The sequence below is a fragment of the Tenrec ecaudatus genome, chromosome X (genome assembly GCF_050624435.1).
Source record: "Tenrec ecaudatus isolate mTenEca1 chromosome X, mTenEca1.hap1, whole genome shotgun sequence".
In the NCBI taxonomy this organism is placed as follows: Eukaryota; Metazoa; Chordata; class Mammalia; order Afrosoricida; family Tenrecidae; genus Tenrec; species Tenrec ecaudatus.
The window spans coordinates 82992270-83064358 of record NC_134548.1 but is presented as its reverse complement, the minus strand read 5'-3'; the positions used below and the strand labels follow the sequence as shown (position 1 = coordinate 83064358).

Genomic DNA, 72089 nt, shown 5'->3' with positions numbered 1-72089 from the left:
ACTAGAACTTAGAAAAGAAATATGTTTCATATGTGGTTGATGACTGGTATTAAGATAAGAGATAGAAATGGAACTAATGTAACATGGGAACCATTAAGTAGAACACATTATTCTACCAAACATTTTGTGGTCAATTCTGTAGTGATCTTTTGGCTACTAACCAAAAGGTCAACAATTCAAAGTCACTAGTTGCTCTGGGGGAGAAAAATGTGGCATCCTGCTTCTGAAGAAATTTAAAACTTTTGAAAGTCTATTATACAGTTTTACTCTGTTTGATATGGTTGTGATAGGTTGGAACACATTATTCAACTCACTGCCATTGAGTTGATTAAGAGTTTATATTAAGAAGTAGTGTAAGATAAATGAAGTCTTGATACACGCTACAATGTGAATGAAGCTGGAAAATATTATGCTGAGTATAATAAGTCAACCATAAAAGGGAAAATATTGTATGGCCTCACTTAAAAGACAAGAAAAGGCAAATATATAGAGAAAAAAGGTTATTAGTAGTTAGCAAGGGCAATTTGTCATTTTGTCATTCTGTGGTAGCTTAGATGTTGTGATGCTGTAAGCTATTTCACTGGTATTTCAAATACCAACATAGTCACTCAAAGTAAATAGGTTTCAACAGGACTTTACAGACTAAGAACAGACTACGCAGAAGGAATGAGCTGTTCACTTTAGAGGAATTAGTCATTAAAAACCCTATGGATAGCATTAAACATTGTCGGTTACTAAAAACCTAATGAATAGATAGGAACATTGTCAGAGTTAATGCCAGAAGATGAGTCCCTTGGGTCAGAAAGCACTTCTCAAAGTAGAGTTGGCCATAGATTTGCATTGAGTAAAGCATATGGGAGTAAAACCTTCCAGATCGTCATTTGCTGATGTCGCACAGCTGTAAATGTTGATTAATAATTGTAACTCAGAATGTATGAAATAATGAATCTAGGAAAATTGGAAGTCATTAAAAAGGAAATGGAACTCATATAGACCAATAATTGAGACATTAATGTGCTGAAATGGACAGGCATTGGTCATTTTGAATCAGAAATGCATATGGTTTACTTTACAGGGAATGATAGACTCAAGAAGAATGGCATTGCATTAATTATCAAAAGGGACATTTCAAGATCTACCTTGAAGTCAAGTACTGTCTGTGATAAAATAATGTATGTCAACAAAAAATAAATCCAATCGATACAACTATTATTTAAATTTATGCATCAACCACTAAAGCTCATGATGCAGAAATTGAAGAATTCTACTATCTTCAATCAGAAGTTGATCACACCAGTGATCAACATGCATTGATATTTATTAGGGATTGAAATACAAAAGTTGGAAACAAAGACAAATGGACAATAATTGAAAATTATGGTTGTAATAAAAGAAATGAAGCTCGAGATCTCATGATAGAATTTTGCAAAACCAGTGACTTGTTTACCCTTTTCCAACAACACAAAAGATGACTAGACTTTGCACGTGGATTCTCCAGATGTAATACACATAAATCAAATTGACTACACCTGTGGGAAAAGACCATATCAGCAGCTAAAATGAGACCAGGAGCTGAGTCTAAAGTAGACCATCCACTACTTGTATGTAATTTCAGGCTGAAACTGAAGAAAAGTAAAACCAGTCCATGAGGGCCAAAATACATCCTTGGCTATATCCCACCTGAACTTCAATATGTCAAGAACAGATCTGATGCCTTGGACATTAATGACAGAAGACCTGATGAGCTATGGGAGGACATCAAGAACATCATACATGAAGAAAGCAAAAGGCCATTTAAAAGGCGGGAAAGAAAAAGAGGTCAATGTAAATGTCGGAATAAACTCTGAAAATTGCTTGTGATTATAGAATAGCTTAGGTGAAAGGGAGAAATGATAAAAAATCAAAGAACTAAACAGAAAAATTTAAAGGGCACCTCATGAAGACAAAGTAAAATATTGTAATGAAATGTGCAAAGATCTAGAATTAGAAACCAAAAAGAAGTCACATCTAAAAGTGATTCCCATCTGAAAGTGAAAGAACCCAAGAAAAAATTCAAGCCTTGAGTTACAATCTTGAAAGATTCTATGGGCAAAATATTGAATAATTCAGGAATTATCTAAAGAAGATGGAAAGAATGCACATATTCACTGTATCAAAAGGAACTAGTCAACGTTCAACATTTCAAGCGGTATCATATTTTCAAGAACCAATGGTACTGATGGAAGAAGTCCAAGCTGCAAGGAAGGCATGGGCCAAAAATAAGGTTCCAAGAATTGATAGAATACCAATTGAAATGCTTCAATAAGACCAGGAAGCACTGGAAGCATTCCCTCATATATTCCAAGAAATTTGGAAGGCAGTTCCCTGACTAACTGAATGGAAGATATCCATATTTGGGCCCATTCCTAAGAAAGGTGACCCAACAGATTGCTGAAATTAAAGAACAATAATATCACATGCAAGTAATTTTTTGCTGAAGACCATTCAATAGAGTTACAGCAGTAGAATGACAGTGAGCTGCCATGGGTTAGGCTGAATTCCGAAAAGGACATTGAACAAAGACTATCATTGCTGATTTTAGACAGAGCTTAGCTGAAAATAGAGAACAGCAAAAAGATGTTCACTTGTGTTTCAATGACTATGCCAAAGGCATTCAATTCTGTGGATCATAACAAACAATGGATATCCTTGAGATGAAATGGGAATTCCAGAACACTTCATTGTGCTCATATGGAACCTGTAAGTGGATCAAGAGGCAGTTATGGGAAAAGAATAAGAGGATACTACATGTTTTAAAATCAGGAAAGGTGTACGTCAAGGTATGTCCTCTCATCCTATTTATGCAATCTGTATACTGAGAAAATAATCAGAAAAGCTGTATTCTAGGAAGAAAAATGCTATATCAGGATTGAAGGAATCCTTATTAACAACTTTCAATATGCAGGTGACACATTCTTGCTTGCTGAACGTGAGACAGTTGCTGATGAAGATCAAGGATCACAGCCTTAACTACCAATTACAGCTCATTGGAACAAAAACGGAAATCCTAACAATTGGGCCATTAGGTAACATCATGATAAATGGAGAAAAGATTGAAATTGCCAAGGGTTTCATCTTTATTTGATCCATAATCAGTGCTCATGGAACTGCATTAAAGAAATTAAAAGATACATTGCATTAGGTAAAACTGCTACACAAGACCTCTTTAAAATGTTGAAAAACTGGAATTTCTTTGAGAACTAAGATTCACCTGACCCAAGCCATGATATTTTTAGTAGCCTAAGATGCATGTGAACTTTGGATATTGAGTAAAGAAACCTAAGAAAAATCATTGGAATATTGTTGTTGAAAAAGAATATTGAAAGTACCATTGACTTGCCAAAGGATAAACAGATTTGTCTTGGAAGACACACAGCCTGAATGTTCCTTAGAGGCAAATATGGTGAGACTTCATCTCATGTGTTTTGGATATGTTATCAAAGATAGCTACCAATTCCTAGAGGGCATCATGCTTGGCAGAGGGACAGTGCAAAGAGAAAGGTTCTCAAAGAGATGAATTGACACAGTGATTGCAACAATGGGCTGGCTTCATTCTGTTGTATACAGGATCCTTATGAGTTGGGAAAAACTCATGGCACCTAACAATAACAACAACCAGGAAGACAGAGGAAAAAACTGAGTTAATGATGGAAATAACACATTGTAGCTGATTATTGTAATACAGTAACATTTTAGAAGTAAAAAGGAAGAAGCAGTAGTAGATAATATGGAAATACATTTGGCTTCTGCCTCAATATGGCTAATTAATAACTTGATGATCTCCAACAATCAGGAGAAAAATAGCAAGAGCTCCTGGCAGCCCAGAAAGCAAGCCTTTGGCCATCCCTGAACACGGGAAAGGTAACCCTCAGCTCTCCTTATGCACCAACAAAATGAAGCCAACTACTACAGGGACCCAGCAGCAGTCCAACACTAACAGCTGCATCAAAATAGCATGGAAACAGCAGTTAATTGTGGTACAAGCAAACAGAACAAAACAAAGAAACTGGAAAAGGAGGCACAAATAACTGAACAACACTCAGATACAACATAATATTTGTAGAAAGCAATAATCTGCAGAAAGGGCCCTGGAACTACCAGATATAGAATTCAGATGTGTAATATGCAGATACTTTCAGTGGCTAGAAGAAATGTTTTAAAGAACAATGGAAATAATATAAAAACTAGAAACCCTACACCAAATAGCATCTCAGAAGATAAATAATAAGACAACAGAATATGACAACACAGTAAAAGGGTAGAGTAGTAGAACTGAAGAAACAGAAAGCTGAATTAGTGAGCTTGAAGAGAATTTACTCTACTACCCACCGGCAAGAGAAACAGTCAACAATAAGAGCAGTGGAATTTGAAGAAATCAATCCTAAGAGCTATGTGAGGCACAATCAATAGGAAGGAATGTCATCTCTTGGGAATTCCAGAGCTTAAAGGAACTAAAATGAATGTAAAGAGAAAAGAGTACAAGAAATTATGAAAGATTACTTTTCCTAACATTAAAAAGGGGGAGGGGGTTGTTCCAGAAGCAGAAACAACCCCAAAGAGCTTAGACCCTAAAAAAATATCTTGACATAATAATCAAACTAAAATCAAGGAAAATGAGATAATACTGAGAGAGCAACTAGGGGTAAAAAGAACACGCACCTACAAAGTAAAACCAATAAGAGTAAGCTAGAATTTCTCAGCAGAAACCAGGCAGGCAAGAAGACAATGGAGTGACAAAAATAAAACCCTGAAATAGGGAGGTTAAAAACCAAAGAACCTGTAAAACAAGACCCAAGCAAATATGATAATAAGGGTATTTCCAGGCAAGGTAAAACTAAAGAATTTGTAAAAGACAAGAGCAGCATTACAAAAAAATACTAAAGGGAATGCTTTGGACCAGTGGTTCGCAACCTTCCTAATGCCATGACCCTTTAATACAGTTCCTCATGTGGTGGTGACCCCCAACCCTGAAATTATTTTCTTTGCTACTTCATAACTGTAATTTTGCTATGGTTATGAATTGGGCGACCACTGTGAAATGGTCATTTCACCTCAAAGGGGTCATGACCCACAGGTTGAGAATTGCTGCTTTGGACAAAGAATCAACAACGCATACAGGAAAATAAACAACAGCATACACAACAAACCTGAAACCAACATACAAGACAGTACCACCCAGAAATCAATTCAATAAAAATACCCAATAAATAAATAAATAAAAAGTCACTGCCATTGAGTCCATTTTGACTCATAATGACCGTGTATTCCAAACAGCACAGAAATATAGGGAGAACAAAGAAACCAGTAAGACCACAGAAACAAACAAACAAAAAATCTTACCTCCAAATAATAGCAACAAACCCACACATCAATAACGACTCTGGATGTTAATGGATTACATGCACCCATGAAGATACAGAGAGTAGAAGAGTCGATAAGAAAACAAGAACTATCAATATACTGAAAACTCAGTTGAAACCTGTTCATTTTGGGTGACCCTGCTGGTCTTTTAAATACCAGTGACATAGCTTCCAGCATCACTGCAACACACATAAGCCCCCACAGTACAACAAACGGACTAAGAACAGATTCCTAAGAAGAAATAGGTTGTCCACTTTGGGGAATTAGCTGCTGAAAAACGTATGGTAGCATCAAAATATTGTAAGATACTGAAGGCACAATGAATGTTTTCAGAACACTGTCAGTGGTAGTGGCAGAAGATGGGCCTCAAGTCAGAAGGCACTCAACATATGACTAAGGAAGAGCTGCCTTCTCAAGTACAATCAACTATAATGATGTGAATGGAGTAAGACCTGTGGAAGTAAAGCCTTTCGGACCTTCATTTGCTGATGGACCACAACTCAAAATGAGAATAAACAGCTGCAAAAATACTAATAATTGGAACTTGGAATGTATGATGTTTGAATCTAGGAAAATTGGAAGTCATAAAAAATTAATGGAATACATAAAGATCAATACTGAGTGAGGGAAAATGGACTAGTATTGGCCATTTTGAATCAGAAAGTCATATGGCTTACTATGTCAGGAATTATACAATTAAGAAGAATGGTGTTGCACTCATCATCACAAAATGCAATGTGACTGTGATAGGATTACATCTATCCTCCTTCAAGGAAATCTGATCAGTATTATTCAAATGTATGCACCAGCCACAAAAGCTAGTGATGAGGAAATTGAAGAATTCTACCAGCTTCTTTAGTCTGATATTGATCAAACTTGCAGTCAAAATGCACTGATAATTACTGGCAATTGAAATGTAAACATTGTAAACAAAGTGGAAGGAGCTGTTATTAGGTGCTATTAAGCCTATTCTAACTTGTAGTAACCCTGTACAAAATAGGAGCAAACACTGCCCAGTCTTGCACCAAACTCCCAATTATTCCTATGCTTTTGTCCATTGTTTCAGCCATTGTGTTAGTCCTACTTGTTGAGGACCTTCCTCTTTTTCGCTTGCATATGAGGCAAGTGAAAATACCATAGATTGGGTCAGGCGCACCTTAGTCATCAAAGTAACCTCCCTAATTTTCAACACTCTGAAAAGGTACAGCAGATTTGCCCAGTGCAACTCATTTTTTTGTTCTCTTGGCTGCTGCTTTCATGAGCATTGATTATGGATTCAAGCAAGGTGAAATCCTTGAACATTTCAATCTTTTCTCCATTTATCATGATGTTACGTATTGGTTCAGTTGTGAGGACTTTGGTCTTCTTGACATTGAGTTGTAATAAATACTGCAGGCTCCCATTCTTGATCTCCATCAGCAAGTGCCTCAAGTCCTCCTCAGTTTTCATAAGCAAGGTTGTCATCTTCATAGCACAAATTGTTAGTCTTCCTCCAATCCTGATACCATATTCTTCTTCATATAATCCAGCTTCTCTGGTAATTTGCTCAGCATACAGAATGAGTAAGTATGGTGAGAGTATACAACCCTGATGCACACTTTTTCTGATTTTGACCCATATAGTATTCTCGTTCTTTTCATAGAACTTTTCTGTCCCGCTCTTTGACTTCATCATTCCTTACATTTGTCTTAGCAAATTTTAGAATCTCTTCTGACATTTACATTGATATCTTTTTTCCTTTCCTGTCTGCTTAATGACTCTTTGCTTTCTTCATGTGTGATGTTCTTGATGTCCTCCCCTAGCTCATTGGGTCTTCTGTCATTAGTGTTCAATGTATCAGATCTGTTCTTGACATATTGCAGTTCAGGTGGGATATAGTCAAGGTTGTCTTTTGACTCTCATGGACTTGTTTTAAGTTTCCTCAACTTCAAGCTAATCTTACACATGAGGAATTTATGGGCTATTCCACAGTCTGTCTGTAGACTGTGTTAACTGCTAATGTTGCATTTCTCCATCTTCTCAACCCACAGATGTAGTCAATTTGAATTCTGTGTATTCCATCTGGAGAAGTCCATGTGTATCATCTCCATTTGTGTTAGTGAAAAAAAGGTATTTTCTATGAACATATTGTTTGTCTTGCAAAATTCTATTGTGCAATCTTCAGCTTAATTTCTATCATATTTTCCAATTACTATTCCTTTCTCTGTTTCAAATCTTTGCATTCCCATTGCCAATAATTATCAATGTATCTTGACTTCAAGTTTGAACAATTTCCAACTGCAAACATTGGTAGAATTCTTCATTTGTTTTATGACTGGCTTGCATGCTTCATGCATAATTGAATAATAGTTTTATTGATTGCATTTCCTTGGAGAGAGAGATAATATCACAGTCAGCATCGTAACTTCAAGATATATTTTGAAGTAACCTTGTTGACAAGGAAAGAAATGACATTTTGCATGATTGTATCATTCCCTGCATGGTGAATCATATCATTTTTCTCATTCAAAATAACCAATACCAGTCCATTTCAGCTTACTAATGCCTTGTACATCAATTTTAAGCATTCCATTTAATTTTTGACATCTTCCAATTTTCCTAGATTCATATTTTGTACATTCCAAGTTCCAATAGTAAATAGATTTTTGCAGCTATTTCTTCTCATTTTGAGTCGTACTTCACCAGCAAATGAATATCCCAAAGGCTTTACTCTCATACACTTTATTCCATTGATGTCACCATGGTCAACTCTACTTTGATAAAGCAGCTCCCCCTCAGTCACATTTCAAGTGCCTTCTGATTTGAGGGGCTCATCTTCTGGGACTATCACTGACAATGTTCCTCTTCCATTCATTAGACCTCCAATATATGACAAAGTTTTGATGCTACACATAAGGTTTTCAGGGGCAACTTCATCTAAAGTAACGTAGATTCCTTTTTGTAGTTTGTTCTTATTATTGAAACTCTGCTGAAATTTGTCTACTTTGGGTAACCTTGCTGACATTTAAAATACCAGTGACTTAGCTTCCAGCATCACAGCAACACATCAGCTACCACTGTGTGACAAAGCAACAGACAAGTGGTGGATATTAACTATAGATCAATTAAAAATAAATAAAATCAGGAAAGGTGTGCATCAGTGGTGTTTCCTGTCATCATGCTTATTCTACTGTATGCTGAGCAAATAATCAGAGAAGAAGAATGTAGCATCGTGATTGGAGGAAGGCTTATTAACAGTGTAAGATATGCAGAGGACACAAACTTGAGGAGGACTTGAAGCATTTGCTGATGAAGATCAAGAATTGGAGCCTTCACTACCGGTTGCAACTCAGTGTCAAGAAGACCCAAACTCTCACAATGGGACCAATAGTTAACATCATGATAAATGGAGAAAAGATTGAAATTATCACTACTGAAGCCACTGTGGACTACCAAAAGAACAAACAAATCTGTTTTGGACAAAGAATGTTTCTTGAAGTCAAGGATGGCAAGATTTCATCTAATGTAATTTGGACATGTTTCCAGGAGAGACTTGTGCCTGGAGAAGGCCATCATGCTCTATAAAGTAGAGCAGTAGCCAAAAAGAGGAATGCCCTGGACAAGGTGGATTGACACAGTGGATGCAACAATGGGCTGAAACATGAGAACAATTGTGAAGATGGGGTAGCATTTCATTCTGTTGTACAAGTTGGAACTGACTTAGTGGCAACTAACAAGAGCAACAATATGTTGCCTACAAGAAACACAGCTAAAAAAATAGAAGAAAAGAAATACAGCTATCATACAAAGACAAAAATAGATTAAAGATCAAAGGATGGAATAAAATTGATGGCCAACATCTTACTCTGAAATCTGTAATCATTGCCCCTGCAAATGGGAACCAGAAAAGGATGCCCTTATCATGACTCTTATTCAACATTGTGCTGTAAATTTTACCCAGAACTATTAGTCAACAGAAAGAAAGCAAAGGAATCCAAATGGGCAAAGACAAACTGAAATTCTCACTATTATCATATGGTATCATTTATGTGCAGAAAATCCCAACAACTTAACAAAAAATGTTGGAAACAACTGGAAAATTTGTGAACATGGCAGAATACAGGATTAACACACAAATATCAATAGGATTCCTGTATACTAATGAAGATAACTCTGAAAAAGAAATCAAGAAAACAATACCCTTTACAGTAGCCACACAGAAGGAATATATTTAGGAATATATTAATGACCACACAAAAGGGATATGCTTAGTAATAAACTTAACCAAAGAAACAAAAACACGCCACAGAACACTACTATAAGAAACAAAAAGAGGCCTGCATAAATGGAAGAGTGTTCCATGTTCATGGATTTGAAAATTTAACATTTTGAAAAGGTCAATGTAATTTCAAATAATCTATGAGTATTATGCAATTTTGATCTAGATCCCAACTTCTTTACTTAAAGACATGAAAAACTAATTACTACCCTTATATGGAGATGATAGAGACCCCAGGATAAGCAAAGATTTCCATAAGAAGAGCAAAAGAGGAGGCTTCGTATTACCCTACCTGAAAACCTATTTCATAGCCATAGTAGTCAAAACAGTTTCATATTGGTACAAAAATGGATACATAAACCAATAGAACAGACTAGGAAACCCCAAAATAAGTTTTTCTACCTACAGACAACTGATCTTCATCAAAGGGCCAAAAAGTTTTAAATGAGAGATTGTCTCTTCAACAAATGGTGAGGCAAAATTGGATTACTGCCGGTAGAAGAAACAGGACCCATAACTCAGCCCATGCACAAAAACAAACTCAAGATGGATCAAGGACCTAAATGTAAATCCCAGAGCTATAAAGATTATCAATGAGAAAATAGGCACAATCTTAAGGTCCCTATTGCAGAGCATAAACATACTATCAAGTACAACAAAAGAAGCACACCCAGTAGAATAAAAATTAGATGACTAAGACCCCCTAAAAATAAAGCACTTATGTGCATCAAAGGACTTCATCAAAAGCGTAAGATAGAACCCATATATGGACCGGGAAAAAATATTTAGCAGTGACACAATAGACAAGGAACTGATCTCTAAAATCTATAGAAAATTGCAATATCTCAATACGAGCACAAACAATCCAGTTTAAAATGGGCAAAGGGGCATCCAAATGACTAACGAACATGAAAAAATGCTCACAATCATTAGCTATCTGGGAGATGCAAATCAAAACATTGATGAGATACTACCTTTCCCCAAGAATGACAGCCTAATTGAAAAAATAACAAAACAAAATAGAAAACAACAAGTCTGGAGGTGGTTCAGAATTATTGGGTCTGTAAATATGTACAACCATTGTAAAAAGTGATATGGTTCTACCTAAAACAATTGGGAATAGTAATTCCAAAGGATCCAGCAATAACTCTTCTAGGTATATACTCTAAAAAGTAAGAGCCATAATATGAACAGATGTATGTACTCCCATGCTCCTGGCAGCACTGTGCACATTAGCAAGAAGAATGCCCATCAGTAGAATAATGGATAAAGAATCTTTGGTACATACACACAATGGAATACTATGCATCACTAAAAAACAATGATGAAATCATGAAGCACCTTGTGACATTGATGGACCTGGAGAGCATTTGCTGAGTGAAGTTAGTCAATCACAAAAGACAAATGATTGTATTTTACCAGTACTATAAAGATAAAAACAAAGACTTGCATACCAAAAGGTACAGACTTTGGAGGTAAATAAGGGAGGAAGGTCAAGGATGGCAAAATATAACTACAGACTAGAGGACTGGACAGCTGCTGACGTGGGTGAAGGGGAAGATAGAGGGAGAAGAGCAATTGATTGAAATAAAGCAGGGGCCAAAAAAAGCAGGAGGCATTGTTGAGTGGTTTGCACTATTGAATGCAGACTTGATGGTCTGAAATTTAAATCCCCACCTAATTCATAACAATATTTTCTTCCATGCATTCAACTTTAGAGTTCAGTGTGTTCTCTTTTGCTTTTCTAGCTCCAGGTCTTTGGACAGTTCATTGTAATACTTTCCTTTGTCTTCTCTACCTGACCTTTGAAATTTTTTGTGTGGCTCTTTTACATAATCATTGCTTCCCATCGCTTTAGGTATTCTGTGGTCAAGAATAAGTTTTTAGTTAGGGGCGGGCGTCAGGCCTCACATGCGTCCCACCATGCTCCCCGTGAGCTGGGCACCTGGCTCCTAGCCACTGAGCCCTTCCCCAAGCCCAAAATGACAGGAGGCAATTGAGTTGGGAGGGCCCCAGAGTAGTGAGGGACTTTTGGGGTGCACGTACCCTGGAGTCATGGCAGTGTTGTAAATGTCTATCTTATTCTGGAAGCTTTGCTAATATATCTCCATCGTATGTGATCTTGCTGATATTATACCAGTAGCATAGCATCTAGCGTCATAGCGACAGGGTTCATCTGAGGAAAGGAATAAAATCTTTTTTAGAACCACTGGAAGGAGTATGAACCTTTGATTTTTAACTTTGGGATGAAGAGGCAGTTCTTATAACAGAACAAGGGGAAACTATGTGACTTAGGATTGGAAAAGGTGTGTACTCTTTTTTATCATTTTATTGGGTGCTCGTACAACTTATCACAATCTGTAGTTCCATCCATTGTGTCAAACACATTTGTAAATATGTTGTCATCATCATTCTCAAAACATTTACTTTATATTTCAGCCCTTGGTATCAGCTGCTCATTTTTAATCCTCCCTACCCTCTCCCCCTTCCCCTATGAACCCTTGATAATTTATTATTATTTTGTCATATCTTACACCATCCAATATTTCCCTTCACCCACTTCTCCCCTGTCCGTCCCCCAGGGGGGAGGTTATATGTAGATCCTTGTAATATGTTCCCGCTTTCTCCCTCACCTTCTCTCCACCCACCTAGTATCACCACTCTAACCACTGGTCCTGAGGGGTTCATCTGTCCTGGATTCCCTCTGTTTCCAGTTCCTACTGTACCAGTGTACATCCTTTGGTCCAGCCGGATTTGTAAGGTAGAATTGGGATCAAGAACTAGAGGAAAACTGTATGTTTCATCATTACTACACTGTACCCTGACTGGCTCGTCTCCTCCCCACGGCCCTTCTGCAAGGGGATGTCCAATTGCCCACAGTTGGGCCCATCATTCACAATGCTATGATTTTTCTTTTGTTGTTGTTCTTTGATGCCTGGTGCCTGATACCTGATCCCTTCTATGCCTTCTGATCTCACAGGTTGGTGTGCTTCTTCCATGTGGGCTTTGTTGTTTCTCAGTTATATGGCCCCTTGTTTATCTTCCAGCCTATAGAACCCCAGATTCTTTATCTTTTGACAGCCAGGCACCATCGGCTTTCTTCACCGCGTTTGCTTATGCACCTGCTTTGTCCTCAGGGATCGAGTCAAGACAGGCTGGTGTGCTTCTTCCATGTGGGTTTTGTTGTTTCTCAGCTAGATGGCCGCTTGTTTATCATCAGGCCTTTAAGACCTTAGATGCTATCTATATCTTTTGGTAGCCGGACATCATCAGCTTTCTTCACTACATTTGCTTGTGCACCCATTGTCTTCAGAGATCGTACCAGGAAGGTGAGCACCTGAGACTGCCGAATTGTTAGAACAAAGTGTTCTTGTGTTGAGGGAGTACTTGAGTAGGGGCCCACTGTCCATCTCTTTCCTTAATACTAACCTATAAATATATACATAGATCTATTTCTGCCTCATTATATATAAATATATTTACATCTATATATGCCTGTATTTAAATCTCTATAACCGCCCATTGCCTCCTAGTTCTTTCCTCTATTTCTTTGTACTTTTCTCTTGTCCCAGTATCATGTTCAGCCTTCATTTGGGTTTCAGGAATTCCTCTTGTTTACATTGCCCTTGATCCAGCGCTACCAGACCTCTTACACCCTCCTTGCCACTGATTTTGGATCACTTGTTGTTCCCTTGTCCCTGGGTTTGTTAACACCCACTTCCTCCCCTGCCCTGCCTCCTCTTCTCCCCTGTCCCTCCGGAACTGTCACCCCATTGTTCTCTCTTCTGGCTTGTTTATCCAGCCTATCCCTTCCAGGTAGACATGCAGCAATAACAATATGTACCATCACAAGACTGAGTACAGTGAAGCAACAATAGAAAGCAAAACAATAGCTACAACAACAACATAAAAAAACCCTATAAATAGTTCAGGGTCTATTGGTTATCCTTCACGAGTGTTTTCAAGTCCAGTCTGATGGGGTGCCATGCCCTGGTCCTACATCTATCCCTGGGGACTTCATTGCTCTGGTCCCCCCACTGCTCTGCTGCATGCCCCCAGAGGCTAGCTTCGGTGTAGTGGGCTAAGGGTGGGCACAATTCCTACCATGTATCTCTAGTGTTGTCCCCAATGGTGCTAAGGGTCAATGAGGAACGCTGTGTCCTGTGATGAGACGGAAACCGTGGTCATCTCTGCATTGTTGCTCTGAGCAGAAACATTGTCTTCAGGGCTTGGTGAGCCAGGATGTGCTTCACTCTTTATTTTCCCCCTTTCCCCACTTGTTCGCTCCTGTGTGCTCTGACCAGACCAGTTCCTCTTTTTGAGTTATAGCTTCAGTGCTGTCCTCTGAAGTGAATTCTTCTGGGGGTGGGGGAGGGTGGTGTTGTCCACTTAGTTGGTAATAGGGCTGACCCCTCTGCCATTTATCAGTTCCTTGCTTCATGTCAGTATGTTGCGTTCTTGTATTAGAGCACCATGTTGAAGTCTGGTCCCTCTTTGCCTGTGGAGACACAATCAAAACCCTCCCGCTGGGTGGGTTGGTGCCCTGTTCCTTTGGCTACACATGTCTCCCCCCACCCCTAAATGTGTATACTCTTTTACCTACTTATTCCATTTATATGCTGAACAAATGATACAAGACACTGGGCTATATGAGAAGAATGTAGCATCAGGTTGGGAGGCTTATTAACAACTTGAGATATGCAGATGACACCACCTGAAAACTTATTGATAAAGGTCAAAGACTATAGGCTCTGGTATGGATTATACCTGAGCAGAAATAATAAAGGATTGAAGATAAAGAAGTGGCCATCAAGCTGAGAAGCAACAAAGCCCACATGGAAGAAGCACACAAGCCTCTGTGATCAAAAGGTTTCCATGGGATCAGGTATCAGGCATCAAAGAACAAAAAAATTATATCATTGTGAATGAGGGACAGTGTGGAGTGGAGATCTAAAGCCCATCTGTAGGCAACTGGACATCCCCTTACAGAAGGGTCTCAGGGAGGTGATAAACCAGTCAGGGTGCAGTATAGCAATGATGAAACATACAACTTTCCTATAGTTCTTTAATGCTTCCTCCCTCCCACTATCATGATCCCAATTCTACCTTACAAATCCGATTAGTCCAGAGGATGTACACTGGTACAGATAAAAACTGGAAACACAGGGAATCCAGGACAGATAAACTTCTCAGGACCAATAATGAGAGTAACAATACCAGGAGGTTAAGGGGAAAGTGGGGTAGAACAGGGGAACCAATCACAAGGATCTACATATAACCCCCTCCTTGGGTGACAGACAACAGAAAAGTGGGTGAATGGAGACATCAGAGAGTGTAAGATATGAAAAAATAATAATTTATAAATTATCAAGGACCCATGAGGAGGTGGCAGGAAGGGAGGGGGGAAATCAGGAGCTGATACCAAGGGCTTAAGTAGAAAACAAATATTTTGAGAATGATGATGTCAACAAATGTACAAATGTGCTTGACACAATGGATGTATGTATGGATTGTGGTGAGAGTTGTACAAATCCCCAATAAAATGATTTTAAAAAGAAAATAAAAAGGGACAATATGAGACATGCAATAAAATATTCTTTAAAAAAAACAAAAATCCTTATTATCTGTACCAGTAAACAGCATCATGGTAAATGACAAAGAAATTGAAATTTCCAAGGATTTTATTATTCTTAGGTCAACAATCAATGTTCTTGAAGCAGGAATCAATAATTCACATGACAGATTGCATTAAGAAAACCTGCAAAAGCCTCTCTAAAGTGTTAAGAAACACATTTGTATATATATAAAAAAAGAAACACATTTGTCTCTTTGCGGACCAAGATTATCTGACCCAAGCCATGGTATTCTCAATCACCTCATATTCATGCAAAAACTGGACAGTGAATAAGGAAGACTGAAGTAAATTTGATGCATCCAAATTATGGTTTTGGTGAAAACATTGACTATATCATATACTGCTAAATAAAATAAATCTTAGTAGAGGTATAACTATAGGGCTCCTTAGAAGTGAAGACAGTGACACTTCATTTCACATACTTTGAACATGTCATCATGAAGGACGAGTGTTTGAAGTAAGATACATGCTTGGTAGTGTTAGCAGAAAAGAGGGAGACCTTCAATGAGAAGGATCGATCAACGCAGTGGCTGCAACAATGGGCTCAAACATGGCAACAATGGTTAGGATAGTGGGAGACTGGGCGATATTTTACTTTTAATTTAAGGTTGCTATGAGTTGGATGCAACTTGAGAGACCCACTCACCGCCATTGAGTCAGTTCTGACCCATGGTGACTCTATATTTGGTTTATGAGGATATACTTTTTTATAGGAGTAGCCAGCCTTCTCTCTCTCCCAAGGAATGGCTGGTGGTTATGAAATGCTGAACTTACACTTAAGGGCCCAATGCTTACCCAACATCACCATCAGACAGCACCTAACAACTTTGTGCTCCTGTTTTCTGATATTTCATTACTACCTGTTAGCTATACCATAATAGTAATTTTATTTTCAAAAATATTTTATGAAGGGAAGAAATGCCTTTTATTTTAACCTGCACATTGACTATTTGTTTTTGTAGATTAAAATTTCCATGTATTACCATACTGATTTTGCCTGAATTAAAAAAAAAACTTTCTCAAATGTTATAATGTTGTACAGGTCTGCTAGTTATGATTTCTCTCAGCAGTTTTATTTGCATGCAATATACTTCAATTTTTATAAGAACTGCTGGGTAGAGTGGTGGGTTATGAATTATGTTACTGTAACAATCACAGTTCAAGTCTACAAGTGACCCTGCAGGAGAAAAATGAGGCTTTCTACCCTTGCAAAGATTTATTGTCAGAAATAGCTATTCTGGCCTTCAGGGTTGCTATGAGTTGAAATTGACATGATGGTTTGGTGTTTTAGTTTGGTCACTTTGTGTTGACCATGGTTGGTACCAAGATTTTCAAATTAGTTGAAATATAAAAAAAAAGAATAGATTTCAGAGTCTTTTCTGACATCCAGTTTGGTCTTTTTAGTCTAATCTTTTTAATGACCATTTGATTTCTTTTCTTTTCTTTCTTTCTTTCTCTCTCTCTTTCTTTCTTTCCTTTCTTTCTTTCTTTCTTTCAACACAGCACCACTCACGTAATTAATGCTTAGGAAGCACATGTTAGCTTTTCTACATTTCACCAATCTTTGTTGCAACATCCTGAAGTTTGAGATCATCATTAGAGCTATTTTTACAATTGAACAAATTTTTCTGTAGTTCTTGCCCCCCTTTCAAGCAGGCCATAAGGCTCATGCTCTTTGGAGCGAGTTCCTGAGCCTTAGGAATTTAACTTGCGTAATGATTCCTGGTTCTTTTCCCTTTCAGGAATCAAATTCTTCTTCCTCCTCCTCTTCTTTTTCCAGAGTTCGGGTCCTTGTGCTCAACTTCACTTCAGTTTGGTTAATTGAAACGCTTCATTGTCCATATGCATCAACATAACTTGTGACTGTTCAGGTGCATACTGAGAAGACAGCATCTCATTTCCTCTAGAATTAATAATTGATTGAAGGGCCAACTCTTCAAACTTGAGCCCGTTTAGCAGTGCCACCTTCAGCCAAAGCAGTTTGTCGTCCTCTTTGTGTAGCTCCATTAGGAAGCTGGCTCAGCACCATCCCTGTCTCATTGGTGGCCCTCTGCACCACCTTTTGATTCCTTCATGTATGATGTTCTTGATGTTATCCCACAACTCCTCTGGTCTTCATTCATTAGTGTTCAATGTATCAAATCTGTTCTCGAGATGTTTCTAGATGCAGGTGGCTAAGGCCATGTTTTAGTGCTAGCGGACTGGATTTAATTTTCTTCATCTTCAACTTGAATTTGCACAGGAGCACTTTGTTATCTATTTCACAGTTAGCCATGGCCTTGTTTTGGTTGACAATATTGAGCAGCTTTATTTATTATCACAGGTGTAATCAGTTTGATTCCATCAATCAAGGTCTATTTATGTCTGTATTTGCAGTGAAGAAGTTGCCATATTTTCCAAATGCTCTGTTCTCTTTATTTTCAACTGTCACATTCCAATCACCAGTAACTACTGAATGAATGAATGAATTAATCAGTGAATGAACTAATGAATCTGAGTTGCTTGTTTGATCAGTTTCAGGCTATAGAAATTAGTAGAATTCTTCAATTTCTTTATCCTTGGCTTCAATGCTTGGCTTATAAATGTAGATGTTATTTTAATTTTATTTTTAAATAATTGTTATATTTACTGATCTTCCTTTTAGGTGTATGGATACTACCATGTCACAGACAGCACTGTAAATAAAGATAGATTTTGAAATTTTCTTTTTCTGTAATAGATATGACACCATTCTTTTTAACTTTATCATTCTCAGCATAGTAAACCATATGATTTCCTGGTTCAAAATGGTCAATACCAGTTCATCTTAGCTCACTAATGCCTTTAATATCAATCTTTATGCATTTAATTTTCTGTTTGATGACTTCAAAATTTCCTAGAGTCATGCTTTGTACATTCCATGTTCTGATTAGTAATGGATGCCTGCATCTGTTTCCTCTGAGTTTGAGTCATGCCTCATCAGCAAATGAAAGTCCTAAAAGCTTTGCTCCATTCATGTCATTATGAATGACTCTAAGGAGGCAGCTATTCACCAGTTGCAGTTTGAGTGCCTTCCAACCCAAGGGGCTCATCTGACAGGATTATATCAGAATTGTTCCACTGCTAATCCTAAGGATTTTCATTGATTGATTGATCAGAAGTGTACCATGTATTCCTTCTTCCTAGTTTATTCTTAGTCTAGTAGCTTCTTTGTTTCTGCCTTTCTAGCTGTTTTTTGAAATTCTGACAACATAGCAGCCAGCATCACCAGGCACCCAAGCATGACAAACTGACAAATGACTGGAGCACAAGAATGCAGGTAGTGTCATTTATGAGTGATCATGGAATTAAACAGCATGAAGTCAGATATATATTTATTCTCACATTTTATCACAAATTTATGCCAATTATAAATTCATTCTTGTATTATTGACTAATTGGTTTTTGTCAATTATAGGTTCTTCCTTATTTTGTTCCCAAATTATTTCATGGGTATGAGACACGGCATTGCTAGGAAGACTGGAAGTTTCCCAAAGACAGGGACTATAATTCTATTTTGTTCACTCCAGAATAGCATGACAACTGGCATATATATATTTAAATCATTTTATTGGGGCCTCATACAACTCTTCTCACAACCCATACACACATGCATTGTGTTAAGCACATTTGTTGCCATCATCATTCTCAAAACATTTGCTTTCTACTTGAACCCTTGGTATCAGCTCATTTTCCCCATCCCTCCCTGCCCCACCTCCCTCCTGAACCCTTTATAATTTATAAATTATTATTATTTTGTCATGTCTTACACTGTCTGATGTCTCCCTACACCCACTTTTCTGTTGCCCATCCCCCAGGGAGGGGATAATATGTAGATCCTTGTAATCAGTTTCCCCTTTCTACCCCACCTTCCCTCCACCCTCCCACTATCCCCATTCTCACCACTAGTCCTAAGGGGTTTATCTGTCCCGGATTCTCTGTGTTTCCAGTTCCTATCTGTACCAGTGTACATCCTCTGGGCTAGTCGGATTTGCAAGGTAGAATTGGGATCATGATAGTGGGAGGAAGCATTAAAGAACTATAGGAAAGTTGTATGTTTCATCATTGCTATACTGAACCCTAACTGGCTCATCGCCTCCCTGAGACCCTTCTATAAGGGGATGTCCAGTTGCCTACAGATGGGCTTTGAGTCTCCACTCCACACTCACCCTCATTCACAATGATATGATTTTTTGTTCTTTGATGCCTGATACCTGATGAACCCATCAACACCTTTTGATCACAGAGGCTTGTGTGCTTCTTCCATGTGGACTTTGTTGCTTCTCAGCTAGATAGCCGCTTATTTATCTTCAAACCTTTATTAAGACCCCAAACACTATATCTTCTGATAGTTGGGCACCATCAGCTTTCTTCATCGCATTTGCTTATGCATACATTTGTCTTCAGTGATCCTGTCTGGAAGGTGAGCATCATGGAATGCCAGTTTAATGAACCAAAGTGTTCTTGAATTGAGAGAGTACTTGAGTGGAGGCCCAATGTCCATCTTCTACCTTAATACTAAACCTCTAAATATAAGCACATAGATCTATTTCCCCAACATTGTATATAAATATATTTACATATGTACATGCCTGTATTTAGACCTCTATAAATGCCCTTTGCCTCCTAGTTCTTTCATCTATTTTCTTTACTTTCCTCTTGTCCCACTATCATTCTCAGCATTTATTTGGGTTTCGGTAATTCCTCTCAGTTACATTACCCTTGATCAAGCTCTACCAGGCCTCTTACACCCTCCTCGCCACCGATTTTGGATCACTTGTTATTCTCTTGTCCCCGGGTTTGCTAACAACACTTCCTTCCCCCCAACCTCCCAACACTTCCTCTCCCTTGGCTCCCCCCACAACCATCGGTCCCATTCTTTTCTCCTCCACATGTCTTTCCCGCCTTTCTTATCTAGATAGACCGGCAGAGGTAATAATATGCACAAAAACAAGACAGAGCAAAGCAAAGCAATGAAAGAAAACAAAACCACCACAACAAACCAATGATAACTAAAGAAAAGCCTGTAAATAGTTCAAGGTCTCTTTGTTGACCTTTAGGAGAGTTTTCCAGTAGAGTCTGATGGGGTGCCACGCCCTGGCCTCAAAGTCCATTTTTAGTATTCCTTAAGGACTTCCATGCTCTGCTCCCCTTGCTGTTCTGTTGCACGCCCTTAGTGTTTTGCCTCAGTGTGGTGGGGTCAGTTCGGGCATAATTTCCACACTGTGTCTCCAGTGTTATCCTCCGTAGGGCTATGGGTCAGGGAGTGATGTCCCTCTTCCTCAGCTGTAGCTTCAGTGCTGTCCTCTGAAGTAAATTCTTTGGGGGGGAGGGGCGCTGTCTGTGTAGTTGGGATTGGGGCCGGCTCCTCAGACCACTCTACTGGTTCCCTGCTTCACAAGTGGCATATTTATAAGTGCTGAACCCAGACATACCAATCCAAACTCACTACCTAGGGATTTCTAATCAATTCTGATTCATATTGACTCTGTAGGACAGAGTAGAACTGCTCCCGAGAGTTTCTGAGACAGTAAATTTTTACAGAAGTAGAAAGCCACATTTTTCTGCCACGGAGCAATTGGTGGTTTTGAACTTCTGGACTTGTGGCTAGCTACTAGCAGCCTGTGTTAGTCCGGGTTGACTAGAGAAACAAATGCATCGACACCCATATGTATGTAAGGGAAAACTTTTTTCAAAGAGCAATTGTATATTAAGAAACACCCCAGCCCAGTCCAGATCAAGTAATAAGTCCGATATTAGCCCATATGTCTGATAGTAGTTCATAAATTCATCTTTAGACTCACAAAGCCATGCAACGATGCTGAATGCAGGAATATCACAGGCTGGTGGGTAGAAGGTCTTGTTGACTCACTGGTGGTGGAAGCATCTCAGCACTGGTGTTGGTCTCCATGTGGCTCCTCCAGCTCCAGGGCTCTGGCTCCATCAGTATAGCTCCATGTGGCTTGTCAACAGGAATGTCTCACAGAGAGACAAGCAGAGAGTGAATCTGGCCTCCAGTGAGCTATTTATCTCCTTCATGTCTCCAAATAAGGTCATCAGGCTTAAGGTTGACAGGCTGGACTCCACACTTTTGCAAGTTTACAGGAGAGTATGTAACTGCCACACAGCCCAATATATAACTTAGTATGCCACCAAGACTCTCTAAGTGTTGAAGTAGTATAAGATATTTTACAATGTTTGAGTCTAAATCCATAGTACTATTGTGGACAACTATAACACTTTGGATTCCAAAATAGGGCTGTGAATATTGACCTGAAAAAACAGTAACTTTTAAAAATTACTATTAGACTTGTCCCCAGAGGTATTGTTAGAGTTACAATCATTCAGGATACAAGCTAAAAAGTAGAAAAATACATACTTGTCTGTGATATGCAAGGATCTCACTAATTAATGGTCTGCTCATAGCTTTTTAGTTGGAGCTGTCAATTAAATTCTCTGAGCTACTTACCTGTAAAATGGGACAATTAATTACTATTTTGGTAACGGGCTATGATGATCAAATGCAGTCACTTGACAACTTCTTGACAGTATTAGTTCCTTGGAGTGAGAACAGGTCTTTTGATGTGCTGTGAGAGTAACAATGAATCTCTCTCTCTCTCGGTTTTATAAATCTAATGAGAAATTCTGATTCTTAGTAGTGATATCCATGGCTGACATCATGGTACTTAAGTCTTGTCAAGCTTTGAATTTACATGATCCTTTGTATGTACATTTTCTTTTATAGTAAACAAAATTCATTAACAGTCTTTATCTCATTTGACCCTAATTACTGAAACAAATGCATTAAAAACATCAATTTATTTATAGAGCCCCTTACGCATGTTAAAGAAATGCATGTGCTGGAAAAAAACAAGGAGTACTAGAGATATATCAGTGATTATAACCTATAAGGATTAATGTTAAGAATCTGGATTCTAGTTTTGATGTAACTACTAGCTCAATAGTTACAAAAGAAAATGTGTGTATATTATATATTCATGTATGTGCATGCTCTATTGTCTCAAATAGAACACTGGTTCAATTCAATCCATTGTCAAAAATGTCAAACCCCAGTTTTAAATTGATATATATATCACATCATTCCATAGTTGACGTCAAGCAGAATTGGACAATTGCTACCACAATCAGTTTCCAAATATTCTCTTTCTACATGAACTCCTTGACATGTCTCCCCTTCAACCCCCTCCATCCCTGAATCCCCCTCCCCCTGAAGCCCTTATTTTACTTGCTGTCTCTATGGGTTCATCAATCCCAGGTTTCATATATCAAAACAGAAAACCGTATAAAACAACTTCAAGATACAAACCCCGTTTTTAAGATGCATACAATTGCTTTGGGGTCTGTTTGATGGCAACTGTGGGCAACTCGTGGAAAAAGCCTTGCCTCAGGGAACTAGGGACAATTCTCTATCTTCCTTTTTTTGGCATGTAATGCTGTCATCTGCCTTTCTTTCATTTTGCTTTTTAATTTATTTAAAATTTGAATTTAATGCAGAATAGTGAGGAGGCTCTGAATTATTGGCTTTTAGTCTTTCTGTTTAATTAAGGCTGTGCCATCTAATTACTTCAGGTCTTTGAAGAATCTTAATCGACTGAAATAATTCTTTTCTCATCTCATAAGTGTTTTCTCCCTCTAGTTTCATACCTTCCCATGGTATTTGGACTTCTTATTACTTTTCCTATTTGAGATAAAGAAACTAAAGTGCAAAGAAACTAAATAACTAAGCCACTATTCTATGGGTTTAAAAAGAAGTCAAGCTTGTGCTTTGTTCTCATAAACTTTTCCCAACTCAGCCTGCCAGTTATCCATCATTTCAAAATGTGTGAGGAGAAATAGTTGCAGTTGCACCAGATTTGGAATCAAAAGACTCGGTTTCTAGTCTAGGATATGGCTCTTTTATCACTTTTGAAAAGCATTTCAGCTCTGCATTTCTGGAAAATAATACACATTTAAAAAATAAAAGTCTCTTTCTCTTCTGATATCTTCCTCTTTCCTCTGTTCTTCTTATACTTTCTTTTCCCCTATGTATTTTCCTCTAGGTTTCCTGTGACTTTTGAATCCCGGATTCTTCCATATTTTTGGTGCCCTTCAACATTTGGCATCATATTATCCTTGGTAATATCAAATGGATCAATTTTTGCATCATCCTGGAATGAAGAGAACAAACATCAAAACGTACTCCATTGAGTCAATGTTCACTCATAGCGACCCTATAGGCCACCGTAAACTGTCCCTGTAGGTTTTCAAGACTGTACCTACTTACAAGGATAGAAACCCCCATCTTTCTCCTGTGGAGTGACTGATGGTTTCAAACTGCCCACATTGGAGTTAGCAGCCCAATGCCTAACCAATATGCCAACAGGACTCCATGAATGAAGAGAAGATGAATCTGATTTGGCCTCTTTATAGAGATTTTTTTATTAATAAATCTTTTTATTGGGCTCATACAACTCTTTTCACAATCCATCCATACATCAATTGAGCAAAGCACCCTTATACATTCGTTGCACTCGTCATTCTCAAAATTCACCATCCACTTGGGTTCCTGGAATCAGCTCGGTTTCCTTTTTCACCCCTCCCCCTCCCTCCCTACTATCCCCTTCCCTTTGGTCCCTTAATAGTTTATAAATAATTATTTTATCTTATCTTACACTGCCCGGCGTCTCCCCTCATCCACCTTCCCATTGCCCATCTCCCAGAGAGGAGGTTCCACATAGATCTCCAAGATTTGTTCTCCCTTTCTACACCCCCTCCCCTCCTGGTGTTGCCACTCCCACGTCTGATGTTGAGGGGTTCATCTGTCCTAGATTCTCTGTGCTTCCAGATCCCTACTGCACCACTGTACATCCTCTGGTATAACCAGGTCCGCAAGGTAGAATTGGGGTCATGATAATTGGGAGGGGAGGAAGCGTTCAGGAACTAGAGGAAGGTTTTGAGTTTCATTGTTGCTACACTAAATCCTGAGTGACTCCTCTCTTCCCCACTACCCCTCTACCAGGGATGTCAGCTGTCTACAGATGGGCATTGGGTCCCCATCATGTACTCCCCCTCATTCATGGTGATGTGATTCCCACCACACAATGAAGACTAAAAATTCTATAACTGGACATTGTTTTAAAGGGCTAACAAAAAGTTCATTTAAATAAACGTTTGAAAAAAAAGCTAATGTATTTAAGATGGGGATGTATATATGAAAGGATTTCAAAAGGTCCACAGAAAAATGGAATGTAAAGATGATGGGATTTTTCTTTGAACTTCTTGAAGCCACCTTATATTTGTCTTTATAACTTCTATCACATTTCTATTTCTGTAAGGAGTTACAGTTTCAGAAACTCACTGGGGCAGTTCTATTCTGCCCTATAGGGTCACTATGAGTCGGCATCAACTCAATGACAGTGAGTTTTGTGTTTTGCTTTGGTTTATTTTATCTCTCTATGGAGCACTGGTGGCTTAGTGGGGTTTGCATTGGACTGCTAATGGTTCTGTTAGCAGTTCAAAACCACCAACTGCTCTGAGGGGAAAAGATGAAACTTTCTACTCCTGTAAGAATTACAGTCTGGGAAACTCACAGGGGCAGTTCTATTCTGTGCTATAGAGTCACTATGAGTCAGCATCAATTGATGGCAGTGATTTTAAAAAATTTTACATCCCTGTGATCTAATATCCTTTGCAATGGCTACACAGAACTCACAGAAAATTAAAAAAACTATATTTAAAGGTTTATTAAGGAAGTTAAAAAGTAGTAATGCCAGTGAAAAATACTAAGGTTTGAGGTGCTTATTAGAACATATTACAAAGTTCTTTCAAATCTCCTAAAAAATTCCTAAAGGCATACCACTCTCTTCTAAGCCTTAAGTCAAAGTCATTCAGCTTCATTGGTCAACAAACTCAATTCCCTGAATTAAATGCCCAGAGGTACCCCATTCCAGTAAGCCTCAGTCTGAAAGCATTCATCTTCACTATCATGGGTTAGCAAGACCAGCTTCCCCAATTAAGTACCCAGAGGCAACCCACTCCATAAGCCAGCCTTCTGCACCAAAGCACTCAGCTTTACTTGCTCCGTGCATTGGGAAGTTCACCCCTCTGTTGCATGATCTGGATCCTGGTTCTTCTGCTGCTTCTCTGATGGCATAGCTGTCTTTTGGATCCAGGAGGTTCACTGCTCAGGGATCTCTGGTGCAGAGGATGCATTCCATTCTTGCTGGTAATAAGATTCCTTCTGCTGCTCCTCAGAGAGCTCATTTTATACATAGCAGGATAGAACTCTAGGGAATCCTGTCCATAATTGCTCACAGGTGAATCTTTGTCAGTATCTTCTCCCACTTTCTTACCTGACCCATGCAGGTTCTTTGGTGGGAGTTAGACTCTGACTGGAAGAGCCACATTAAATAATTCACTGTCCTGAAATGTTTATATAATATTTGGATCCAACGAATAATTGTATGTATTATATAAGCTATTGTTACCGATTCCTATTGGTATATAGTCAATTCTGACCCTTAGTACCCTACAGGACCGAGTAGAACTGCCCTTATAGGATTTATAAGGCTGTAAATCTTTACCGAAGCAAACAGCCACATCTTGCTTGCATAAAACAATTGGATTCAAATTGCTGACTTTTGGATTAGAAACAGAGCTCTTTAATCATTGCCCAAGGACTCCTTAATTACTGGTGAATAATGAGCAAGAAATCAGAGAAGCTGTATTATATGAAGGAGAGTGTGTGATCAGGATTAGAGAAAGGCTTATTAACAATCTTCAATAAGCAGTTGATACAATCTTGTTTGCTGAAAGTAAGGAAGACTTGAAGCACTTGCTGATGAAGACCAAGGATTTTAGCCTTCAATGTAGATTACAACTCAATGTAAAGAAGACCAAAGACCTTACAACAGGACGAATAAGTGACATCATGATAAAAGGAGAAAAGTTTGAAGTTGTCAAGAATTTCATTTTGTTTGGATCCAAAATAAATGTTCATAGAAACATCTGTCAAAATGGGTGCATAAGCAAATGTGGTGAAGAAAGCTGATGGTGCCCGGCTATCAAAAGAGATAGTGTCTGGGGTCTTAAAGGCTTGAAGGTGAACAAGCGGCCATCTAGCTCAGAAGCAAATAAGCCCACATGGAAGAAGCACACCAGCCAGTGCGATCACGAGGTGCCCAAGGGACCAGGTATAAGGCATTATGCAAAAAAAAAGATATAAGTGTGTGTATGTATGTGTATATATGTGTATATGTATATATGTATATATATATATATATCATATTAAATGAAGGGGGAAGTGCAGAGTGGAGACCCAAGGCCCAAGTGTCGACCAATGGAGATCCCCTCATAGAGGGGTTTAGGAGAGGAGATGGGTTAATTAGGGTGTGAGGTAGTATCGATGAAGAACACAGCTTTCCCCCAGATCCTGGATGCTTCCTCCCCCCAACTACCATGATCCGAATTCTACCTTGCAGGGCTGGATAGGACAGAGGCTGTACATTGGTGCATATGAGGGTTGGAGGTACAGGGAATCCAGGGTGGATGATACCTTCAGGACCAAGGGTGTGAGGGACGATGCTGGGAGAGTGGGAGGGTGAGTGGGTTGGAAAGGGGGAACTGATTACAAGGATCCACATGTGACCTCTTCCCTGGGAGAGGGAGAGCAGAGAAGGGGGGAAGGGAGACTCCGGATAGGGCAAGATATGACAAAATAACGATGTATAAATTACCAAGGGCATATGAGGGAGGGGGGAAAAGAAAAGAGGACCTGATGCAAGGGGCTTAAGTGGAGAGCAAATGCCTTGAGAATGATTGGGGCAGGGAATGTATGGATGTGCTTTATACAATTGATGTATGTATATGTATGGATTGTGGTAAGAGTTGTATGAGTCCCTAATAAAATATAAAAGAAGAAAAGAGAAAAAAATGATTAGGGCAAAGACTGTACAGATGTGCTTTATACAATTGATGTATGTATATGTATGAACTGTGAAAAGAATTGTATGAGCCCCAATAAATTGTTAAAAAAAGAAAAAAAAAGAAACATCTGTCAAGAGCTCAAACAACACATTGCATTGGGTAATCTGATACACAAAACCTCTTTAAAGTGTTGAAAAGCAATGATATTACTTTGAGGACCCCAGTGTGCCTGATCCAAGTCATGATATTTTCAATCACCTCATATGCATGTTTCTTCCTCTTTGTTTCCAACTTTTGCATTTCAATCACCAATAACTATCAATGCACCTTGATTGCATATTTGATAAATGTCCAACTGAAATCGTTGGTAGAATTCTTCGATTTCTTCATCACTAGCTTTTGTGGGTGGTGCATACATAAAATTGAATAATAGTAATAGTTGTATTGATTAGATTCTCTCGAAGGTGGATGAATATAATCTGATCACATTGTACTTCATCATGGATTTAGCAAGATTCTTTCTGACAATGAATGCCAGGACATTACTCTTGATTGTGTTATTCCCAGCATAGAGAACGATATGATTTTCTGATTCAAAATGGCCAATACCAGTCCATCTCAGCTCATTGATGCCTAAGTATTGATCTTCATGCATTCATTTTTGACCACTTTCAATTTTCCTAAATTCATACTTTGCACATTCCAAGTCCCAATCATTAGAGAGAGAGAGAGAGAGAGAGAGAGAGAGAGAGAGAGAGAGAGAGTGTGTGTGTGTGTATATAAAATCATTTTATTGGTGGCTCATACAACTTTTATCACAATCTGTACATACATCCATTGTGTCAAGCACATTTGTACATTTGTTGCCATCATCATTCTCAAAACATTTTCTTTCCACTTGAGTCCTTGGTATCAATTCCTTGTTTTCCCCTCCCCCCTCCCTCATGAACCCTTGATAATTTATAATTTGTTATTATTTTTTCATGTTTTACACTGTCCGATGTCTCCCTTCACCCACTTTTCAGTTGTCCATCCCCCAGGGAGGGGGTTATATTGTGATTGGTTCCCCTTTCACCCTCACCTTCCCTGTACCCTCCTGGTATCTCTACTCTCATTATTGGTCCTGAGGGATTTATCAGTCATGGATTCCCTATGTTTCCAGCTGTGATCTGTAACATTTTTTCAGTTGTTTCTCTTTACCTTGAGTCAGGCCAATCAGTACATAAAAATCCTGAAAGCTCCACTTCCACAGACTCTACCCAACTAATGTCACCATAGTCGAGTCCCCTGTAAGAAATCATCTCCTTTTCAGTCCTATTTTGAGTACCTTCAGACCTGAGGGTCCCATCCTCTGGCAGTATCTCCAACAATGTTCTGGCATAAGGTTTTCAATGACTTCTTCTGATGTGGGGAGCTGAGCCTTTCTTCATTGTCTGTTTTATTCTGGAAGCTCCACTGAAACCTGATCATTTTGGGTGATCCTGCGGGCATTGGAAATGCCAGTGACATAACTTCTAACATCATAGCAACACACAAACCACCAAGTACAATAAACTGACAGACAAATGGTAGACAGCAGTTGGAAAACATGGACTTGGTAATAGAAATGAAGCTGGAGATCACATGATAGAAATTTGCAAAACCAATGATTTGCTCAAAGCAAATACCTTTTTTTGACAACACAAACAGTGACTATATACATGGCCTTCCCCAGATGGAATACGCAGAAATAAAATTGACCATAATTGTGGGAAGTCATGATGGAAAAGCTCAATATCAGCAGCTAAAACAAACCAGGGGTGGGTTGTGGAACAGACCATTGATTGCTCTTCAGGATAAAGCTGAAGAAAATTAAAACAAATCCACAAGAGCCAAAATGCTATCTTGAGTCTATCCCATTTGAAGTTTGAGAACATCTCAACAATAGATTTGATCCACTGAACACTAATGACTGGAGACCTGATGAGTTGTGGGAGAACATCGAGACCATCATTCATAAAGAAAGAAAAAAGGTCATTAAAAAGACAGGGAAAAAAAGAAAAGATCAAAGTGAATGTCAGAAGAGTCTGAAACTTGCTCTAAATCATAAGAGTAACTAAGGCAAATGGAAGAAAGGATGAAGCCGAAGAGATGAATAGAAAATTTCAAAGGGCAGCTTGAGAAGATAAAGCTAAATGATATCATGAATGTGCAAGAACATAGAATAAGAAAACCAAAAGGAAAGAACATGCTCAGCATATCTGAAAGTGAAAGAACTCAAGAAAAAATTAAAGCCTTGAGTTCCAATCTTGAAAGGTTCTTTAGACAAAGCATTGAGTGATGCAAGAATCATCAAGAGAACTTACAAAGAATACACAGAGTCATTATACCAAAAAGAACTAGGCAACATTCCACCATTTCAAGAGTTATCATATAAGCAACAACAAATGGTGCTGAAGGAAGAAGTTCAAACTACACTGAATGTATTTGCCAAAAGCAAGGCTCCGGGAATTGATGGAATGCCCACTGAAATGTTTCAGTAAATTGAAGAAGCACTGGAAGCATTCATTCGTCTGTGCCAGGAAATTTGGAAGACAGCTAACTGATGGTAAGGAATCCATATTTGTCCCCATTCCAAAGAAAGGTAACTCTACAGAATGTTCAAACTATAGAACTACATAATTGATGCCAGACAGATCTTGGCTCAAAGAGAGAATAGCAGAAAGATGTTGACTTGTGTTTCCTTGACTATGCAAAGTCATTTGACTATGTGGACCATAATAAACAGTGGATAATCTGATAAGAATGGGAATTCTAGAATACTTCATTAGGCTCATTCAGAACTTTTACATGAAACAAGAGGCAGTTGTGAGAACAAACCAAGAGGATACTGGATGGTTTAAAATCAAGAAAAGTGTGTGTCAGGGTTGTATCCTCTCACCATACTTGTTCAATCTGTACACTGAACAGATAATCAAAGAAACTGGATTATATGAAGAAGAATGTGGCCTTGAAGGATTAAGTTGGAGTGTGGATTGGAGGAAGGCTTAACAACTTGCGTTAGGAGATGGCACAACCTTGCTTGTGGAAAGTGAGGATGATATGGAGTACTTGCTAATGAACATCAGGATTGTAGCCTTGAGGACAGCTTACAACTCAATATAAGGAAGGCTCAAATCCTTTAAACTGGACCAATAGGTAACATTATAGTACATAGAGAAACGTTTGAAGTTGTCAAAGATTTTGTCTTACTTGGATCCACAATCAGTGCTCATGAAAGGAGCAGTCAAAAGATTAAATAAAATGCATTGCATTAGGTAAATCTGCTACACAAGACCTCTTTAGAACATTGAAGAACGAGGATGATACTTTGAGGACTAAGTTGCACCTAACCCAAGCCATAGTATTCTCCATTGCATCATATGAAGGTCAAAATTGGACATTGAATAAGGAAGACCATGGAAGAATTGATGCATTTGAAATATGGCGCTGGCAAAAAATATTGAAATTACCATGAACTGCTAAAAGAACAAACACAACTGTCTTGGAAGAAATACATACATAATATGCCTTTGAGGCAAAGATAGAGAGACTTCATCGTACTTACTTTGGGTATGGTGCCAAGAGAGATCTGTCCTTGGAGAAGGGCATTATACATGGTAAAATAGGGGAACAGTGAAAAAGAGGAAGTCCGTTGACAAGAGGTATTGCCAGTGGCTGCAACACAGGGCTCAAGAACAATTGTGGAAGGCGCAGGACAGGGCATTGTTTCATTCCATTGTAGATATAAGGTGATTGTGAGTTGGAACCAATTTGACAGCACCTAACAATCAAAACAATATTGAGTAAAACAATAGTGATAAAATATATTTTGAGATGTGTTAATATTTAGTAAGGTTGAATGCTAGAAATATTTTTTACTCTATTCCTGATAGTGTATGTCTTATTGATATTCTTCTCATTCCAGATTATGTGACAACTACTCTGGGCTAAGGAACAGAGCTATAAGTGACTATTTTAAGCTTGTGGAGAGTTTATATCTATTTTTAAGATTATACTAGATGTCAATTGCAGTTCTAACTGCAGACATAATGGAATGCCATCTACAATGACACCTTGAAAGGGGGAGAACTTCTACTTCAAGTGACATGTTTTCTTATGTATTTCTATGAGGAAGAGATAATTTCATGGTACATGGCTTTCATATGGGATATGGAAGGGACTGGGAAAAGAAAGGGAAAGTCAAACTTGGAGTTGAGATTTTTAAAGGTAAAGAGTTTAGACCTTATTTGGAAAACCTTGAATGCAAAGATGAGGAGATCTAAATTTTATATATGGACAACTGGAAGAACGATTATCTTTTTCCTTCACACTAGAATTCTTCAAATAGATTTTTTTAAAGTAGTAAAACAGCCACATGGTTCTGCTATGTTCTTTGCCCTAAAGGAACAGAGGGGCAAAGTGAAGAATACCAGTGCAGCTCAGTGGACCTTCCCAGACTAAGGCATTCTTTACCCCACCCACCTCTCACCAGATTTCCATTCCTCCTGCCTTTCCCAGCTCCCAATTCCTGCAGCAGAAAACCCAGGCTCTGGCCTCAGAACTGAAGAGTAGAAGGCACCTGAAGGGCTTGCTGGGCACATGAAGACAAGTGGCTGTAAAGTACAAACCACCCTGCAGGTGAGGGAGCAGCAGTCAGGCAGAGGAAGAGCTGCTCCTCCATGGAACAGATGTTAGTGAGATGGCTGCTCCTCTGGGAGTGAGGAAGCCTGCATCCCAACATAATACTTTTAAAGAAGTGCTTCTGGAGTCCACTAAATGCAAAGGAGATGGGTTTGAGAGCTGTGGGGGGTTAGGCCAGCCACCCTATCCAGATCTCAGATTATGGTTATTTATTGGGGGCAAAATTGAGCTCTGTGGAACTGCTGCTGCCCCCTGAAGACATATAATCCAGGCAGCGGTGGGCTGCAGGGAAGCTACCAGTGTGTCTGTGAAGAGAGCACCAAATTCATAGCTAAAGGTGCCATAGAACATGAGGATGTCAATGACAAAACTAATTCACACAGGACAGCCTGGTGCTGCCACTGAGAGCCCTCATGAAAAAAGACCCCTCCTGTAAATTGCCAACTCTTACTAGACCCACAGCATTGGTTTAGCCAATGATAAGCACTGTAGTGTTACCCCAGAAGTGGCAACTCCACTCCAGGAGCTGCCCATATCACAGAAGGCACAGTAGAGCCATGAAAGCATCCACCATGCCAATGAGGCTGAAGATACAGCTCTCTGGGGGACATGTGCCACACTTGCTGATGAGGGGGGCATCACCCAGGGTACAACAGGTCCTAGAACTGTTACTCAACAGAGTCAGGAGAGTAGGACTCCGTATAGGGCTAATTCTCCACAGGACACACATGGCAAATCATCATGGCCATGACATACATAGTCTATATTGCCAGTGATGGAGAAAGCTGACAGACTGACGGGAAGGCCGACCCAGGTAGTCATGAAAGAGGGGAGCCAAAGTGGTAGTGATGTGTGTCTGTGAGGTGGGGCTGTGTGGGGGACAGGTGATGGTAGGGAAGAGAGCGGAGGCCCTGTTACCCTAAGATATTTCAGCCACTACCATCATCCTGGTGCGCCTGCTACCTTTGCGCTTTACTTGCTCAGCACTGTCTCTGACTGACAAGAAGAATTCTTATTATCCAGGTCAAAAGGGTAAAAGAGGGTGACTTTGAATTCCTTTTTCTGCTACCTATTTATTACGGGGCAGATTATAACTGTGTTGCTGCTTCTTTCCAGTACTTCTCGTTTCTTTGTTGTAGAATAAGGCTAATTTTAATGTTCCTTGCATAATGGTTAGCATTAAATGCTGTAATACTAAATAAGATCCACCACAACGAGGGAAATCACTGGGGGAGTGCAGCGGAACAGCAAGGGAATGGAGTGGCAAGGTCCCCAGGGAATGCTGAAAGTGGACTTTGGGGCCAGGGCATGGTGCCCCAACAGACTGGACTGGAAAACGCTCCTAAGGGCCAGCAAACGATCCCTGAACTAACTACAAGCTTTTCTCTTGTGAAAAAAATACTAAATAAGAGAGTGTATATATAACGTTTAGTGACTGGCATGTTGTAAATGCTCAATAAATAGTAGCTATTCTAATTAGTCCTTGGACCTCATAGTACAGTCCTTTGATTCTTGTTTGTTAATTGAGTTTTGGAAGAAGCAAATGAAGCACCTCTCTGTTTAGTAATGATATTACTTTCAATGTGTAGAGTGTTGTTAACCTTCATTTGTATTGTTTAATTTGGTCTTTGCAATGGCTGTAGACGTTGTCAGGATCATTCTGTGTTAGAAGAGGTAAAATTGAGGCCTAGGGGAGAAGTGAATTGCCTAAGGTGCCATAATAATGTAGAGTCAACATCAAGAAGACATAGCAGTAAAAAATGCTTCTACATCCAATGCAAAACCCCCAAATTTATCAACTAAACTCTAAAATAACTGAAGAGAGAAACAGATAAATCTACAATAATAGTAGGAGATTTTAATAGTCCACTTTTGATAATGGACATAACTTCTAGAAAGAAAATTTATAAAGATACTTAAGACCCGAGTAACACTATTAAGCAACTAGCTATCATAGACATATATAAAACACTATAACAAATAATAGCATACTACACATTCTTCTCCAGTACACATGGGCATTCTGCATAACAGATAATATTTTAGGCTATAAACTAAGCATAGATAAATAAAAAATATTGAAATTATGCAAAGTGTCTTCTTTGACCATAATAATATAAAACTAGAAATTAGTAATAGAAAGAATATGAAAAATTCAATTATTTGGATATTAAATAACACATAAGAGAAATAAAAGAAAATTAGATGATAATTATAAACAAAAAGAATTAAAACATAACATACCAGTCTTTGGGATTCAGCAAAGTAGCACTCAAACAGTTTATAGTAATAAACCCATACATTAAAAAAGGAGAATGTCTAAAGTTAATTACCCAACAGTTTGAACAAATATAAAAGGAAGACCACAAGAAGACCAAAACTATCAGAAGAAAGAAAATCATAAGGATTAGAGCAAAAATTAATGAAAATGAAAACAGCAAAACAGTAAGAAGAAAGAATCAACAGTGTTAGAACTTAGTTCTCTGAAAGATCAATAAAATTAACAAACTACTGGACAAATGGCCAAAAGAAAGTGACAAGATGCAAATAGCCAAAATAACAATTGAAATCAGAAAAATTACAATAAATGCAAATGACATAAAGAGATCATAATAACACTACGAAAACTTGTACTCGAACATATTTTAAAACTTAGAAGAAATGGGAAATTTTTTAGAAACACAATCCCTACCTAAATTAAGACAGATATGGGTGAAAATATAAACAGATCCATAACAATAAAAGAGATGGAAGATATCATCAAACTTCCAACAACAGCAAAAATGCTCCAGCCCACGTGGCTTTCCTAGGGAATTTTACCCAGCATTCAGAGAAGAGTTTATACCTGTTCTACTAACAAAATCTTCCAAAACATAGAACAGGAAGGAATACTTCCTAACTCATTCTATGAAGCTGATACCAAAGCCATTTATTTAAAGACATCCCCAAACAAGATCGTTATAAACCAATATCTCTCATGCATATAGAAACAAAAACATCTCAACAAGATTCTGGCAAACAAGCGTTCAACAGCATATCAAAAGAACAAAATACTCAGGGTTCAGTGTAGCAACAATGAAACTCAAAACCTTCCTCTAGTTCTTGAACGCTTCCTCCCCTCTAATTATCATGATCCCAATTCTACCTTGCGAACCTGGTTAGACCAGAGGATGCACAGCGGTGCAGTAGGGATCTGGAAACACAGGGAATCTAGGACGAATGAGCCCCTCAGGATAGGCGGTGAGAGTGGCAACACCAGGAGGGGAGGGGGTGTAGAAAAGGAGAACCGATCTCTGGGGGATGGGCAATGGGAAGGTGGATGAGGGGAGACGCCGGGCAATGTAAGATAAGATAAAATAATAATTTATAAACTATTAAGGGTTCATAGGGGAGGGGGAGTGGGGAGGGAGAGGGAGGGAAAAAAAGGAAAACGAGCTGATTCCAGGAACCCAAGTGGAAGGCGAATTTTGAGAGTGACAAGGGCAACGAATGTATAAGGGTGCTTTACTCAATTGATGTATGCATGGATTGTGATAAGAGTTGTATGAGCCCCAATAAAATGATTTATTAAATAAAAAAAGAACAAAATATACTATGATTAAATGAGATTCATACCAGGAATGCAAGAGTGGTTCAGTATCAGAAAATCAATTACTGTAATTCATCACATAAATAAAACAAAGGATCAGATGGACATCACAATTGATGCAGAAAAGGCATTTAGTAAAACAACACTATTGTAAAGAACTCAGAAAAAATGGAATAGAAGGGAAAGTCAATGCTTGATACAAATGAAGTATGGATTGTTAAGGGAGCTGTAAGAGCCCCCAATAAAATTATCTTTTAAAAAAAGTAAATAAAGGCATAAAGATCAGGGAAAGAAACGAAGGGAAATTCCTCAAAATAATCAAGGCTCCTGATTTTCAACCAAGGACCAAAGTCCATTCAATAAGGAAAGAAACAATCTCCAGTGGTAAGGACAAAACTTTTAAAAAACAATGAAATAGGACCGACATCTCACATCATGCACAAAAATTAACTAAAAAGGAAAAAAATGCATAAATGTCAAAGTTAAAACTATAAAGTTACATTAGGGTAACACTGCAAAAACAACTATAGAAACTTTTTTTTCTTTTCCAGAAATAGATGATCAAACAAAACTACAAGCAACTTAAAGTAAATTGTGACAGGTAACATAGAATAAACTGTATAACTGGGCCCTTCAAGAAATTATCAAACAATTTCTCCAAAAGATTAGAAAGGGAAGCTGTGGACTGGGAAAAAAATCTTCAGGATTAAAGTGCCTAATAAGGGACTAATTTCTAAAATATATAGAAAACTTCAGCAACAAAAGGACATTCAAATTTGAAAATGGACAGAGAACATGAAGAGACACTTCACCAGAAAGTACTTTCAGGCAGCCAACAAACACATAAAAGATGCTCATGTTGATGTTGCTTTTAGGTATTGTCAAGTGTCAGCAACCGCACAAACAACATTACCCAGTCCTGAATGCTGTTCTTGATGTCCTCCCACAGCTCATCAGGTCTTCTGTCATTAGTTTCCTATGTGTCAAATCTGTTCTTGAGATGCTCTCAAAATTCTGGTGGGATAGATTCAAGGTCATTGTTTGGTTCTTCTGGACTTTTTCCCCCCTAAATCATTTTATTGGCGGGGGGGGGGGGTGTGTGTTGTAAAACTCTTATCACAATCCATCCATCCATCCATCCATTGTGTCAAGCACATTTGTACATTTGTTGCCATCATCATTCTCAAAACATTTGCTTTCTACTTCCCCCCTCGCTCCCTGCTCCCCTTCCTCATGAACCCTTGATAATTTTTAAAACAATTTATTAGGGGCTCATACAACTCTTATCACAGTCCATATATATACATACATCAATTGTATAAAGCACATCTGTACATTCTTTGCCCTAATCATTTTTTTCCTCCTCTTTTCTTTTTTTACATTTTATTAGGGACTCATACAACTCTTATCACAATCCATACATATACATACATCAATTATATAAAGCACATCCATACATTCCCTGCCCCAATCATTCTCAAAGCATTTGCTCTCCACTTAAGCCCTTTGTATCAGGTCCTCTTTTTTTCCCCTCCCTCCCTTCTCCCCCCTCCCTCATGTGCCCTTGGTAATTTATACATCATTATTTTGTCATATCTTGCCCTATCCGGAGTCTCCCTTCCCCCTTCTCTACTGTCCCTCTCCCAGGGAAGAGGTCACATGTGGATCCTTGTAATCAGTTCCCCCTTTCCAACCCACTCACCCTCCACTCTCCCAGCATCGCCCCTCACACCCTTGGTCCTGAAGAACCCTTGATAATTTATAATTTTTTTTCATATCTTACACTGTCTGATGTCTCCCTTCACCCACTTTTCTGTTGTCCGTCCCCCAGGGAGGGGGTTATATATAGATCCTTGTGGTCAGTTCCCCCTTTCTACCCCAGCTTCTCTCCACCCTCTCAGTATTGCCACTATCACCACTGATCCTGAGGGGCTCATCGGTCCTGAATTCCCTGTGTTTCCAGTTCCCATCTGTATCAGTATACATCCTCTGGTCTAGCCTGATTTGTAAGGTAGAATTGGGATCATTATAGTGGGGGTGGGGGAGCATTTAAGAACTAGAGAAAGTTACATGTTTCATGGTTGCTACACTGCAACCTGACTGGCTCGTCTCCTCCCCATGACCCTCCTGGACTTGTTTTAATTTCCTTCAGCTTTAACCTGAATTTACACATGAGTAATAGATAATCTATTTCATGGTCAGCTACTGGTCTGGTTTTGGCTGCTGATACTGAGCTTCTCTCTTTGAAGTTTCTCTCTTTCCACAGATGTAGTAAATTTGATTTCTGTTCATTCCATCTGGAGAAGTCGATATTTTATGTTGTTTTCTACCTTTTATGTTGTCTACCCTTTATGTTGTTGAAGTAATGTATTTTCAATGAAAGAGTCATTGGTCTCACATAATTCTATTATATAATATCTAGCTTTGTTTCTATCACCAAGTACATATTTTCCAAGTACTGTGCCTTCCTCTGGAGTCCTCATGCTGCAATGATTACAGATTGGACTGGGATCCACTAGTTCAGCCATTTGAAATCACTGGCCACTACAAGGAAGAAATATGAGACTTACAGTACTACTCCCATAAAGAGTTGATTGCACAAACCCACAGGGGCAGTTTTACCCTGTCCTATGGAGAAGCCAGGAGAAGAAATTGACTTGATGGCAGTGAGTTTGGTTGGGGTTTGAGTTCTTTCCCCTTTCATTCCTTGTATATTCAAATTGCCAATAATTATAATGCAATTTGATTACATATTTGATCAATTTCAGACTGAAGATGTTGGTAGAATTCTTCAGTTTCTACATCACTAGCTTTAGTGGTTGGTTCATATATGTATGTGGATAGATATTATCCTATTACAGACAGGACTGTAGTTCAAGATAAATCTTGAAATGTTCTTTTTAACTATGAATGCATTCCTCGTAAATCTGTTATTCCAAGCATAGTTAACCATATAATTTTCTGATTGAAAATGGCGAATACCAGACCATTTCAGCTCACTAATGCCTAAGATATCGATTTTGTGCATTTCGTTTAAATTATGATGACTTCTAATTTTTCTCAATTCATACTTCATACAAAGTTCCAATTATTAATAGATGTTAGTAGCTTTTCTTCTCATTTTTAGTCATGCCCCATCAGCAAATTAAGGTCGTGCAGACTTTACTCTTATAGGTATAAACTCCATCATTATTGCTGACTATAATTTGAGAAGACACATCTTCCTCAGTTATATATTGAGTGTTTTATGACCTGAGGAGCTCATCTTTAGGTACCATATTTGATAATGGTCATATGGTTTTAAGTATCTGAAAATGTTTTTATGCTATCAATGAGGTTTTCAGTCGATAATTCTTCTGAAGTGGACAGCCCATCCCTTTTTTGTTGTCTGTTCTTAGTCTGGAAGCTCTGCTGAAACCTGTCCACTTTGGGTGACCCTGCTAGTATTTGAAAATACCAGTGACATATCTTCCAGCATCACAACAACACCTAAGACACCACAGTACAGCAGACTGGCAGACAAATGATGACAGACCTTGTTAGAGAGATGCCAATAAAAACAAAAGTGAGATACCATCTTAGTCCACAGAAATGACACTGATAAAAATAATAGAAAACAAAAACTACTGGCATTTTGTGGGTTACTGAAACCTTTACACACTGGTGGAAGGAAAAATGGTACAATTACTCTGGAAATGGTATGGTACTTCTTCAGAAAACTAGATGTAGAGATATCGCTCCTAGGTATATATACAGTTAGAGCATAGGTTCCCAAACTTATTTGGCCTGCAACCCCATTTTAAGGGAAAAAATAAAATTTAAAGAACTAGAGGATAGTTATGTGGTTCATGAATGCCACACCACACCTTGGCACCTTGGACATATCCTCCGTTCCACAAGGCCCTTCTAAGTGGGATGGTACCATTGTCTTGCTGGTGGACATTGATTCTCTACTACATCCACTCCCCTGCATATCAATTTGGACACATATTTTTTGAACTTCTGATACCTCCTTCTGTTGACACCTCTTGATCACACAACCTGGTGTGCTTCTTCCATGTGGACTTTGTTGCTTCCCTGCCAAACCTTTAAGACCAGAGATGCTATAGCTTTTGATAGCTGGACACCATCAGCTTTCTTCACATTTGCTTATGCACCCATTTTGTCTTCAGTGATTATGTTGGGAATGTGGCAAAATAAGCTGATGCTGCCTGGCTATAAAAAGTTATAGCATATGCGGTCTTCATAATAAATATTTTTTTCTTGATGAATTCTATGTGTCATAGAATTATTGTATTATCCTATTTAAAATTAGTTCTTTAAAACGTCCTTCCTATTATGGTCCATAGGTGATATACCTCACTGATCCTATAAAACTTGTGCATTGCAGTCGAGATAGATGACCCCTCAGAGACACTAACAAGAGTAAGGTTTCGGTGAGGGTACAGGAAGTGAAGGGGTGGAGGGAAGGGGAGTAGAAGGAAATTGATAGCATTGATGATTGTATAGCATCACCCAGTAAGATTGAACAACAGAACTGGATGGGAAGGGATATATTAGAATGAGTGAGATATGTCAATAAAAATATTATTCAAAACAATGTAAAAATAAAATCAGTTCTTCAATAGTGAGTTGTGATTGCCCAGATTTCTCTTCTCTGCTCCTTCACATAAATCAAATAAAAACCTTCATCATTCAGTCAAATGATGAGTACTGACTGTGTGCTCAACATTGCACAAGATGCAAATGTTATTGATAACAGAAATTCTTGAACCGCAGGCAATTTAGATATGGGTAGTGGAAAGGGACAAAGTTTCAAAGACAGTGTGTAGCAAGAACAGTGCATTTGACACCGGGATACTTTGGTCTAAGCTCCAACATGCAATATGACTCAGTTTCCTCATCTGTTAAATGAAACTACTGAACTTCAGAGGATAACATTGAAGCTACAGCTCAGGGAGAGGGACATGTCTGATCAGAGCACAGGGAAGCAAAATGAAGAAGGAGGAAGAGAGAGTGGAGCACATTCTGGTCCAACAAGCCTTGAGGACGATATCCCTGCTCAGAGCAGCCAATGCACAGAAAGGACCATATGGCTAGCCCCACTATGATACACGACATCCCTCACTGACCCATAGCCCTACAGGGAACAACACTGGAGACACAGTGTGTGAATTGCGCCCGATCTGACCCCACCACACTGAGTCAAAACACTAAGGGTGTGCAGCAGAACATTAAGTGGAGCAGAGCAGGAAGTCAGGAAGGAATACCAAAAGTAGATTTTGCGGCCAGGGCATGGCACCCCATCAGACTTGACCGGAAAACACTCCTAAATGTCAACAAACCAACCTTGAACTATTTACAGGCTTTTTTTTTTTTGGTCATTGGTTTGTTGTTGTTTTGTTTTCTTTTGCTCTGTCTTGTTTTTGTGCATATTATTATCTCTGTAGGTCTATCTAGATAAGATAGGTGGGAAAAACAATCTGGAGGAGAAAACAATGGGACTGATGATTCTGGCGGGGAGGAGGGGGGACATGGGAGAGGGGAGGTGGGGGCAAGGAAGTGGTGTTAGCAAACCCGGGGACAAGTGAACAAGTGACCCAAAACCGGTGGTGAGGAGGGTGTAAGAGGCCTGGTAGGGCTTGATCAAGGGCAATGTAACTGAGAGCAATTACCAAAACCCAAATGAAGGCTGAACATGATAATGAGACAAGAGGAAAGTAAAAGGAAATAGAGAAAAGAACTAGGAGGCAAAGGGCATTTATAGAGGTCTAAATACGGGCATGTACATATGTAAGTATATTTATATATGATGTTGGGGAAATAGATCTATGTGCTTATATTTAGAGGCTTAGTATTAAGGTAGCAGATGGACATTGGGCCTCCACTCAAGTACTGTGTCAATGCAAGGACACTTTGTTCTGTTAAACTGGAATTCCATAATGCTCACCATCCCGACACAATCACTGAAGACAAATGGGCGCATAAGCAAATGTGGTGAAGAAAGCTGATGGTGCTGGGCTATCAAAAGATATAGCATCTGGGGTCTTAAAGGCTTGAAGATACACAAGCGACTATCTAGCTGAGAAACAACAAAGCCTACACGGAAGAAGCACACCAGCCTGTGTGATCACAAGGTGTCGATGCATCAAAGAATAAAAAAATCATATCATTGTTAATGAGGAGACCCAAAGTCTATCTGTAGTCAACTGGACATCCCCTTACAGAAAAGTCATGGGGAGGAGATGAGCCAGTCAGTGTGCAGTGTAGCAATGATGAAATTTGCAACTTTCCTCTAATTCTTATATGCCTCCTCCCCACCACTATCATGACCCTAATTCTACCATACAAATCTGGCTAGATCAGGGGATGTACACTGGTACAGATAGGAACTGGAAACACAGGGAATGCAGGACGGATGAACCCCTCAGAACCAGTAGTGTGAGTGGCGATACCGGGATGGAGGAGGGAAGGTGGGGTGGAAAGGGGGAACTGAGCACAAGAATCTATATATAACCCCATCCTTGGGGGGTAGACAACAGAAAATAGGGTCAAGGGTGATATCAGACAGTGTAAAATATGACAAAATAATAATTTATAAATTATCAAGAGTTCATGAGGGATAGGGGGTGGGGAGGGAGGGGAAAACAGGAGCTGATCCCAAGGGCTCAAGTAGAAGGAAAGTGTTTGGGGAATGATGATGGCAACAAATATACAAATGTGCTTGACACGATGGATGTAAGGGTTGTGATAAGAGTTGTACAAACCCCCAATAAAATGATTTTTAAAAAGGGAAAAGAAATTAAAAAGAGGTGTAAGAACCCCCAATAGAATTATTTTTAAACAAAACAAAAAAATAAAACTACTGAACTAATTACTCTGTATAGGGTCCTTAATAGGTTATGTTAGGCTATCATGGCAAATTTTGGCATTCTGGGAATGATTGTTTCTCCAAGGGTTACCTAAATACGTAATGAAATATAAATAGAGTTCTCTGACTTTATGTTATGGGTGAGGGATGGAGTGGCTTTCTGTTCAAGCTTCAGGCGTGCCATATTCCATTTTATACCCCCTGAAGTGTACATTTGCCTTTGTTATCACCTGGGCTCAGGACATGGTCTTGTGAATTTAATTATAACTTCGTTTCTTTTTATTCCTAGTGGAAGTAACTGTCTGAGTATGAAAGGGAGCTTTTGGTTTGGTTTGAATGCAGAAACTGAATCCCTTCTCTAACAACAGAATAGCTTGTCTCCATTTCTATTGTAAAATAAAGGAAACATCTTTGTTTAAATGTGAGAAAGTTATGAAAAGCCATATGTAAAAGCTAATAGTAGACTTGGAATTGTGAAAGTTCACAGAGCACATACAGGCATTACTTGCAATTAACAGAAGTTTAACTTAAATTCAGACTGTTCAGTATGGAAAGGTCCTTAAAGATCCTTAGATCTCTACCTCCAACACACCTTAATTTTGCAGATGGAGAAACTCAGGCCCAGAAAGAAGGGAGCTTACAAAAGTCACGTGCATATTAGTGAAAAGCTGGAATTGGAAATTGGGTTCTCCCTCACTCCTAGTTGAGAGCTAGTTTTATCACACTTTATTTGTAAAACTGCCTAATCATTTTTGGGTCTGTTAAACAATGTAAGCAATACAAGTTTCATTACTCATTCCCCAAAGTTCAGTAAATTATGGAATTACAGAAGCTGAATCTTTTACTGATTTTGGTTTATTGAGTTAAAAAAGTCACCATTTTGAAGGGAGACATTGGTCAGTGTAAGACACGAAAAAAATAATAATTTATAAATTATCAAGGGTTTGTGAGGGAGGGAGGGTGGGAAAGGAGGTAGGAAATGAGGAGCTGATATCAAGGGCTCAAATAGAAAGAAAATGTTTTGAAAGTGCTGATGGTAGCATATGTACAAATGTGCTTGATACAATGGGCGATTGTATATATTATGATAAGAGCTGCATGAGGCCCCTAGTAAAATGATTTAAAAATAGTTTTTAGGGTTCTAACAGGGAAGGTTGACAGGAAAGGGGGAGCTAACAACAATTAGTACAAAAATGAAGAAAATGTTCTACAATTGAATGTGATGACTGTACACTCTTTTTAATATATTCGAACCATTGAATGGTATGGTATGTGAATTTTGTCAATAAAACTTTCAAAAACAGAAGTATTTTCTGAGTTACCATTGTTAGAGATAAATGCACATTTTATTCTACTTGGGTATGCTTTTCCTTACATGTTTTCTAATAAAACATGCTACCATTACTTCTATTAAAAAATAGAAGTTTAAACATTTCATTTTAAATTTGACTGATTTATTTTGTATCTTATTTGGAATTTTAAAAATTTGAATTAGGTGAATGTTTACAGACAGATAATCAGTTTTACATAAAACAATCCATATACATTTTTCAACTCATCCATTATAATCCCTTCCCTATGCTTCCTATTTCCATTCCTCCTTCGTTCCTAACCCTCAAAACTTTGTCTTTAGATTATTTATCCCTTTTTGATCTTAAATAGTGGATTATAGTAGCATGGAAATACATTCATTTCCAGGCCTGAATGGTGTTGTTTTGATTTGCATCTCTCTAATGACTCATTTTGGGAATCCTAGTGGCAAAATAGGTTTATGTGTTGGGCTGCTAACTGCAAAGTCAGCAATTCAAAACCACCAGCTGCTCATCAAGAGACAGATGAAGCTTTCTACTCCTATAAAGAGTTGCAGTCTGGGGAACTTACAGGGGTAGTTCTACTCTCTCCTGTAGGGCAGTTATGAGTCAGAATGGACTTGATGGCAGTGAGTATGCTTAGGAATAGCTAACATAACTTTGAGAGTCAAGGCGCACTTGATCCAAGACATGGTATTTGCAATTGACTCATACATGTGAAAGTTGGACAATGAACTAGGATGACAACAGAAAAGCGGGTGCTTTTGGATTGTGGTATTGACAAAGAATATTTACTGTGGACAGCCACAAGTACAAACGAAGTCTTTCTTGGCTGTAGTACACCAGAGTGCCCCTTAAAAGTGAGGATAGCAAAACTTTGTCTCACATACTTTGAACATGTTATCAGCAAAAGGAAAAGAGGAAAACCCTCAACAAGATTAATTGACACAGTGGCTGCAAGTACGAGCTTATACATAGCAATTGTGAGGATTGCACAGGACTAGTGTTTCTTTCTGTTGTACATGGGGACTTCATAAGTTGGAACCAGATCAAAGGCACTGGACAGCAAAAACAACAGTGGCGCACGGTCACGAGCATTTCTTCATGTTTGTTGACCACCTGAATATCTTCTTTGGTGAAGTGTCTATTCATACAGTCTCCTTATGTTTCAATTGGGTTGTCTTATTTTTGCTAAAGTGCTGAAATTTTCTATATATTTCAGAGATTTGTCCTTTGCTATGTCATTGCCAATATTTTTTCCAGTTTGTGAGTTCTTTTTACTCGTTTAGTGAAATCTCTGTATGCACATAAATGTCTAACTTTTAGGAAGTCCCAATCATCTGTTTTGTCTTCGTCTGCTTGTATGTTTTTCATTATGTTTCATAGTATGTTTACTCCATGTATTAGGATTGCCTAGTTTGCCCCATGATTTCATTCATAATCTTTGTAGTTCTGGGTTTTGCATTTGGGTCTTTAATTCATCTTAAGTCCATTTTTCATATGGTAAAAGATAGTCCTCTTTCATTTTTTTACATATGGATATCCAGTTTTGCCATACCCGTTTGTTAAAGGTAAGCTTTTTAACTTGTTAGGTGCCACTAAATTAGTTCCAACCCATAGTGAATAATCTTATGCATGACAGAAGGAAACACTGTCCATTCCTGGGCCATCCTCACTAACGTGTATGTTTCAGCCGATTGTTGCATTTCTTTCTGCTCTAATCTTTAGCATTTATTTTCTAAAGGTAGTTATTAGTTTATTTTGCTGTTCTTTTTCTTATTATTGAAGGTGTTGGGTTAAGGTGTTGAGATGTGTAAAGGTGAATGGATTTACTGTTTGGCTTTCAATTCTGTTCCATTAGTCTATGTGTCAGTTAAAACAGCCTGTTTTAAGTACCATGATATCAAGTATCAGCCTGTTTTAAGTACCATAGCTGTGTAGTAGGCTTTGATATTTAGCAATGAGAGGCCTCCAATTTATTACTCATTAGTACTGCTTTACTTATCTGGGGTCTCTTTTATATATATAAAAAGTTGGTAATTAGGTTATCCACCTCTTCCAAGAATGATGTTGGAATTTGGATTGGGATTACATTTTATTCCTAGATCACTTTGAGAAATATTGGCATTTTCACAATGGTAAGTCTTCATATCTATGAGATAGTATGACCCTATATGTAGAATGTCCCAAAGACTTAGAAAGAAAGTTGTTAGAACCAATTGAAACATTCTTCAAAGTGACGGGGTACAAGATCAGGATACAAAAATCAATTGTACTCCTTTTCTCTTAAATCATTTTAATGGCGGCCCTCACAACTCTTGTTATAAACCATACATGAATTGTATCCAGTATATTCATACATATATTCCATCGTTCTTTTTGAGATATTTACTTTCCATTGAGCCTTTGGGATCAGCTCCTCCATTTTTTCAATTGTACTCCTTTATGCTAACAAAGAGAGGTCTGAAAAGGAAGTCAGGAAAATAAGGCCATTCATAATAACCAGCCAAAGGATGAAACACTTAGGAATACATATAATCAGAGACACAAAATACCTGTGCAAAGAAACCTACAAAACATTGCTACAGATGGTGTCCAGCTATCAAAAGATATAGTGTCATAAAGGCTTGAAGGTAAACAAGCGGCCATCTAGCTGAGAAGCAACCAAGCCCACATGGAAGAAGCACACCAGCCTGTATGATCATGAGGTATCTAAGGGACCAGGTTTCAGGCATCAAAGAAGAAAAAATAATTTGATTGTGTGCTCACCTTACCAATATGATTGCTGAAGAAAAATGGGTGCATAAGCAAATGTGGTGGAGAAAGCTGATGATGCCCAGGTATCAAAAAGATATAGCATCTGGGGTCTTAAAGGCTTGAAGGTAAACAAGTGGCCATCTAGCTCAGAAGCAACAAAGCCCACATGGAAGAAGCACACCAGCCTGTGTGATCACAAGGTGTTGATGGGATCAGGTATCAGGTATCAGGTATCAAGGGAAAAAATCATATCATTGTGAATGATGGGGAGTGCAGATTGGAGACCCAAAGCCCATCTGTGGGAAATTGGACATGCTTACAGAAGGGTCACAAGGAGGAGATGAGCCAGTCAGGGTGCAGCGTAACAACAATGAAACACACAACTTTCCTCTAGTTCTTAAATGCTTCCTCCCCACCCCCAACCCCCACTATAATGATCCCAATTCTCCCTTACAAATCAGGCTAGAGCAGAGGATGTACACTGGTACAGATAGGAACTGGAAACACAGGGAATCCAGGACAGATAAATCCCTCAGGACCAGTGGTGAGAGTGGCGATACCAGGAGGGTGGAGGAAAGGTGGGGTAAAAAGGGGGAACTGATTACAAGGATCTGCATATAACCTCCTCTCTGGGGATGGACAACAGAGAAGTGGGTGAAGGGAGATGTCGGACAGTGTAAGATATGACAAAATAATAATAATTTATTATCAAGGATTCATGAGGGAGGGGGGAGCAGGGAGGAAGGGGAAAAATGAGGCCACAAGTAGAAAAAAATGTCTTGAGAATGATGATGGTAGCAAATATGCTGGACACATTGGGTATATATATGGATTGTGAAAAGCGTTATATGAGCCCCCAATAAAATGATTTAAAAATAAAACAAAAAAAAAACATTGCTACAAGAAACTAAACAAACCTATATACAGAAGAATATACTGTAGTGACACATGGTAAAAATAAATATATTCTTAATATTGTGCAACAAACACTATTATCTAACTAGACTATTTTCATTACCCCAGCAGAAAACCTCCATTACCCTAACAGAAAACCTCCTACCTATTAATCATTAACTTCCTATTCTTCCCTTTCCTAGCCCTGACAACCACTAATATACTTTCTGTCTCTATGAATTTACCTATTTTGGATACTTTGTCTAATGGCCTCATACCTGTTGGCTTGCTCAGCAGGTTGAATGCATTCGGGTTAAGGCTTACAGCTGAGTATTATGTACCTTTGGGCATTTATTAGCAGACCTGAAAGAACTTTGTGACATCCTGATAACTATCCTGAGCATTTCTCAATGGCATTACAACCTGTTAACTTCCTTAATAAACCCTTTAGTCATGAAAACTAAATAAAAGTATCTTAATTTCACTGTTGTATTTGAAGAACAATTTTACTGAATATTTGATTTTAGGTTGGCAGTTTTATATTTTCTTTCATAGTTTTATATGTTCCCCCATGGCCTTCTAGCCTACTTGGCTTCTGCTGAGATATCCAAGCTTAATTTTACGGGTTCCTCTTTATAGGTTACTTTTCATTTTTACCTGAATTGCTCTTAGGACTCTTTATTTATGCCTGTTTTGGAAAGTTGGATTATGATATGTCGTGGTTATTTTCTTTTGGAGTCTTTCCTGTTTGGGGTCATTAAACTCTTGAATATATAACTAGTCTCATCTTTCACAATGTTAGGTAAGTTTTCTTACAGTGATTCTAAAGTCATTTTTCTGTGCCTTTTGTCTTTTCTTCCAGTTCTATAATTTCTATCACTTACAAGTAATTCTTACTGATGGTACCCCACATAATTCATTGGCTTTCATTGTAGTTTTTCTTTTGATTGATCCTCTAACACATACATTTTTAGATATTTGTTTTAATGTTCACTAATTTGACTTTCTATTGTACTGTTTCTACTCTTGTTCTTTCAATGCATTATCTATTTCTGAAATGTTAGTATAAATTATATGTGATCCCTTATAGAACAGTTCATAATAGTAGCCAGGCATTCTCTGGTTCTTCTGATATCAGGGTTGTAGAGACTAATGTTTGAGGAGTTCATTCATTCATTGTACTGACTGCTTCCCTGTAACTTTAGTTTTCTTTACTATTCTCGCCTCCTGACGGAGATACCAATAGTTAGGCCTTACAAGCTTTTAAAGACCCAGTTGCAACTCATTAAAGTAGGATATAGAATATTATTTTTGTGGAAGATGTTGTGCTGATTGACTTTGTTGGCTCCAAAACTATGATCCTGAGACCCTAGACCTAATGATTCATTTCCTCCATGTGTTTGTATATGTCCAAGAAATGATCATAACTTTTCCCTCTATATGTTCTGCCATATTTTTGGATATATTTGCAGCAAAGGTAGATACACATGTTCAAATATCCTCTGTGAAACCTGTACATATTCATAGATGTGCTTCTATTCTCCCTCCTACACCAATTCAGTATGCTTCTCTATCCATTCCTTTACTCATAGATCACTATTATTGCAGGATTGTGTCTATAGCAATATTTACTTCTGTTGCTTTAACTCTTACATCCTCCCATGCCTTCATCTTTTTAAGAAATAATTGATTGTTACTTTGTTCTGTGGTTCACATATAACCACTTCAAGTCCAACACTTGCTTTTTGTCTATTCCCTTTGTTACCTTTTGAGATGCTGGGTCAATAAGACTGTTCTCCCAGTAGAGCACACAGATTGTGCCTCATCAAATAAAGATGAGATCCTTGAGACACTATATCTCCAACACCAATAATGGGTCTTCCCATTTGACCACACATATTTGTCTGCTGGAGTTCACACCCACAGGATCCACATCATATGCCAATTCTAAATAACTACAGAGACTCCTTAGAGCCCTGAGTGGGGATGATTCTGGCAGTTTCTGGGTTCCATTACAATGAAAGCTGTGATCCATTAGCAATGGCTGGAACAGGGGCCATAGTGACACTCATTAGAAATATACAGATAGAGGAAACTAGATGAGGGGTTGCAAATCAGTCAGAGGCACAGAAAGAGACCAGGTGGGATCTCTATCCTTGCCATAGGCAGTTGTCTTCTGCCTTCCAGGCAGGAGGGCTATGAAAGTGGTCAATAGGCCATGAAGCTGTGAATAGCTTCCTTGGGTCCTGGATGGGACAGTTTATGCTCCAAGTTAATGGGAGCTTAGATAGGCAGCCCATTTGCACGGGAGTCAGTTTTCTCTAGGCAAAGAGAGCTGACTGGTTGTCCTGAGAAGCTTAAATGCAACTTGGGGAACTAAACATTTTTATGCAGCATATACATAGAAACACCTTTAACTTCTGGATAAACTTCCAAGATTTATCTTCTATGGGCTGCTGAGAAAACAAGATTGAATTAAAGGACAGTCTTAAAAGTTTCTGGAGGGGTGAATAGTTTCAAAAGGCACTGTTGCAGCAGAAGAGGCAAAGCACAGGTAAAAGAATGCTTCTGGAAAATGTCAGAGACCCAATATAACCCCATCTTTGTGTCCTGCTACTCTTGGGGGCCACACCAGACACATTTGAGCGGTTACTTGGTCCAGCTTACTTTAGGAATGTAATGCTTAGTGAATGCGCCCAGGTGTCTGTTGAAGCCCTTCACTCTCAGCTGATGGGTTTTGCATGCTTTCTTCAAGATCCTTCCCATTTGCGGTATCTCCTGCATCATCTTGAAGGCTGCCTGGGTTTATATGTTTGTCCTAGATGTGCTACTTCTTCTCCTCGTTCTTTTTGCTTATCCCCATTGCTTCTAGATGTTTTACCTTGTATTTGTCTTCCTTTTGCTTCGTTACTTAGCCACACCAATTTCTACAACACCTGTCATTTTAAGGGTTCCTTCTGGGCCTGCTTGTAGGTCACCATGGCAGCTACCCTCACCCTGTATGTACTCTGCCTGCCTCCATCATTTTTAAAACATTTTAATTGTGAATTAGGTAAAAAAATTACAGAAGGTTTACATTTTGGGCTGACCTTCCTCTTAATGGATTTTACCTCCCTCTTCATCCAAGTTAACATGTGCCCGCCCACCCTGTAGCCAATAATTTACCCTCTCTTTCTCTCTAGTCCCAGTTAACCATCAAAGAATCCCTCTTTTAGTGTGAAAATCTTTTTTGTGATTTCTAAAAATAGTGGTCTTATACAATATCTGTCCCTTTGATACTGACCAATTTCACTCAGCATTATGTCCTCCAGATTCATCCATGTTGAGATGTTTGCCAGATTCATCTTCTTTGATTTTCATAGTATTCGATTAGTACCATAGTTTGTTTATACATTCTTCCAGTGGTTGGCATTTAGGTTCTTTAAATCTTTTGCTATTGTAAATAACTAGTACCATTTCTTTTTCTAAAATTGTTTTCATTATGAATTAGATTATTTAAATAACAGATTGTCAGTTCTACAGCAATTCACCAAACCTCCTGTTGTCTTGCCACATTTCCATCTCTCACTACCTCACCATCTCCCTTGGATATTGCTTTCCAGTTCACACAAACAACACCTGTCTACTCTGTATTTTGTGCCTTTCTCTTCCCTTTCTTTCCCTCCCATCACTGATAGCTGTGAAAGTCTGTGAGTGTGTAAACCTTTCCTTGATTTCCAAAAATAACAGTGCTCTCACCCAGTATCTGCCCTTTTGTGTTTGACTAATTTCACTCAGCATAATATCTTCCAGGTTCATCCATTTAAAAATATTTGGCAGATTCATCTGTTTCTTTAACATAATATTCCATTATGTGTGTGTGTACTATAGTTTATTCATTCATTCTTCCACCAATGGGCATTTAGTCTATTCTAATCTTTTAACTATTGTGACTAGGCCTGCAGTGAACATGAATTTGCACATATTTTTGTGTACTTTACAAACAGTATGATACATTTTCTGATATAGTACCAGAAGTTGAGCTCCTAAAGTTGGGGAAAAAAACTCAAACCAAACTCACTGCCATCAAGTTGATTTGAACTCACAGTGATCCTATAGGATAGGGCAAAATTGTCCTTGTGGGTTTCCAAGACTGTAACTCTTTACAGGAGTGGATAGCCTTGTCTTTCTCCCTTAGAGGGGCTGGTGGTTTCAAACTTCTGAGCTTATGGTTAGCAGACCAACATATAACCACTGTGCCATGGCCCAGCTTCCTCAGGTTGGAAGACATTTAAAATACAACTAGGGAAGAGCTGCCTCCTTAAATTTGAGTCTACCTTAATGGCATGGATAGAGTAAAGCATTTGGATTTCCATTTACTGATGGGGTAGAAACAAGCAAGCCTACTCGAGTTATCAGAGCATAGATGAATGAATATCAGAAAATTGAGTCATCAAAAATGGAATGGAATACATAAATATCAATGTCCTAGAAATTAGTAGGCTAAAGCTGATATCTCATAGGTCATTTTGAATAGGGTGGTCATATGGGTTACAGTGCCAGGCATGGCAAATGGGAGAACTGCATCACATTTTTCATCAAAAATAACATTTCAAAATTTATCTTAAAGTAAAATGATATCATGGATAGGATAATATCCATAGACCCCCTGACCCTTGGTTAGGTAGACTTATGAATTGATTGCCATGATAGGCTGAAACAAGACAGTGATAATGAGGGCACTTTGTTGTACATAGGGTTGCTGTAAGTCAGAACTGACATGACAGCACCTAACAATAACAGCAGCTATAGAACACTATGAATAGGTGTACAAAAAAGACCAGTTATTATGACTGTTATCCAAATTTACAAAGTAGACAATGAAACAAACAATGAAGAAATTGAAGCCTTTAACCAACTTCTGTCATCTGAAATGGATTAAACATGCAAATAAGATGCATTGATAATTACCGATTACTGGAATGCAAAAGCTGAAAACAAAACAGAGGATCAGTAATTGGAAAATGTGACTATAGTGATAGAAAAGATGCTATAGACTGCATGATAGAATTTGCAAAACCAATAACTTTTTCATTGTAAATACCTCTTTCTAAATAAACAGTGCCTATACATAGGGATCTTGCCAAGTTGAACACACAGGAATCAATTCAACTACATCTTTAGAAAGAGACAATGTAGAATTCAATATCATTAACCAGAAAAAAAGCCACAGGAAGCCTGTGGAACAGATTATCAATTGCTCATATGCAAGTTCAATTTGAGGCTGAAGAAAATTAAAACAAGTCCACAGGAGCCAAAATATGGCCTTGACTATATCCCACCTGATTTTACAGACCACATAAAAAATAAATCTGAGCAAGTGAACACTAAAAACCAAAGGCCAGGGAAGTTGTGGGCTGACGTTAGGAATATTATATTGAAGAAAGCAAAAGGTCATGTTAAAAAAAGCACAAGAAAGAAGGAAAATATCAAATTAAATGTCAGAAGAGACTGAAATTTGATCTCAAACATTGAAAAATTAAAGTGACTTTAAGATATGATGAAGTAATAAAGGAACTGATTCACATATTAAAATAATTACTGAAGAATAAACAGTATTATAATGAAATGTACAAGATCTGTAGTTAGAAGTCAAAAGAGGGGAATTCACTCAGCACTGTTTTTCAAGCTGAAAGAACTGAAAAGATAAAAGGTCTCAAGTTAAAATATTGAGGGAGTCCTGGTAATGTAGAGATCACACTTGCAGGACAGCAGTTCAAAACCACCAGCTGCTCTGTGGGAGGAAAAGGAAGCTTTCTACTTTGGTAAAAAGTTACAATCTCAGAAACCTACAGGATTTAATCTGTCTGATAAGGGGTGCTGTGATGGCAGTGAGATTTTTTTATTTAAATCATTTTATTGGGGGCTCATACAACTCTTATCGCAATCCATATATACATCCATTGCATCAAGCACTTTTGTACATTTGTTGCCCCCATCATCCTCAAAATATTTGTTTTCTACTTGGGCTCTTGGAATCAGCTCATTTTTCATTTTCCCCCCTCCTTCCCCTCTCCCCCCTCCCTTATGAACCCTTCATAATTTATAAATTATTATTATTTTGTCATATCTTACACTGCCCGATGTCTCCCTTCACCTACTTTACTGCTGTCCATTCCTCAGGAAGGAGTTACATGGTTTGAGTTTTTTTTAACATTGAATAACAAAAGAAGATGGAAAGTCCTGAGCAGCCATCTAAGATGCAACCATTGGCCTCTCCATGTCTGGAGGAAAAAATTGTTATGAAAACTAAAAGATATATGGAAATAGTTGTTGCAATAGATAATGTGTCATGCAAATCTCAAGTCTCCACAAACTTAAGACCAGAACAAGATGGTGCCCTGCCACCACCACCAATTGCACTAAGAGGGATCATATGAGAAGACCCTGGATAGAGTGTGAGAAATATGTGGAACAAAAATGAATATCATAAAAGAGACCAGGTTTAGTGATCAGAAACAGTCAAGTGGGACTCCTGAGCCTATGAATCTCTGTCACTGTTCAAGTCAGGAACTGAACCCACCCTTGTGATAGAATAATCAACTATTTAAGATCAGAGGTGCAGCATCTGGGCAAAGTTCAGAAGGTTAGGAAAGAAAGAAGGACGGAAACAGGAAACACAGTGAGAAAGTGGGAGAGGGAGTGGTACATTGAGAGAATTGTAATGAATGAGTTGAAAAGAAGTGTACATGAATTGTTGAATGTAAAACTGATAATCAACTCTGTAAACCTTAATTTAGAATTTTAGAAACCTATGGACTCCATAAAGACTACTCTATAACTCATGGGAATTGACTTGACATTAACTGATGTGTGTGTGTGTGTGTGTTATGTACTTTGCAAGTTGTATGCCATGCTTCAATAAAAATGATTAAATTGAAAAAAAAAACATCTATGCAACACAGCTCTACTCTCAGGGAAGGAGGATATAATGACCCTATTAGACAGAGTAGAACTGTTCCCTAGAATCTCCAAGGCTGCAAGTATTTTTTTTAATTAGAGATAGCTTTATATAGAGGATAATTGTACATTCAGCGTCCCAACCCAGAACAGTCCAAGCCCATAAGTCCGACAGTAGCCCATATGTCTGACATCAATCTACAAAGTCCTCTTCAAACTCATAATACATACGCAATGATGCTGAATGCAGGAGAAAAGCCAAATCAGTGAGCGTGTAAGCATCTCAGCGCTGGCAGGGATCTCCACACAGCTTTTCCAGCACCCAGCGTTGCATCAGGATAGGTTTATGTGGCTTCTCCTCAAGGGTGTCTCACAGAAAGTGAGCCTTGCCAGGTGAGGCAGAGAACTAACTAAGGCAGCCGCAACTGGTCCAACCAACAGAGAGGAACAGACCTGAGAACTAGAAAGACGAGGCTCACCGAGCCATTATCTCTCCGCCTTTCAATTAATCTCACATGTGTTTATCGGCCAGGTTGGCACAATAAACCTTAACTATCACAGTCGCAATGAAAGCAGTTATTTTCTTTTACTCCTCCTCTGACTTTCTTTAGGGCTTTACTTCAAAAAACTAGGTTTCAAGGAGGGGTATGCTCAGTATGCTGGTCCCATTTTGTATACTTGCTTCAGAATCTCATTTCCATGGAGTTGACCATCCCTTTGTATCTTTTAGAGATGAGGCCTTCATTTCAGTTCTGGCTTTAAGTGATGATGTAATGTTTTCTTTCTGCCTCTTCCTGTAATAACACCGTTTTAAACATACTTTTTGCTCTCTTCAAACAGAGTTCAACTTCCTTGAATATGGTATCATTAAGTTCCCGTGTTCTTGTTGCTTTAAACAAACAAACAAACAAACAAACAAACAAACAAACCCAGTTGCTGTTGAATCAACTCTGAGTCATGGCAACTCCAGGTGCGTCAGAGTAGACCTCGGCTCCATAGGGTTTTCAGTGGCTGATTTTTCAGAATTACCTCACCCGGTCTCACTTCCAAGGTGTTTCTCGGTAGGCTAAATCCTTCAGCCTCTTCATTAAGAGTCAAGACATTGAGCTATTTTGAGCATAATGGTGTTTTAGAATGATCCTAACCGTCATGGTGCCACACAATGAAAAGGCAACACCAGGCTCTTTGGCTGCATTTGCTAGTCACTCAAATCTGTTGGAAACCAAAGGGCTTTTTCATTCTGTCTTCTGAGTGCCCATATGTGCCAAGAACTCTCATTGAATTTTCATGATCTTTAAAAAAAAAAGAACTGTTTTATAAATATATAATTCACATATCGTACAAGTCAGTGTTTAAACATATTAAAAAGAGTTGTGCTGTCACCATCACAATTTTAGAACATTTTCTCTATTTTTGTACTTATTATTATTTCCCGAATTACCCTCAACTTCCCCTGCCACAACAAAAAAAAAGCTACTAATCCAGTTATTGTCTATATAGATTGACCTACCTGGATTTCATATAAAGAAAAACATACCAACCCCCAAAGGGGGGGGGGTCCCAACAACCAAATAAAACAGAAAAACTTCAATAAAAAATGGAAAATAATAAAACCTAGAACAAAATTAAAAATGGTCAAAGGGAGAACAAATGATAATGTGTTACATTTAATCTGACAATTTCTAAGTTAGTCTATTTTCCAATGCACTCATATTAGCAAAACTACTCACATCCCTGGTCAGTAGTCAGAGAGGGTTCACTGAAAGCTTAATCCACTTGGGTACCCTGCAAATGGAGTTTGATCTTTCAATGTCATCCATAGAGTCTTCAGTAAACCAGTTGCTTAGAATTTAAGCTCAGATACAGTACCCTCTTTGGGATTTGGATTTTTTTAAAGTAATTTCATTGGGTTTCATACAATTCTTATCACAATCCATACATACGTCCATTGTGTCAAGCACATTTGTACATTTGTTGCCATCATCATTCTCAAAACATTTGCTTTCTACTTGAGCCCTTAATATCAGTTCCTCATTTCCCCCTCCCTCTCCACTCCCCCCTCATGAAGCCTTCATAATTCATAAATTATTATTATTATTTGGTCATATATTACACTGTCCGACATCTCCCTTCACCCACTTTTATGTTGTCCATTCCCCAGGGAGGAGGTTATATATAGATTCTTGCAATTGGTTCCCCCGTGCTACCCTACATTCCCTCTACCCTCCAGGTATCGCTACTCTCACCACTGGTCCTGAAGGGATCATCTGTCCTGGATTCCCTGTGTTTCCAGTTGCTATCTGTACCAATGTACATCCCCTGGTCTAGCCAGATTTGTAAGGTAGAATTGGGATCATGATAGTGGGGGGATGAAACATTTAGGAACTAGAGGAAAGTTATATGTTTCATCATTGCTACCCTGCACCCTGACTGGCTCATCTCCCCGAAAACCTTCAGTAAGGGGGTGTCCAGTTGCATTCAATTGATGGACTTTGGGTCTGCACTCTGCACTCACCCTCATTTACAATTATATGAGTTTTTTGTTCTTTGATGCCTGATACCTGATCCCTTTGAGACCTTGTGTTCACACAGGCTGGTGTGCTTCTTCCATGTGGGCTTTGTTGCTTCTGAGCTAGATGGCCTCTTGTTTACCTTTCAAGTCATTAAAACCCCAGATGCTATACCTTTTGATAGACTGCAAATATTTATGAGAGCAGATACCTTCCTCTTTGTCCCATGGAGCAACTGGTGGGCTTGAATCAACAACTTTGAAGTTAGCATCCCCGTGCTTACCTGACAGCACCACCCAGGCATAAATACTCATTGCCAACACCATATTTCAAATGTAACAAACCCCAAACCAAAAAACATTGCTCTGCCTTTGACCAGTACTAGAGGCAGCATATGATCAAGAAGAAATCCAAAGAACAAGTACTAGCTGAACTGATGGCATTGGTGAAAAACACAGGAATAATGGAGGTACTAATCGAAATGTTTCAACAAATGGATGCAGCATTGAAAATGCTCACCCTAAAAGAAAGAAAGAAAGAAAGAAAGAAAGAAAGAAAGAAAGAAAGAAAGAAAGAAAGAAAGAAAGAAAGAAAGAAAGAAACAGAAAGAAAGAGCTCAGCTTTCCATGGCCAGAAATTTGAAATACAGGTGCCTGGTCAACTGATTGAAAGAGATCCAAATTTGCACCCATTTCAAAGAAAAGTGACCTAACAGAATGCAGAAATTATACAATAATACTATTAATATCACACACAAGTAAAACTTTGCTTGAGATAATTTTTAAATGATTGCAACAGCATATCAACTCCTAGTTGCCAGAAATTAAAGCTTGATTCCTAAGAGGATAGGGAATGACAGCTAAGTTCCCAATGTAAGATGCATCTTGAATGCATGCAGAGAATGCCAGAAAGATATTTACTTGTGCTTTACTGATTATGCAAAGGCATTGAGTAGAATGTGGTTCATAACACTTTATGGAAGAATTGGATTTCCAAAACATTTGACTGTGTACAGGCATAAACAGTACATAGACCAAGAGTTAATCATTCAGACATAAGAAGGGAACATTGAGAGGTTTCTAATAAGGAAATGGATGTATCAAGATTGTATTCTTTCACCATATGTATTAAATTTGGACTATGTGAAGAAAAATGGGGAATTGAAATTGGAAGAGGGCTAGTTAACCACCTGCAGTATACGGGTAACACAACGTTGCTTACTGAAAATGAAGAAGAATTGTGTGCTGGTGAGCTTAGTATGAACTTCACCTTGATAGAAAGAAAATTAAATAGCCTCACAACTGAACCAATGAACTACATTATAATAAAAGATTGGAATTGTCAATGATTTCATTTTACTTGGATCCACAATCAACAACCATTGAAGCAGCAGACAAGAAAGCAAATGATGTATTGCACTGGGAAAATCTGCTCCAAAAGACCTGTTCAATAGCAAAGATGCCACTAAGATGCACCTGCCTTGAGCTATGGTATTTTCAGTTACCTCATATGCATACAAAAGCTGGACAACGAATAAAGAAGACCAAAGACAAGTTGATACATTTGAATTATGGTGCTGACAATGAATATTTGAATCCAGGTAGCATGGTCAGGTAAGTACTAGACTGCTAACTGCATGAGAGAAGAAGAGACAATCTGCTCCCAAAAAGATTTGCCCTGGAAATTCTAGGAGGCAAGTTTACTCTGTCCAATAGGGTCATTATGAGTCAGAAATTACTCCAGAGCAGTTGATTTGTTGGTGAGGAATATTGACTATGTCATGCACTGCCAGAAGAAAGAAAAGAACTGTTTTAAAAGTACATCTGGAATGCTCTTTAGATGGGAAGACTTCACCACCAGTACTTTGGATATATTATCAGGAGGGAATATCATGCTTGGTAGAGTGTAAAAAAAAAAAGAGGAAAAGCCTTTAGGAGAGAAATTGACACATTGACTGCAACAATGGGCTCAAATACAGAAATATTGTTAGAATTATGTACAACTGAGCAATATTTAGTACTGTTGTTTAGATGGTCACTCTGAGTTGAAACTGACTTGGCAGTCCCTAACAACATTAACAGCATTTTGAGTGGTTTTTTTTTTTTTTTGGTCATGGAATGATTTTGGATTGTTCACGTGTTTTTCTATATCAATTAAGATTATCATGTGGTGGCTTTCCTTCAATCTATTAATGTGGTCTATTATATTGGTTGATTTTTTTATATTGAGCCACCCTTGAATTCATGAGATGAATCCTATCTTAATATTCTATTGAACTTAGTTTCCTAATATTCTCTTGAGAATTTCTGTATCTATCTTCATAAGAGATATTGGTGTACGGTTTTCTTGCAATAGTTTTATATTGCTTTGGTACAATGGTAATGTTGGACTCTTAAGTTAGGAAATTCCTTTTTTTTCCATTTATTGGAAGAGGTTTAAAAGTGTTACTCTAGACAATGTTCTACCTTCTATTTAATGTGTAGCAGCTGGGTTCTTTGAAGCTCATGAGTGGCAATCTTAGGTGCAACTATTGGAATCTCCCCATCTGAAGCAAAGAAGAGTGAAGAAAATCAAAGGTGCATGGAAACAATTAATCTGATGGACTAATGGACCATGTAAATGTCAGCTTCCAATACCTGAATAGCTGATTACCACAGTCAACTGAGAAAATGACTTCATCAGAAGATCCTAGGGGAAGTGGGAGAAAAATATGAAATAAAATTCAAAACCTTAAAAACCGCCAGGTTTACAGGTCAGATATAGACTGGTGGAATCTCTCATATTTATCTTTCAGGTTAGAATTTAGCTCATTCCCATGGCTCAGTTTTCGGCCAAACAATAGACAGGTGTATAAGAAAAACAGTAACACTAGGGAGATACACTTATCTTAAAATAAATTCTTTTAGATTAAAAGGGCAAGATTTGCTCAAGGACAAAGTTCAGAAAACAGGAAGAGTGAAGAAAGGAGAAACACAAGAAGGAAGTGGGATATATGATGTTACATTTTAGGGATTGCAAGCAATGACATGAAACAAGATATGTCAGTTGTTGAATGGAAAACTGATTTTCTCTGTAAATCAATTGCAAGAAAAAATTTTAACAATAGGAGAGAGAAGGAGAGGAAGAAAGTAGAGTATTGGTGTTAATTCTTTAAATGTTTGTTTTAATTTACTAGTGAATCTATCTGGTTCTGAACTTTTCATTAGGTGAATTTTTGTATTAAATACTGTTATTGGGGGGTTCAAGATTTTTTATTTTACCTCAATCTCTTTACTTCTTATAAACCTATTCATAATTTCTATTTCATCTTTAGTAAGTTTGAGTAGCTTTTGTATTTCTAGGGATTTATCTGTTTCATCTAAATTATTTAATTTACTAAGCATTCTTGTACAGTGTTTTGTATTTCTGCAAAGTCAGTAGCAATAGCTCACCTTTGTTTTTAATTTTAGTAATTTTGGCCTTCTCTATTTTGAAAATATATTTGCTGTGAAAGTTTACATAGAAAATTAGGTGCCCAGTTAGCTATTTCTGTACATGTTGTTCAGTGAAATTGGTTATATTTTCGATATTGTGTCAATATTTTCATTTTTTTTCTAGTTGATCTGCTTCTATTAATTCTACTTTCTTGCCTACAGCCCTACCTTCTCATCTTTGCTTTAGGATAATATTGACCTTTGGTCTTATCTAGATGATTAAAAGAGAAGTAAACACAGTACTCAGAGATTATATTGCATATTTTATGAGCCAGTCTGTTATTTAGCTGAAAGGTGACCTCCTGCAGTAGTTAAAGTTAAAAGTTTAAAAGGAATCTCAGGGCTGTAGTCTTGGGGTGTCACTAGTCTCTATTTGCCCACAAAGGCTTCTCCTTTTTTTTTTTTTTTTAGGAATAAGAATTTTGTTCTATTTTTTTCTTAATCACACAGCTAAAAGATTATCTATTTTCTGAGCACTAGCTTATGGTTTCATGGTTTTGATTATTCTATTATTCTCTATTCCTTATATCTCTACCTTGTGGTTTCATTTTCTTTTCTTTGCTAGTTTCTGAAAGTTGACATGTTAGGCTGTTTATTTGAGGTCCTTCTTCTATAATGTAGGTATTTAGAACTATAAACTTCCTTTTGATCACTGCTTCCATTACATCCCATAAGTTTTGACATGCCATGTTTTTCATTTTCATTCTTCTGAGAGTATTTTGCAATTTTCCTTGTAATTTCTTCTTTGCACTATTGGTTAAGATTGTATGTTGTTTAATTTCCACATGTCTGGATTTTCCACTTTTTTATTGTTTCATTCCATTGTGGTTGGAGTGCATACTTTGTATGATCTTAATACTTTTGCTACTTTTGCATTTATGGAAATTTGTTTTGTGGCCTATCATATAATCTATCCTGGATAATGTTCCATGTGCCTTTGAGAAGAATGTACTGTCCTGTTAATCTGTTATTGTGTAGTGTGTTCTATAGATGTTAGTTAGGTCCACGTGGCTTACAGTGTTGTTCAAGTCCTTGCTTTCCTTTATGGTCTGCCTAGTTTTGTATTCATTATGGAAATGGAATTATTATTGAAGGATCCAACTATTGTTGTAGAGTTGTTTAATCATTTCATTTATTGTCTCATATTTGGAGGGCCCATTGTTAGATGCTTATACATATATAATTGTCATGTCTTCTTGATTGGTTAACTATTTATCAATATATAATGTTCTTTCACTTTTTTTGAGAGTTCATTTTTCTTTCAAACTAGTAAATCCCTTTTTGAGGAAGCATGCTTATTTGTGTATTCATGTACTGCTGGCCAGTGGGTAAAGACTACTTTGTATTTAATACCACATGAGGTCAGAAGCAATGTTTTGTTGACAGTTCTGAAACCATCACAAACTAGAATAACTATCTCTCTGTTTGAATAAGAACCTATAGCTGGTGGAGAATGAGTTACTAGATTCATTGTAAGTGATATCCAGGCCCTCACTGAAGCCTTTGTGTTAATCTCTCCTTTACACACACATAGCAATTGAAACCTGATTTACTCCATACTTAGCAACAAGCCTTATTAAGTCTATGACATGACTCATCAATAAAATTAAAAAGTATTGGAACAATATGAGGATTTTTCTTCATTGCTCCCTTATTTATCATCATCTTTCTTTTAATATCTCTTTTATGTCTTCTATATTTTCTTTATCAATATTCTTTACCTTATTTATCCCTATTTCAATTTTCCTTCTTTACGTTCTTTTTGTCTTTTCCTCCCATACATCTTTCTCTATTATTTTTCATTCCCACATTTATTCCATGTACCCTGTGACAGTTGCATGACTTCACATTAGAAGTGAGGTTAAATCTTTTAAGTTATGGTCACAATTTAGGTTTAAAAGAATATAATTTTGTTTCTCAGTGGGAAAAATTTAAAACAAAAGTCTATACTCTGTCATAATCTAATTGGAGCTTCTTTGCTGACAAGGAAGGCACTAGGGGAAAATTTAAACAACAAAAAGCCCTTCATAATAAAATTATAGTACTTAGGCCCAAATGTCCACCTTGCTCTTTATGAAAAATATCTAAATAAAAAGATGAAAACTGCCCTAAGGAACAGTCTCTGAAGAAAACCCCTTCAGTTTGATAGTCACAAACATCAGGATAGAACCAGAGTTTGTTACACTGATGATGGGATTTTCAAAAGCCTAATTGAGGAAGTATTCAGATATAAAAGCAACTATTGAAATTAAGGAAGACCAATGACTTCTTAATAACAAATACCTTTTCTCAACAACATGTGACTATAATGTGACTATAAACATGGACCTAGCCAGGTGGCTTACACAGGAATCAAATGGACTTTATTTATTTTTTAATTAAAAGAGCCTTTTATTGGGGGCTCTTACTGAAATCAACTTTAATAAGCCTGTGTACCATTGTGAGTAAGACACTCCTTAAATTTCTTGCAGAGTGATAAAATTTGAAAATCTACATTGAATGTAGATATATTTTACACCTCTATAAATCTCATTTTACTTTAGACTGTATGTTGATTTCAATATTTACAAGATGGTGATCTAGCCCTTTAGTTTTGAGGTTGGTGTACTGTGTGATATATATATTTCTCACAGTCACTATCTTCGAAAGTGAGGGTGCACCTCTTTCTGAGCCATCTCTTTCCTGTAAAGCCACTGAAGTAATTCAGAGCCTGAAGCTAGCATATTCTGGTTGTAGGGAGACAGGGGTTGTTCCCTTGAAGGGCCAGGCCTGGCCTGACAAAGACCTACAAGAGTGGGGAATAATAATCATGCTATTTCCCTTAGAGGCTCCAACTCTCCTATAAAAGGTAGGCATCACATGATCAGTTGTTGAATGTAACATTGTTGGTCTGCTCTTACAACATTCACTCAATTTAAAATAAAAAGTTAAAACAACAGGAAAACTCAACCTGAAACCTGAGGTTTTAATCCCATTTGGAAGTGAGTTTTCTTTCAAATGGAAATGAGCCAGTATTAGTTTAGTGGGTGTTGTAATCTCTTTTGGATATTAAAAAGCAGATGGAGCAAACAAGCACAGATGAGGGAAGGTGGATACAACCCCATGTGAGATCTCATAGGAACAAAAAAAAGAAAAGGGCCTTTTTAGAGCCTAAGGGTAGAAAAGTTTCCTCCAGCGCTATCACCCAAAATTTGGACTTCTAGCCACTTAAGCTGTGAGAAAAGGTATGGTATCATTTGACTGACAACAGAACACTTCAAGATATATCCTGAAATCTAATGTCAACAATAGAACAATATCCATATATCTACACGGAAGACCAGTTAAAATGACAAATGTGTGCACCAACCACTCAAGCCAATGATGAAGAAATTGAAAAAAACCTACCAACTTCTTCCCTCTAAAATTAATCAAACATGCAATCAAGATTCATCAAAAAGTACTGATGATTGGAATGACAGAATTTTAGCAAACCAATGATGTCTTCATTGCAAATATATTTATCAACAACATAAAAGGTGACTATACACATGGAACTATCCAGGTGGAATAATGAGAATCAAATTGACTACATCTGTGAAAAAAGACAACGAAGAAGCTCAATATAATTTGTCACTACAAGGCCAGAATCTGACTGTATAATAGACCATAAATTGCTTATATGCGGGTTCAGATTGAAGCTAAAGAAAGTTAAAACAAGTCCACAAGAACCAAATTATGATCCTCAGTATGGTGGTGGTGTTAGATACCGTTGAGTCAGTTCCTATTCTTAGTGACCTTTTGTATACAACAGAATGAAACACTGCCCGGTCCTGTACCAATCTCGCAATTATTTTTATGTTTGCACCATCAGTGCAGCCTCTGTAGTAATTGATCTTGTCTAGTCTCTTCTGCTTTTTCTCTGCCCCTCAGTTGTACCAAGCATGATGTCCCTTACCAGGGACTAGTCTCTCTCAATAGCATGTCCAAGGTACAGAAGATAGTGTCTCACCACCCTTGCTTCTAAGGAGCATTTTGGCTGCACTTCTTCCAAGACAGATTTGTTTGTTCTTTTGGCAGTCCATGGTACTTTGAATATTCTCCTCTAGCACCATAATTCAAATGCATCAATTTCTCTTTGGTCTTCTTTATTTCGTGTCAGTAACCATCCACCACCACCCCTAAAAAAAAAGACCCCCAAAACTTTAATTTGTTATATATATATATATATATATATGATCTCACAGTGCTATTTTCTTTATACATACATACACACACACACATATAAAACCTCACAGATCTTGCTTCTCTAGAGAACCCAGCCTAAGACAATGATCAACAAAGAAAAGATTTCAGTTGTCATGAATTTCATTTTTACTTGATTCCACAATAAACATCCATGGACACTACAAAACAACTCACTGCCATTGAGTCAATTCTGACTCAGAGATACCCTACAGAACAGATGGACACACACACACCGCTGCCACCCCTGTGAGTTTCCAAAACTCTATCTTTAGGGGGTAGAAAGCCTCATCTTTTTTCTCCCTTGGAACAGTTGATGGCTTCAAGCTGCTAATGGTGCAGCCCAATGCAAAACTGACTATACCTCCAGGGCTCCTCCTATGGAAGCAGAAGTGGAGAAATCAAGTAATGTATTACATTGGCAACATTTGCTGCACAAGATCTCTTGAAAGTATTAAAAAGTAAAGATGTCATTTTGAAGATTAAAGTTCACCTTACCCAAGTCGTGGTATTTTCAGTCACCTCATATGCATGTAAAACCTGGAAAATGAATTGGGACGACATAAGACAAATTGATGCCTTTGAATATTAAGATTGGTAAAGGATGTTAAACCAGTTGACTGCCAAAAGGACAAACAAATGTCTCTTGTAAAAAGGACAGCCAAAATGTGGTAAACTGAACTCAGAAGACTATGCTTCCTCCCTAGTATTTATGTTAAGTTGTATGAGTGTGTATATCTTTTTAGTTTGGTCATATGAACTTTTTAGCTGTAGCACATTGTTTAATGAAACCTTTATTTTGGATTAGTTTTAGATATAAAGAAAAGTTCAGAAAACACTACATAGTTTGCTATATAACCCTCACCCAGATTCATTTATTTTAATTGCATCAGCGTGGCACATTGATTATAACTAAGGAATCAATGACTATTAACTAATCTCTACACTTCATTCACATTTCATCTATTTTTTCTATTAATGTCCTTTTTTAATGTCAGGATGTAATCTAGGATACCCCATTGAATTTAATAATCATGTGTTTTTAGTCCCTCTGGTCTGTGACAGTTTTCCCATTTGTACTTGATTTTCATGGGTTTAACAGTTTTGTGCATTATTGGTAAAGTGTTTTACAGAATGTCTTTCATTTGGAGTTAGTCATGTTTTTCTCATAATTACTGTAGGGTTATGGATTTTTAACAAAAGTACCGCAGGTAAAATACGATTTTCATTAAATTGTGTCAACACGACTTATTGCTAATGATGTTAACTTTGATCACTTGATTACGGTTATGTTTACTATGTTTCTCCACTGCACAATTGCTATTTTTCTCTCTCCATTCTTTATTCTTTGGAAATGAGTCACTAAGCCTAATCCACATCAAATTTTACCTCTTGGAAAGGGGAAAACCCACATAAATTATTTAGAATTCTTCTGTAAGGAAAATCTACATCTTCTCCCTCATTTATTTATAACAGTTTATATATGTATGGAATCATGTATATTTATTTTATACCTTGGGTGTTGATTCAATGCTACTTGTCAATTTTGTTGCTCAAGTCATTCCAGTTTTATTCATTGGGAAATCTTCCAGGCTGTCTCCTGTGTCCCTTTGACATGTGTCTTTTTCTTTTCCTTTTAGAAGACTTCCTTATTTTCTAGTATTACAGGACATTCGACTCATCTGGTAATTTCTCTGTGCCAGCCCTAGAATCATCTATTTCTTCAATGAACACTAGTTACTTTTATTAAAGAATGCTATGTAGAAAACAAGATCTGGACCCTGGGAGTGCTCGTTGTTGCTGAAGTGTAATTGTGTATAGACTTTCTCAGAAGGTAGTAGAGCCAAGTAATATGTTTTTGTTTTCATACTTATCCAACGCTAAGTGAAAAAGTATTGTTACATTAGGGATAAAGAGGGGGAGGAGAAAGGAGAAAGGGAGAATCGATCACAATGATCCATAAAACCATACACCCCTCTCCAGGGGGAAAGAACAACAGAAAACATGGGGGAAGGGAGACAGCGGTGGGTGTAATATATGAAAATAATAATAATTTATAATCTACCAAGGGGTTTGGGGGGCGGTGAGGGAAGGGGTAAAATTGAGGAGATGATACCAAGGACTCAATAGAAAGTAAATGTCTGAAAATGAATGAAGGTAACATATGTACAAACATGCCTGATGCAATCAATGTATGGATTGTAACAAGAGATGTAAGAGGCCCCAATAAAATAATTTTTACAGTATTGTTACAAAATCATACAAACCTTTATTAAACAAAAATACCAAAATGCAAAGCTGTTGTTTCTCTAAATATCCTTTAAGTCTGTACACTTCTGAAGGCAGTATTTTTATCTCCTTAACTTTTCTCAGAAGAATTCTGTACTCTTCCATTTAAATTGCATCGGAACAGCAATTTTGGCACCCCTGAGGAACTTTTAAATGTCCCTTGAGTTTGGGGCTGAGAAGAAATCAGGGCTTAAATAGTGGATGGTATAGGTATATTGTCGTGATGGGGAAACTCCCCTATACACCTTCTCTGGCCTTTTTCTCACCAGTGCAGTTTTCAATTTTCTTAAAATTTTTCATAATAAGTTCCCATGACCATTCTGGATGCTTTGAGAAATTCTATCAATAAGACCTATTTTGAATTACAAAAACAAAAACTGTAGCCATAAACTTCTAGACTAAGTTCTCTTTCTTGAATTCATCTTTGAGGGCTTTCCAACCTTCCTCAAAATGCCAGATCCATCTAAAAGCTGTTGCTTTATGTGGGGCAGCATTTCTGTAAATTTGTTACAAAGATTCAATAATTTGGAAAGATGTCCGCTTGAATTTTGATAAAAATTTAACATGATCTCAAATTATATTTTATAGGGCACAAAAAGTATTCTTTTTTTTTTACTAAGACAACTTGTATTACTGAGTGAGGTAGGTAGTTTATTGTGCCAACCTGGTCAATAAAACACATGCGGGATTAATTTAAAGGTGGAGGGATAAATGGCTCAGTAAGTCTCACCTTTCTAGTTCTCGGGTCTCTTGCTTTCTGATAGTCGGACCAGGGTGCAGTTGCCTTAGCCAGTTCCCTTCTTTAGCTGGCAAGGCTCACTTGCTGCAAGATATCCCTGAGGAGAAGCCACATGGACCTACCCCGATTCAGCCCTGGGTGTTGGAGCAGCCGGGTGGAGACCCCTGCCAGTGCTGAGATGCTTACATATTCACTAACTTGGCTTTCCTCCTGCAGTGGGCATCATTCCATCTGTTTTGTGAGATGGAGGAGGACTTTGTGAATTGGTGTTGGACATATGGGTTAATGGGTTAATGTTGGACTCGTGGGCTTGGGGAGCACTGGGTTGGGATACTTTCTTCTTTTTTTTTAAACGTTTTATTAGGGGCTCATACAACTCTTATCACAGTCCATACATATACATACATCAATTGTATAAAGCACATCTGTACATTCTTTGCCCTAATCATTTTCTTTTCTTTCTTTCTTTTCCCTTTTCTTTTTTTACATTTTATTAGGGACTCATACAACTCTTATCACAATCCATACATATACATACATCAATTGTATAAAGCACATCCATACATTCCCCGCCCCAATCATTCTCAAAGCATTTGCTCTCCATGGGATACTTTCTTGATGCACACTTAGCCTTTATATAAAACTCTCTCTTTTTTTGTTTTGTTTTTTAAACTCTCTCTTAAACATGAGTTTCTGTGAATTTGTTTCTCTAAAGTACCCAGACTAACACACTGAGAGAACTTGTGTACAGCCATCCACTTGTCACAAGTGAATGTTTAAACACATTTTTAATAAACTATGTGTGTATGAACTAGAACTTAGCAATACTTTTTTTACTTACTCCTTTGTATCGCTGAATTCAGACTGATGTCTCCAATGCTAATCCCGTACTGAAGAGTCCTTTCTAGTCTCCCTCTTTTGTTTCTGAAACCTACCTCCATATTAGTGGCTCTCACTATCTATCATCCATTTATTTATTTGTTTAATATATGTGTATATGTGTAAAGCAGTTCTAGAATTGTTAACCTGAACCCCCATGAAAAAGTAATTTTCCAGAGTACCAGATAGAATATTTATGGACAGTACTTTTGTCTATATCTTTATCATTTTTAAATCAAAACATCATTTTCTAATTTTAGTTAAGCTAACTCCATTACTCTTCCTTGCACCTTTTGAGTGTAGATGTGTCACATATTTGTAATACCAGTTATATCCTTTTGTTACACTCTGAATTCCATCTTAGATTCTGTCAAAATCTCGATTGATTCTTTAAATTTATATACATTGATTTTCACTGTTCAAGAAGTATAGCCCTTCAGGTTCTTAAAAAAAGCACCATGTCATGTAGTCCTTACTCTAGTACTGTATAGAATAATTCCGTCACTCTAAAATGTCCTCTTTGTGTCCCCTCTTGGTAAATCACTCTCTTCCCCCACCCCTAACTTCTGGCAACCACTCATCAGTATTACATACATTTATTTTTAAATTTTAAGAATCTCATATTAATAGAATTATATAATTCCATTGGGGTAGGGATTCTTTCTTGCTCATTCATGTTGTTGCATGAACCAATAACATTCTTCCATTTTTTTCACTGAATTGTATTCTATTTTGTTTGTTCATTTTCTGATTGATGGACATGTTCAACGATTCCAGTTTTTGTAAATTATGAAAAATTTTCTATAAATATTCACATGCAGGGTTTTGTGTGGATATAATTTTTATTCACTTGAGTTAAATAACCAGGAGTTTACTTGCTGGGTATGAAGAAGGAGTAGGCTGTTCACACCTGAGGAATTAGCCACTGTAAACCTTATGATTTGTAGCAGAACATTATCAGATTTGGTGCCAGAAGATGAGTCCCTCAGGTTAGAAGGCACTCATCATAGGACCGAGTAAGAGCTCTCTTCTTAAAACAGAGTTGGCCATAATACCATGGATGGAATAAGCTGTAAGGATCATCATTTGCTGATGGGCCATGGAGCAAAATGAGAAGGAACACCTGTAAGCAATCATTAATAATCATAACATGGAATGTACAAAGTTAGAATCTAGGAAATATGAACGTCATAAAATATGAACTAGAATGCATAAAGGTTGATATTCTAGACATCAGTGAACTGAAAAGAATTGGTATTGGTCATTTGAATCACAATCATTTGGCTTATTATGCCAAGGATGGCGAGACAAGATAAATGCCACCACATTCATCATCAAAAAGGATATTTCAAGATCTAACTTGAAATACAATGCCATATGTGAAAGGATAATACCTATATGCATACAAAAATCTAGTTAACACAATTATTTTTTAAATGACTTATTTATTTATTTTTATAATCATTTTATTAGGGGCTCATATTACTCTTTTCACAGGCCTCCTCACCATTATTTTTAGATTTCTTGCTGTCCCCTCATCCCTGAGTTTGTTGGCTCCCTGCTCCCCCTTCACACCCTATCCTTTCCCATGTCTCTCTGGGATCACCAGTTCCGTTGTTTTCTCCTCAGGATTGTTTGACCGGCCTATCTCATATACATAGACATAGGGTGTCTGCTGACCCTTATACATGTTTTCCAATTGGGTCTGATGAGGTGCCAAGCCCTGTGCCCCAAGTCAGAAGTATATATTCAGAATTCCTCTGGGACTTGGTTACTTTGCTCTCCTTGTTACCCTGTTACATTCTCTTCATGTTTCACCCTGCTCCACATGGGGCAAACCAGGCACACTTTCTGCAGTATCTCCAGTGCTGTCCCTCATAGTGCTATGGGCCAGTGAAGGAACGTCATGTCTTGTGGTGGGGCCGGCCCTACAGTCCTCTCTGTGCATTGGCTGCTTTGAGCAGGGATGTCATTCTCGGAGCTTGGTGGATGATTATAAGGTCCACACTCTCTCTCTTTCCCACTTAGTTCACACCCATGTGGTCTGGACAGACCTGCCACTCTCCCTGGGCTATATCTTCAGTGATATCCTCTGTATTACATTCTTCTAGGTTAACATTATCATTAATATCACATGCAAGTAAAATTTTGCTGACGATAATTGAGCATCAGTTACAGCAGTACATTGACAAGGAGCTGCCAGAAATTCACCCTGAATTTAGAAGAGGCCGTGCAATGAGGGATGCATGTCATTGCTAATGTCAGATCAATCTTGGCTGAAAACAAAGAAAAATGGTTATTTGTGTTTTATTGACTATGCAAAGGCATTCAGCTATGTCAATCATAACACTCTATTGAGAGCATTCAGATAGATGGGATACCAGAACACTTCATTGTGCTTATGCGGAACTTGTTCATGGATCAAAAGGCATTTGTTTGAACAGAACAAGGGAATATTGCATGATTTGAAATCAGGAAAGATGTGGATCCAAGTTATATCCATTCACCATACTTACTTGATCTGTGTTCTGAGCAAATAATCCAAGCAGTTGGACACAGCATCCAAGAAGAACACAGCATCAGTATTGGAAGAAGGCATATTTACAACATATTATGCGATGTGCAGATGGCACAAGTTTGCTTACTGAAAATGAGGTGTACAAAAAGCACTTGAAGAGCATTAGCTTCAGCCTTCAGTGTGGATTGCAGCTCATCATAAAGGAAACAAAAATTCTCACAACTAGACCAATAGATAACATTATGATAAATAGAAAAATATTGAAGTTGACAAGGATTTAATCTTGCTTGGCTCTGCAATCAATGCTTAGAGAAGCAATAATCAAGAAATCAAATGACATATTTCATTGGGTAAATCTGCACAAAAGTTCTTTAAAGTGTTGAAGAGCAAGGATGTCATTTTGAAGGCACTTGACCCAAGCCATGACATTTTAACCACTTCATATATATGTGAAAGTTGGACATTGAATAAAAAAGAACAAAGAATTAATACATTTGAACTATGGTCCTGGCTAAGATTATTGAAAGTTCCATGAACTTCCAAAAGAGCGAACAAATCTGTCTTGGAAGAAGTGCAACCAGAATGCTTCTTAGAAATAAGGATGGCAAGACGTGGTCTCAAGTATTTTGGATGTGTTATCAGGAGAGAGAAGTCCCTGTAAAATGCCATCATGCTTGGTAAAGTAGAAGAGTAGCTAAAGACTCTCAAAGAGATGGATTGACACAGTGGCTGCAACAATGAGCTCAAGCATAACAACTGTGAGAATGACACAGGACCCTGAAATGTTTCCTTCTGTTATTGCTATGAGGCAGAGCTGGCTCAATGGCACCTAACAACAAGAACAAAATGCTTGCTGGAACATAGAGTGCCTATGCTTAAACTACTAGCTTTTAGCATAATCCCTGGCACATTGGGACATCCACATGGGTGTAAAATGTCTCCTCCCAACAGTTTCAGAAACATCGCATTTCCACAAATCACTAGATAACTGTGTACTTCTTTTTATTATTTGTTTCTTTTAAAAAATCATGTTATTGGGGGCTGGTACAACTCTTATCATAATCCATACATCCATCCATTGTGTCAAGCACATTTTTACATTTGTTGCCATCATCATTTTCAAACATTTTCTTACTACTTGAGCCCTTGGTATCAGCTCCTCATTTTTCCACCCCCTTCCCCTCCTCCCCTCCCTCCCT

The 72089-nt window shown here is 38.0% G+C and overlaps 2 pseudogenes; both read right to left on the bottom strand.

Annotated features, from left to right (window-relative positions):
• Positions 1-17031: 17031 nt before the first annotated feature.
• On the bottom strand, positions 17032-17300 carry LOC142433464 (snRNA-activating protein complex subunit 5 pseudogene; annotated as a pseudogene).
• Positions 17301-32103: 14803 nt separating this feature from the next.
• LOC142433463 (transmembrane protein 150A pseudogene) lies at positions 32104-32720 on the bottom strand (annotated as a pseudogene).
• Between the last annotated feature and the right edge of the window lie 39369 nt (positions 32721-72089).